General features: G+C 43.9%; 2 protein-coding genes across 4 annotated transcripts; one reads left to right on the top strand and one right to left on the bottom strand.

The window, feature by feature from the left end:
• Window positions 1-22,327: 22,327 nt before the first annotated feature.
• Window positions 22,328-46,032, bottom strand: ABHD4 (abhydrolase domain containing 4, N-acyl phospholipase B). Of its 3 annotated transcripts, none has more exons than XM_060619178.2 (7): window positions 45,909-46,032; window positions 31,620-31,708; window positions 30,206-30,578; window positions 29,894-30,048; window positions 27,602-27,713; window positions 24,626-24,812; window positions 22,328-23,890 (listed from the first exon to the last, which is right to left on the bottom strand). In XM_060619178.2, exons 2-7 carry the CDS (start codon window positions 31,657-31,659, stop codon window positions 23,801-23,803), a joined length of 957 nt encoding a protein of 318 aa, XP_060475161.1. In that variant the 5' UTR covers window positions 31,660-31,708; window positions 45,909-46,032; the 3' UTR covers window positions 22,328-23,800. The 3 variants fall into 3 exon arrangements, with proteins under 3 accessions (XP_060475161.1, XP_060475159.1, XP_060475160.1); XM_060619176.2 differs by lacking the exon at window positions 45,909-46,032 and adding an exon at window positions 35,379-35,489; XM_060619177.2 differs by lacking the exon at window positions 45,909-46,032 and adding an exon at window positions 35,268-35,380.
• A 76-nt stretch (window positions 46,033-46,108) lies between these two features.
• On the top strand, window positions 46,109-67,001 carry DAD1 (defender against cell death 1). The gene is made up of 3 exons (XM_060619185.3): window positions 46,109-46,408; window positions 55,926-56,100; window positions 66,760-67,001. Exons 1-2 carry the CDS (start codon window positions 46,198-46,200, stop codon window positions 56,054-56,056), a joined length of 342 nt encoding a protein of 113 aa, XP_060475168.1. The 5' UTR covers window positions 46,109-46,197; the 3' UTR covers window positions 56,057-56,100; window positions 66,760-67,001.
• Window positions 67,002-71,159: the final 4,158 nt, after the last annotated feature.

The following is a 71,159-nucleotide window of genomic DNA, read 5'->3' as shown; positions in this document are numbered from 1 at the left end:
ATAAGGTGAAGTGGTTGGTTTAGGGCTTTGTTTTCTTTAAGCATCTATGTCTATGGTCTCCCTTTCTTTTAAAGCACCTTTTAAGGCATTAAATTGTTAATTAAGGCTTTTGTCTTCAGTTACAATTTCTTTTTTTCTTTTCTTTTTTAATGTTTTTATTTATTTTTGAGACAGAGAGAGACAGAGCATGAGCAGGGGAAGGGCAGAGAGAGGGGGAGACACAGAATCTGAAGTGGGTTCCAGGCTCCAAGCTGTCATCACAGAGCCCAATTCGGGGCTTGAAATCACAGACCGTGAGATCATGACCCTAGTCGAAGTCAGACGCTCAACCGACTGAGCCACCCAGGTGCCCCTTCAGTTACAATTTCTAACCAAGATCAAAGTAATGAATATGGAGCTTATATTTTTCTGATTTCAAAGTTAGAAATAGTTTAACATTTCACTTTTGAGTATGACCATTAGTTCAGTTTCTTGAATATTTGAAATGCCTTCCTATCCTTAAACATTTCATCTATCCATAGAAGCATAGATGCTTACTAAGAGATTAAAAAATTGATTCAGGGGGTGGGTTTTTGGTGCTCACTGTACTATTCTTTATGCTTTTCTCTACATTTGAACATTTTCATAAGAAAAAGTTGGAAAAAATCAGCTCTATTTGCATAATTACAAAAGACATGGCTGTTGGAATTATAAGCAGACAGTCGTTACCTTCTGTTGTTTTTCTTCATGGAGAGCAAAAATGTTCAGGAGTGTGTCAAGAAATATTTAGGTTAGACGCAACAAGGGATGTCCTTCTGTAGGAGACCAAGTAGCTGCTCCGCCTTGATTGTCTTTAAGAGCTCATAGATGTCTAGCATGGTGGAGGCCATGTATGGGGGCGAGATAGCTCTTCTTTTGATTGGAGAGAGGAGGCCACAGAACGTTTCCTCAAACAGACCTGGAGGTAGCTGCAACTCATGTGACTGAATGGAGTAAGCAGGATGGTGCCTAGCTGCCCTGAAAAGAGTGGGCAAGCACCAGGCAACGACGCAGATTAGGTTCTGCCTCAGTGGACCTGCCGGGGCCCACAGGTTCCCTCTCTGGATCAGCCTCTGCCTTGCATCTCACCCAGAACAGTTCCAGGAGAATGCTGAGCACGAGGCAGGGAGGTGCCCTGGAGTTGGAGATAAGAAGAGTACATACCAAACGGGCACTCACAGAAGCATGGGACTTTCCAAGGGAAACAATCTGCATGACATTGGTCAGGCAAAGTGCCCTGACAGTAAAAAGTCGTTCATGCAAAACATTAGTTGGTGCTGGCTATATTCAGAGCCATACTGATTACACTCAGGCTATGGAATGGTTTCCAGGGTGCCATGCACAGAACACCCAGGAGTACAGGTTCTGGATTCTGACCTGGATTTAAATCCCGACTCTCCTATTAACTCACTGTGGAACTTTGGAAGCAAGTGCCTTATTAGTCACTATGCCTCAGACCCCTGGGTGGACTGGGTATCCTAATAACAGCACCTACTTCCTAGGATTAGAGAGAACATCTATAAAGTGCTTGGGATGTCACATAGTCAGGGCTCAGTCAGTGTCAACTGTTATTATTCAGCATGGCCGTGTTGGGTCCTCTTTGACGAGCCCGACACTCCTCATTTCCCAACAACTCGGCTACCTTAAACAGACCCCAAGTTCCCACAGGGCTGAGAAGCAGCTACTCTTAGATTTTCCTGGTCACCCAACTGGAGGGGTTTCCAGACTCTCAGGAGCTTCTTGCCTCTCTAGCCTCATCAGAACACCAAATTCTCAGGTGAGAGGACTCTGACCCTTGCTGTTGGGTTCTGCGGGTGATGGGGCAAGGGAATCATTCTATGGAAATGGACTTAGAGTCTCTCCTCCTGTTCTTTTCCTCTTGAGCTAAAGGTGTAGCTGTGGCTGATAAGATTCATTTAGGTCAAGCACAGACAGTCTGGTGGATCTGCTGGATTAACTTTCATCTACATTCCAGAGTAACATCCCTACGTGTCCCAAGGACTTGGTATAAGCCTTTTTGGGGAGACTTGGTGACTCAGTGCGCATCTAGTACAGGCCTGGTGTATTTGGATTGTTTCCTGGTTTCTATGGAATTTTGAAACTTGGAATCCCAAGTACTGATCCACCGAGGGAAGTTTTTCCCTCTCTGGAGAGAGGTTGTGGGGCTTCTCCAGAGACTCATTACAACACTGTGGTAACAAGGCCCCAGCCACTTCAAGTCCCTCGGTTGTTGATTGCTCTAATTTTAAACTGGGAAGTGTAACAAGTAAGTAAGTAAGTAAATAAATAAATAAACAAATAAATGAAATTGGAAGTGTAGGAGCACCTGGCTGGCTCAGTTGGTGGAGCACGTGACTCTTGATCTCAGGGTCGTGAGTTAAAGCCCCACACTGAGCGCGGAAACCACTTTTAAGAACTTGGGGTAAAATAAGTCAGTCAGAAAAGACAAACACCATATGGCTTCACTCATATGGGGAATTTAAGAAACAAAACAAATGAACAAAGGAGAGAAAAAAAAGAGAGGCAAACCAAGAAACAGACTCTTAACTATAGAGAACAAACTGATAGTTACCAGAGGGGAGGTGGGCAGGGCGATGGGTTAAGTGGGGGATGGGCATTAGGGAGGGCACTTGTGATGAGCACTGGGTGTCGTAGGTAAGTGATGGATCACTGAATGCTACTCCTGAAAGCAATAATGCACTGTATGTTAACTAGCTGGAATTTAAATTAAAACTTGGGGAAAAAAACAAACAAACCCTGGAGACTTGCCCTTTTCTCTTCCAATTGCAAAGCATAGTAGCTTTGGAAAAGTTTAATGAGTCTGGTTGAGGGAGTGAGGGGAAAATGGCAGGCAAACTGTTTCCAAGGGCAGGATGGGTGGGTTATGACCATGGGCATTGTGTGGCTATGGTGCATGGGTGTGGACCATGCTCTGGGAGCTGCAGGATAATTCCTCCTCTGTCCCTTTCTTAGGAGTCTCTGCCTGCCCCTTGGTCACTTCATTCCCCAGGCCCATTGAACTTGCTCTAGTCGTGGTGGCCGTCTTGTTCTTCAGCCACACCCACTCACATCCATCTCAGGGCTTGGGCCCCACCCCTTGTGACATCTGCTCACTGTCACCTCTTTAGATGGTCAGCCCTTTAGACAGGGCTTTCCCTGTTTATCTTATGTATAGTAGATCCCTCCTTGTCATTCTCTGTCCCCTTCCGCTGCTTATTTACTTTTTATTCATGGCACTACCTGATATTTTATTTATGTATTTATTTTTGTCTGTCTTTCTACTGGATGGAAAACTATGACAACAGGGACTGGCCTATATGCTGCTGTATCCCCTAGGCTTAGAACAGTGCTTGACATAGAGTAGGTGATGAATAAATATTTTTTTTTATAAAAGTGAGAAAACAACATACCTCTTGCCCAGAGGAGTCTTTGCATGGAGCAGAATAGTTGTGGGGTGCTGCCAGAAGGGGAGACATGAACACTATCTGCAGCATTTTGCAGGGTTTTGGGCATAAGATATAGGGGTGCCTTTTGAGAAGGTGACGTGAGGCATGAGAAAACCAAAGGTAAATCACTTAGGCTAATTCGTGTCCTAAGGGATGATTGGTCTCTCTCTTAGAACTAGCACCAGTTAACTCAAGATGTCCTCAGCACCTCTGGTTGCTCCACTGAGACCAGTTTAATATGTTCTCATCCCTGGGCCTCAAGAATGGGACCTAAAGTGATAAGAAATGTGGAGGATGGATACTCGAGAATATAGACCTGTTTCCAGCCAGACAAGGCCATTCCTTGTTCAATTGTTTTTTTTTAACGTTTATTCATTTTTGAGAGATCATGAGTGGGGAAGGGGCAGAGAGAGGGAGACACAGAATCTGAAGCAGGCTCCAGGCTCCATGCTGTCAGCACAGAGCCTGACACGGGGCTTGAACTCACGAACTACGAGATCATGACCTGAGCCGAAGTCAAACGCTCAACCAACTGAGCCTCCCAGGCACCCCTGGACCATTCCTTGTTCAAAGCGTACCTAACAGAAGTTCTCTCCCCACTCCTCCCACTTTCCAATTACTACTTTCTCTTCAAGACCTAGTTTAAATTCACTTGTGTAACCTTCCCAACCATGGGGAAGAACAACTTTCCCTTCCTCTGAACTCCTTTAAGTCTTACTACTCATACATTCATGATGTTTTTAGCTATGAACAAATGGGGCAACTCAAGTCATTAACTCTAAAGTCTTTTTCTTTGGCTTCTCAGATCTTTAAATGCCACCCTTCTCTTGGGTGCTTAAAATCACAAGCCTGGATCCTGATGAGCAACCTGAAAATTCAGTAGCTTACTGGATCCCCTCCCACATGATTCCCAGAGGATGCTCCCATTTTCTGCCAATCTCTGCTGGTTCTGCATTGGCCGGTCTTCCGGCCATCCTGTGACCACCTCCTCCAACTGCTACTCTTTTCCCAGGCCTCCAAACGCACGTGCAAACAAAGGCCCCTCTGTTATCTGTCCAAATACATCAGAGACAAGCTGTAGCACCTACCAAAACTTCATGGAAAGCTTTGGGATAATAGGAGGAAATTCTAGTGTAGAAAAGGGGTGTGGAGTGGGGGAGGATGGATTCAATAGAGCAAGATACAAACAACAAGAGGAGATTATTATTCTTGGAGTCCACCGGCCACAAATCTACACAGGTGTTTTTTATTATGTTTCTTTTACACTATCCTCATCCCTCATTCTGGTGCCATGTTGCTACAGAATCTACTTTCAGCCATGTAATGCCCTCCCCATACCTCTCTCTGCTCCATTCATTCCTGGGTGCAGGATCCTGATCCCTGAAGCCCAGGGAGAAGTGAAAACCCCATCTGGGCCCAAGGACACCTTCTGTTCTGTAGACATGGATTTCTTTCCCCAGTGTAAGCCATCTCAATGTCATGAGGAACAGTGTAGCTCAGCATGGTTTTAAACCATTGAGGACATTATTTAAGCTTTACTGCCATAAAGCCATTGAAGTGTTTTCCCCAAACAAGCTAACAAACACAGTCTAGTCCCCAACTGAATTAGAAAATTACTGGTAATTTAAAAATAACTTGCCCTAGCTTCTGGTCATTAGATTAAAAAAAATATATATATTGTGGTTCAAGCTCATTAGAACACTCTGATACGTTTTTCCCCCTTTAAATGTGTTTCATATCTTGTAGAAATAAGCAGAATAGTATAGCATCTAGGAAGAGAGTGGTGGTATCACCCAAGAGACGGCCCAAGGAGATCTGTCCTTCCCCCTTTTTAGAACATTTTTTTAATGTTCATTCATTTTTGAAAGAGAGAGAGACAGAGAGACAGAGAGAGAGAGAGAGAGAGAGAGACAGCATGAGCAGGAGAGGGGCAGAGAGAGGAAGACACAGAATCTGAAGCAGACTCCAGGCTCTGAGCTGGCAGCACAGAACCCAACTCAGAGCTTGAGCTCACGAACTGTGAGATCATGACATAGGCCTAGGTCGGATGCCCAACCGCCTGAGCCATCCAGGTGCCCCTGTCTTTCCTTTTTGAAGCCCTAAAGTGTTTCTGGGGGTGGGTGGTTCATGTTTGAGAGGGAGTCACACTAACAAAAATGTACTTAAATAACGAACATTTCAGAATGACATTTTATTAATCTCTGTCAGAAATAGGACTAGGAGGCCAGAAATGCTCTGTCCAGTGCATTCACTCCCCCTGCCCTCTTCCTTGTCTAAACCACTCGCTGAGATCTCTTTCACCCCTCATAACAGAGAAGAGTGTTCTTCCATCCCCAGTCTGTGTGCGTTTAGTCTGGAAAAGTCTCAGGAAACAGCCAGTACCTTAGAAAGAGATCAAAATATGCTGCCCATCAGGGAGTAGACAGTGGTCTGCCTACCAGATGAGCCCAAAGTCATCCAAAATTTCAGGAGCAGTCACCTCCTGGATAAAACTATCCTTCCTGGGGCTGAGCCCCTGGGAACCACGAGTCGACGGCCATGATGAGATGTACTTCCCTCCTCTACCGCCAGGGGTCTGCCATGAGCTGGTGAGGAAGGGAGTCAGGAGCACAGCAAAAGGTTAGAGACACTGAAGAGGTGCTGTAAGTACTTGGGTACTTGCCAAGAGCTCAGAAATGAAGGAAATGGATGGTCCCAAATCACTGGTTTTTAACCGTTTTGAGTCACAAATCCATTTGAGAATTTCCTTTTCCCCTTTTACCCATTTCCCCTTCCAATCTATATAGATGCACTAGTTTGGATGTAATTTAAGGGATTTCCCAGAACACCCTGAAGTTCATCTGTGAACCTTCTGCTCTAGACTATTAACTCTTGGAGGGCAAGGACTGGGCTTGTCCTCGGATGTGTGTTCAGTGCCTGCTAAAAGTGCCTGACATATAGGCGGTGTCAATAAATGTTTGTTGAGTGGTAAAGAATGGAAGCAAACCTGCACTTGCCCGTCAAAGGCCAGTCTGGGCTGTGCAAATGCCAGTGGCATCAGCACCTCAAGAGGCTTTTGTAGTGACTCCCTGTCCCTATTCTTGCTATGAAAGCCGGGGCTGATGGAGTGTGAGCCTTTTGCTTCTCTACCCTCTGATCCTGACCTAGTCTGGTGATCTGAGACATGTAGAGTCAATGGTGGTTGCAGGAAAGAGGTGAGAAGTGAGACTTTCGAGTGTTCTCACAGTGCTACCCAGTTTTTACCATTTATTCTAAATACTTCTCTGAAGCCAATCTGAAGTTATTTATGCTTGCTGCATTTACCCAACACCTTAGGGTCTATTGTGTTGGAGGAGGGTGCTTGATAGATGTTGAAGTCTTTGAAGCTAAATGAGCATCTGGGGGGCCTGGGTGGCTCAGTCGGTTAAGCATCTGACTCGATTTCGGCTCAGGTCATGATCTTACAATTTGTGAGATCGAGCCCCGTGTGGGACTCTGTGCTGACAGTGAAAAACCTGCTTGGGATTTTCTCTCTGCCCACCCCCTCAAAAATAACCATTAAAAAAAAATTAGCATCAGAGTTCCAGTCCCTTTTCGCCCCTAGGAGAGTTCTCAAATTTATATACACACTGATTTATGTAAACAGATATGAGGGGGCACTTTTTGCCTCTATTTGTTGCAGAACTCAAGGCACTAGTGTAAGTGGGTGCTCTGAGAAATGGGCTCAGGGGGCATGCCAATGGTGCCAGGCTGGTGATGGATGCTCTCTGCTCTTCCCAGCTGCACTGGAACCCCAACTCCTACCTGGCCAAAATATGTGGCTAGTCCAGCTTAGTGGTAGACATTTTGCTGTGGTTATTTTTTTATAATTGCTCAATGACTTTTTCTCTGGTTCTTGTTCTTCATAACCTTTTCATATATTGGAACTGCTGACACTCCTACCATCTTGGATTTTTCCTCCCCTGCTTGCTAACCCTGCATAATTCTGTTTCTGCTGCTTTGCTTTCTGACTACTCTTCCCTGTGGTGACACCTTCTTCTGCCTTTTAACTGAAGGCCCTCACTGAGGTTCCATTTTTTTTTTCCCCTTCTCTACATAAGCTTCCCCAGAGTATATGGTTTCAGATTCACTTGCTTGCTCCCTTACTCCTACTCACTCACTATGGAGTCCCTCATGTCTCTGATATATTACCAGGATTAGGGAATACCAACGTTAATAAAATCTGCCTTCAGGAGTCATATAACTGAGATCCTGGCTCTTTCTGCACGCATCCCAATGCTCATTGCTTTCTAGTGAAAGACTCTAAGTTATTTAAGCATGCTCAATTTAAATCTCATATCTTCCATGAATCCTTTGCCTGCACCTCCCAACTTTTACTGGTTTTCTTTCTATAAACTCATCAGGAGAGTTGGCTTTTATTCCTTCAATACTTTGTTACCTTAGGTGACTCTTGACTTGTGTTGGGCTTGTGTGTAGAATGAGGGAGCTTGTAACACTAGGACCCTTCCATCTCCAAACTTCTATGGTTTGATGATCACATACAATTGGAGGGAGGTGGTGGCTAATATAAAACAGCAATTATATAGTGAAGCTAATGCGTTAAAAAACAAACAAACATAAGTAGCATCCTCCTGCTAGTGCATCATAGAATTGTTTCTTTGGTCTGGAAAATATTTGCCTTTGTCACTTATTATAGTTAGCTTAGTTGTCAGAACCATTAACATGCTCAAGTATAGGAAAAGCAGGCATGCGAGTGGCTGGAGTTTAAGCAGGATAAAGTGGCAGCCTGAAACTTTCTGGAAGGATTATCCTCATATAGATAATGTTGTAAAACCATTGACCTTAACAATAATTTGTGCCTTACTCTATAAATTTATGAATGTAATTCATGTTAAATAAATTTCTGTAGAGTAAGAATTCTGCTTTGGATTTAAAAAAATCACTTTTGGCTGAAAAAGGGATATTGTTTCCTCAGTCATCATACTTTGAATTTAAAAAACAGAGGCCCACTTAAGCTAGATGACTAAGGGCGTGCATGTGTGTGTGTGTGTGTGTGTGTGTGTGTGTGCGCGCGCAGGTGTGTGTGTATGGCAATGAAGATAAGTCACAAATAGCATGGTTGATTTCCTCAAATATAAGGTTGAGCAAAGATGTCCAACACAAAATAATACATGCTTTATTATTCAATTTATATGAATTTCAAAGAGAAGCAAAACTAACCCACGGTGTTAGAAATCAGGAGGAGGGTTACCTTTGGGATGGGGGAGGCAGCTTGAAAGGGACATCTGGGGTGCTAATCCCATTCTATCTCTTGATCTGGGTGGTGATTACATGAGAGTACTCACCTTATGGTAATTCACTGAGCCTATGCTATATATGTGTTATATTTAAATAAAAAATATTTAAAGCGCTCAAGTTTTACATTGTGGATTCCTGATTCCAAGTGCAAGAAAAGTATGTCTAAAGAGGGACAACCCAATTTAGGCTTCAGCAAGAAGGACAAGAGCTGGGCTCTGGAAATAAGGTGCATGAACACTTTCCCAATGGTAAGACACATGGGGGCACAGGACCAGTTTGGGGCAGAGTGAAGATAATGGCTAGATTGAAGTAAATGATGTGTACGGAGTGTGTAAGGTGGGAGCTAAGGTTGGGGGGTAAGTTTTGGAGAGACTAGGCGTGGGGTTCTTGAGTGCCAGGCTCAGCAGCTTGGATTTTTTTCTTTTGGAGAGTGGAAAATCACTGAAGATTTGGCATTTTGATAGCAATACTTCAGGATGTTAGGGAGGAGGGTATTGGGTAACATAGAGTGGCAGTTGGACTCAACTGTTATAATGGCACTGGAGAGGGGGCAGATGGAGGACAGTGCACTGGAAGATTCTCTGAGATATGTCCGGTGGTATTAATCTTGTGCCTACTCTAGTTCTTGCTAGTGTAGACATGTTTGGGTTTGCTTTCTTTCCTAAGTGGGCTTCAGGGGCATTAGGTTCAGGTAATGGCAGTTCAGAAACAGCTTTGTAAATTGTGCCCCCAAGGACCCCCCACAATTGGATCCTTCTCAGAAAGTGCATGCTCTTACCTGAACCGAACTTGCCCCACTTTCTCCCAGTGGGGTCTAAGCACGGGACCCAAATATGAGACTTTCCCATAGGATTGCCCCTTTTGGTACTGAGAGTGCAGAGCCTGTTTGTGGGAGTAGAAACCTCAGCATGACAGTGCCCAAGCCTGGGCTGCCCTGTGCACGGGACATGCTGAGGGCTGGCCAGTCTGCCTCATTTAGGCTAATGTGAGTATTGCCGAGTCCCCTCTGTGAGAGTTGTTCTGAGTATTGCTGACCCCTCTGTAGAATGCAGATGGTGGAAGACAGGGTCGATTCCTTATCCCAGGAATCCTAGTCAAGCAAGGTTGAGCAAAATTCCCATGTAGAGAGGTAGCTTCTCTTTGTCTTTATTTGCAGTAACTGACTAAGCCACCCAGGTGCCCTTAGCTTTTTAAATATAAATTTTGACATGTGCCAGAGAATAAATTTAACACGTTAAACACGCAGGCCTAAAATGGTGTGTCATTTAGATCCAGTCCTCAAACCAGGGCTTGATACCTAACCTAATTGCAATTTCAACCTCCCCCAGAAACATAGTCTTAACCTATCATTCAGGAATTTTTCCATCAGCGCCAATGAGTCTGCCCTGTGAGTCTTCTCCATGGCTCTAAGGAAGATGAGGTAATCTGTATTGATAAGACCCCTTGCTTTTCCCCTATCAGGAAAAGTTGCCTTGCCTGGAACAATCCTTTTCTTTTGCTAATAACTTTCTTTCCCTACCTTTCTTCTATAAAAACCTTCCATTTTGTACATCTCCTCAGACCCCTTCTTGTTGCCAAATTCATGAATTGTGTATTAAAGACAATCAGATCTTTAAAATTTACTCAGTTGTGGGGTGCCTGGGTGGCTCAGTCACTTAAGCGGCCAACTTTGGCTCAGGTCATGATCTCACGGCTTGTGGGTTTGAGTCCCCCGTTGGGCTCTGTGCTGACAGCTCAGAGCCTGGAATCTGCTTCAGATTCGTGTCTCCCTCTCTCTCTCTCTGCCCCTCCCCTGCTCATGCTGTGTCTCACTTTCTCAAAAATAAATAAACATTAAAAAAATGTTTTTAAAAAATAGCAAGTAGATTGGAGGAATAAAATGGAGGATCCAAAATAGATCCCATTATGTGTGAAAGTTTCTCAAAAATAAATAAACAAAAAATAGTTTTAAAAAATTTTACTCAGTTGATAAAAAAGTAAATAAATAAAAATAAAATCTACTCAGTTGAATATTTGTTATTTAACAAAATACATACTGGAGTCTAAATTATAAAGCTTTCTAATATACTGAATCCCAATGAACCCACTACCTGAATCCCAAACTGAGAATTACTCATGTGGGTTCCTCCCCTAGTGTATGCCCTGCCTCCCACCCCGGAGATAACCACTGTTCAGAATTTTGTGTTTATTATGACCATTCTGGGCTGACCATTCTGGGCTGACTACTGCAGGGGTTGTAGCTTGGTTTCCTTGCCTGGTTGCTTCAGAGTTTGTGGGCCAGATTCTACCGTCGTATGTGGTCTGGCTATTGGCCATTTCTATATTCAGTGTCTCTGTTCTTACAGCATTGCAAGTTCCTGTAACATTTTACAACTTAAGTTGATGGGCAATCCTCCCAAAGCTGACACCCATATCCTGTGGGTAACAGATGATGAAAGGTGAGCTCAGGTAAGTGGAATTTAGTTGGGGGTTAGCAGGCCAGGAGTGGGAATTGTAGAAACTGAGGCGGCCTTGCATGTACCGAAGAGCCTGCTCCCTCTGAGTGGACTCAAGCTCCAAGATTTAGACCCTTTGGCTGGGAGGGCCTGCCCAGGGCACCCCTGGCACTAGAGGCAGCTTACTGTTGCAATGCATCTCAGAGCAGTTAAGGCTCTGAGGCCCACGAGATTAGAGACAGAACAGGTGTCTGGGGTCAGATTAGTGGAGAGAAGGAAGGTAGGGCCCTCTGCTTCCCTGTAGGGCACTGAGAGGGCCTCAGAATCATGTCCCCTCTGTGGAAAGTTTCACCTAAAACATCTGGACGTTCATGAGCTGTCAGTTGTCTTTCTTTCCTAGCTCCAGAAACTCTTTAAAACACTGACCAAAAGTTTCTGGGTTTGGATTTAAAAATAGCAACACATTTCTAAGTCCCCACTGGGAACTTTTAGCCAAGCACTTACATTCTCAGCTCACTGAAAAACCTTCTTTCTTTTAGGCCTGTTCATTCTTCGTGGGTTTAGTGTGCTAGTCTGTCTTCCCCAAGAAGAGAAGTGCCACTGAGGGCAGAAAACGTGGTGTTACAGGTTTCTGGGTCCTTGGGCCTTTTTCTCCAGGAACCTACATTAGGGTTTCTCACACTAGATATGTCCAGTAGATGTTTATCTAATATTATTTTTTTTAACATTTATTTATTTATTTTGAGAAAGAGAGAGAGAGAGAGACAGCATGAGCACACAAGTAGGGAAGGGGCAGAGAGAGAGGGAGAGAGAATCCCAAGCAGGCTCCATGTTGTCAGCACAGAGTCTGATGCCAGGCTTGATCCCTCAGACGGTGAGATCATGACAGGAGCCAAGATCAAGAGTTGGGTGCTTAACTGACTGAGCCACCCAGGCAACCCAAGAGATGGTTTTTCTGCGTGAAAACTTTGCTTCAGTCAGTCTATATTTACTTTCACTTTTGCACTCATTCCATTTCTTTCTTTTCTTTTTTTTTTAAAAAAAATTTTTTTTAATGTTTTTATTTATTTTTGCGACAGAGAGAGACAGAACATGAGCAGGGGAGGGCCAGAGAGAGAGGGAGACACAGAATCGGAAGCAGGCTCCAGGCTCTGAGCTGTCAGCACAGAGCCCGATGCGGGGCTCGAACCCACAGACTGTGAGATCATGACCTGAGTTGAAGTCGGACGCTTAACCGACGAGCCACCCAGGCGCCCCTCTTTTCTTTTTTTTAAGTAAGCTCTAGGCCCAACATGGGGCTTGAACTCATTACCTTGAGATCAAGAGTCTCCTGCTCTACCGACTGAGCCAGTCTGGTACTCTATACATTCATTCCACTTCTAAGACCCAATGGGAAGTAGGTTTTCCCCTTCCTCAAATGACAGAACCTTAAAAATGGCCTGCCATCTGGTCCCAGAAAGCCTGGGGATTGGAGAAGTGTGTCCAAGTGGCCCCCAGCAGTGCTCTCCATTCATTGATGTGACTTCCTTTTCCTAAGGTATTCCCACTGCCCTCATTTGCCTTGGGCCTCCATGAATCCTCCTCCCAGCCCCAGAGGGCTGCTCCAGGCTGCAGCAGACAGAGCCTGGGGAGCTCCCAGGCCTCCAGAGATGTATGAGCCCATCTGATCACTTGGCAGCTGTTGGGGAAATATAATTAAAAACCAAGTCCCCTGCCAACCCAAATAGCCTCTCCACAAAGGTAGAAGAGAAAGAAAACGACTTGACTATTAAGTAAGGATGAAACCAGAATGTGGTTTTTTTTTTTAAGTTCACTTATTTATTTTTGAGAGAGAGAGAGGCAGAGAGAGAGAGAGGGAGAGAGAGAGAATCCCAAGCAGGCTCCACACTGTCAGAGCAGAGCCCGACCTCAGGAACCACCGCGAGATCATGACCTGAGCCAGAATCAAGAGTTGGACACTTAACTTACCGAGCTACCCAGGCGTCCCGAAACCTTAACGTGATTGAAGGAGGACCTCTGCTGCCTCCATTTTGACCTCAAATTTCTAGTTGGGTTTGTCTTTTCAGCCTGTCTCTTGGCTCGAGTGGAAGACCCTGAGGGCAAAGCAACCCCTGATGGGAACAGAAACCACCCTCTCAAGTAACTAGACTGCCCTGAGCCACAAGTCACAGCCAGTGATTGACTCTGAGACAGTGATTGATTTGACCTTCACTGCCCACCTGCAAGTATCCACCCACCTTTGCCTCAGGTTTTCCTTATATAAACCTGGAATTATTTTTGGCACTTTGGAGATAGTCTTTGAAACGCTAATCCACTGTCTTCCCAGTGTTGGCTGGATGGTAATAAATCCTTGTTTTACCTTCACTGGTCTCTCTGCCTTTGAATTTTTTCAGCAGCAAGTGGCTGAACCTAGTCTGTTTGGGATCCCCTGAGTTAGGGGCTCTCACACCCTTGAGCCCTGGCTACTTGATGAATATCCCAGGCAATCCTCTAAAGAGACTGTGAAGACAGAAATAAATCCCACCCTTTTATATAGCCCAGTAGGTTCAACGAATTGCACATTTTGTCAAGATAAAGAATGAGTGGGGAGCCTGGGTGGCTCAGTTGGTTAAGCTTCTAGCTTCGGTTCAGGTCATGATCTCACGGTTCGTGGGTTCGAGCCCTGCATCAGGCTCTGTGCTGACAGCTCCGAGCCTGGACCCTCCTTCGGAATCTGTGTCTCCTTCTCTCTTTGCCCCTCCCCCACTCATGCTCTGTCTGTCTCAAAAATAAATAAACATTAAAAAAAAAAAGATAAAGAATGAGTCCTCAAGAGAACTTGACAGCTCCATTTGTCACGCATAGTTCATCCTAAATTCACTTGGTAATTGGGGTGACCATCTGTTAGCTAACTGGCTTTAATAACAAGAGGTAGTTTGGGAGTGAAGGAGATGGGGTGCTGACTTTCTTGAAGATTACACTTCAAGGAGACGATTTCCAGGTCATTAAGAAAGACATTATGGGTGGGGTGCCTGGATGGCTCAGTTGGTTGGGTGGCTGACTCTTGATTTCAGCTTAGGGCATGGTCTCATGGTTTGTGGGTTCGAGCCCCACATGGCGCTCTGTGCTCACTGCGCGGAGCATGCTTCGGATCCGTCTCCCTCTCTCTGGCCTTCTCCTGCTCGTGCTCTCTCTCTCTCTCTCTCAAAAATAAATAAATGTCAAAAATTAAAAAAGGCATCATGGGTTACAAAACTGGCCAGAGGCTCATTTAGATTTTTAGAAGATTTGTATTATATATTTCAAAGAGACAGAGAAAGAACTTACACGTCTTTTTAAAGTAAATGTCTAAGAAAAGGGAGAAGGGAGAAGTCTCTTGGTTGATTTTCAGCAGGGAAAATTAAGCCTCTTCCTTTTTTTTTTTTTTGCATTTGTCTTTACATAGCCAGCCCAGGGAGCCCAGTCCACAGTGCTCTCTGCTTCCACCTGCTCTGTCAACCCTAGGTATGTATTTGTGCTAGACCTTGTGTAAAACAAGGCAAGCAGAACTGCTTCCGGCCTCAAGGAGCTCACCCCTGAAACCAACAACACGAATGTAAGTCAAAATTAGGATCACCTTTGACTGGAGAGCTTTTTTGTCTTTAATCATAAAAGTACACACTCGTTGCCAAATTTCAGCCAGTAGAAAAGTGTGTAAAGGGAAACATGAGAGTCTCACCAGCCAATTCCACTCTGTAGCAGCAAAAATTGTTAAACATATTTTATGTTTATGGGACATACCCATAGTTATTCACACACAAGTAGCTTTTATTTTACAAAAATGGAATGGTGTTACATGAACTGTCCACAACTTGATATTTTAAAATATCTTTGCATGTCAGTACCTATAAAACTACATAATATATATATTTTTCCATAATATAATTTTAGATGTCACTTTTATAGCCAATGGACACTGAGATTCATAAATGGTTCTAACATTTATTGGCATAAATTTTGACTATTAGGATTCATGGCTCCTAGTATATGCCCATTTTATTTATTTTATTTTATTAAAATTTTTTGTTAATGTTTATTATTTTTGAGGGAGGGAGAGAGACAGAATGTGAGCAGGGGAGGAGCAGAGAGAGAGGGAAACAGAATCAGAGGCAGGCTCCAGGCTCTGAGCTGTCAGCACAGAGTCTCACACAGGGCTCGAACTCACAGACCATGAGATCATGACCTGAGCTGAAGTCGGACGTTTAACTGACTCAGCCACCCAGGAGTCCCAATTTTATTTTATATTTTAGAGATTTTATTTTTTAAGTAATCTCTATACCCAACATGGGACTCTTGGGACTACACAACTCATAACCCTGAAATCAAGAATCACATGCACCCCACATGCCCATTTTAAATTTCAGTAGATTAGGGGTGCCTGGGTGGCTCAGTCGGTTGGGCGGCCGACTTCGGCTCAGGTCATGATCTCGCGGTCCGTGAGTTCGAGCCCTGTGTCAGGCTCTGTGCTGACAGCTCAGAGCCTGAAGCCTGTTTCGGATTCTGTGTCTCCCTCTCTCTGACCCTCCCCGTTTATGCTCTGTGTCTCTCTGTCTCAAAAATAAATAAACGTTAAAAAAAAAAATTTAAATTTCAGTAGATTAAAAAAAAAAGCTTAATGAGGAAACAAAAGGTTTAATGAGAAAAATAAATAAATTTAACTAGATACTTTGCTAGATTCTGTTAAATTGTCTATAAAAGTGTGGTAACAATTTCCTCTCCCACCATTATATAAAAATGCCCATTTTCCTCACATTTGACATTATATTGTCAATCTTAAATTTTTTTGACAATATTCATGTAAAAAATAGTATCTCATTATTATTTTGTATTACTGTATTACTAGTGAGGCTGAATATCTTTTCATGTGTTCATTGGCTATCTGTGTATCTTTTGTGAATTGCTTTTTCATATTTTTTGTCCTGTACACAAAGATAAAACATTTATTTTTCTGCTGGCTTGCTTTCCCTTTTCTGATTGTTTGGTATAAACTATTTTGGGGCTTATCAAAAACCTTAATATTCTGCATACCCTTCAATTCTACAATTTTATATCTAGGATTGGTCAAACAGGCAAAAATGAATATACAAGGTGCTTCATGCATTGTTCATAATCTAAAAATATTCAGAAAGAACTCTAAAATCCAACAATAGAGAAATGAATCAATACATTATTGCAAATCTACACAAAGGACTACAATTAAAATAATGATATATTTTTTTACATTCTTTACTTATTGATGTAAAAAGAGATTTATAACAATGAAGTTAAGAAAACATTTAATAAAGCACTTTGTCAGTATGCTTTTATCCTGGTAAATATATATTTATATATATAATAATGTGTGTGCATATATATGTATATGTATCTAGAATATAAATACACACATATATAAACATATAAATGCATAAATATTCCAAAATGTTTAATGCGGTTATTTCTGGATGGTATAAATATGGCCGGATTTTTTTTTTTAATGTTTATTTTTGAGACAGAGAGAGACAGAGCATGAGCAGGGGAGGGTCAGAGAGAGAGGGAGACACAGAATCTGAAACAGGCTCCAGCCCCATGGCTGGATTTTTAAAAGACTTTTCTTTCAGGGTGCCTGGGTGGCTCAGTGGGTTGAGCGTCCGACTTCAGCTCAGGTCATGAGCTCACAGTCCATGAGTTCGAGCCCCGCGTCGGGCTCTGTGCTGACTGCTCAGAGCCTGGAGCCTGTTTCAGATTCTGTGTCTCCCTCTCTCTCTGACCCTCCCGTACTCATGCTCTCTCTCACACTCTCTCTCTCTTTGTCAAAAATAAATAAAAATTAAAAAAAAATTAAAGACTTCTTTTTCCACGATGAAAATGTTTTGTTTACATAAAAAAGGAAAAATGTGGGGCTCCTGGGTGCCTCATTCGGTTGAGCCTCTGGCTCTTGGTTTTAGCTCAGGTCATGATCTCACAGTTGTGCGAGTTTGAGTCCCGTGCCAGGCTCTGCACTGACCGTATGGAGCCTGATTGGAATTCTCCCTCTCTCTCTGCCCCTCTCCCACTTGCGCTCTGTCTCTCTCAAAATAAATAAACTAATTAAAAAAAAAAAGAAAGAAAGAAAGAAAGAAATAAAAATGTTCTGAGTTGAACCTGCACTCAGATCAGAGAATAAGGGGGCTCACTTACCACACATTGCATTGGGGTTTTTGGCAGCTTCATCTTTTACTGCTTTAAACTGAGCTTCCAGCCCACTAAAACCTTCGTATTGGTTTAATGTTTTCATATGAACTGTCCTTGCTTTACCTGTTTGATACATTTTTTGATGTAAGAGATGTGACCTTCATCTCGGCCCACAGTTTGATCACATCAGAAGACAGAGTGTGCAGCTGTTTCCTGATTGGTGAAGCCCTCCTTCCTTCCTCAGCAGGATCCTTTGGGGGAAAACTACTAGAACTTCACATTTGAAAACTCTCTGTCCCTTTTTGAGCCCCTTAGGTAATTTTCCTTGGATCATTTTAAGATCTGACCTCTTGAAATCTGTAAAAATTATGTCTGGCCATCTTTCTTCAACATTGTAGCAAGTGAAATTGTTAGTGGGCCAAAAACTTACTAGGTGCTCTGCTTCCAACAGAAAGAGCTGATGTCCTGGCACAGCCATATCCTGCCTTGGATCACTTTTACAGTTTGAATTAAAAAAGCATCACCCATGTCCTCTGTTTATTTTAACATCTATTCTGAACTCCTACCAGGTTTTATTTCCTGTTCATTTCTTCTTTTATCCACATCCAAAGGCTTCTTTTCAGAAGGTTTGTGATTTCCTTTTCGACATATACACTACTGTTGAAAACTGTAATTAGATCTACTTCCTCTGAGCACTGTTATCTTTCCAGGGTCATCCACCAGTCATGAGCTCCATATAATCTATTTATCTTCTTCTGATAAAATTCAAGTTCCTTTCCCAGTCTGGTCTTCTAAAATGTAGCACTTCCCAGACTTTAGGGTTTTACTAAAATTAATTAAAATTTCAGGGGAAAAAATCTCCCAAATTAATGTGTTTGGCAACAGGAAATGACATTTCCTCCCACCCCCAAACAATCTTAGACTATCATCATCTTTTCATAGGAGAACAACAATTTAATCCTGAAAAGGTTAGAAAGGGCATAATTTCAGAATTTAAAAATATTGAAAAAAATATTCTTTCATTATAGACCTGAAATCCTTTGTCATGGACCAGCTCCAGTCCACAGACCCATGTAGGAAAACCACAGCTGTATTATATGGTTTTGCAGTTCTATTTGGAAATCTTTCCCTTTCTCCAACAATTTTAGGAAGTACACGATGACCGGTTTTTGTGTTAGTTACCTTGACATTTATCAGAGGCCCATAAATCTTCTGTCATAAGTCACAGCTGTCCCCCAAATCCCGATCTGTGACACTACATGGGTTGTCAGTGCTCTTTCTTTTCCAAAGCCACTCTTCAAGTTGAAAAGATGAAAATATCGCCTGCAGCCACAGTCCTTCAGTCCTTTTTAGTAACTAGCATGTCTCAGGTGTATTTTGCCTGTATAATTTATGCTCATATGGATCAATTAATATACAATGTTGCCAAATTATAACAAAGTCTTCCTCCTGCTTCAGAATACACTGGAGGAATTTAATCATTAGCAAGGCCAGGTCTGCTGTGAGCTCCTCTTACCACCTTATAGAATTACCAACTGAGAGAATGAGGTTTTATCTTCCTGAATTGGGGGGAGGGTTCTGTACATCCATTGGCAACAATGAATCCTTCTTGGTAATCTGTCTAAGAATGCATGATTCCCATGAAAGTCAGGTTAGGATTGTCTTTTCTCCTTACCCTATTGAAGAGTGCTATTTAGTAGGATAAAGACAAAGACTTCTAGCATAATAATGCTGAATTTATGCCACAAAAAGCAGTCAACATTAGCAAGAGAAGAGATGGTTTCTTTTGAGCTATTTCGCCTGGATGGGGTTGGGGCTGACCCTCAAAATCCCATGTTTGGCTTGCCTCTGCAAGACAGACTAGGACTTTGTGGGAGGGCAGAAGAGGGAGGGATCCCAGAGGAAAAAGACCTTCCAGACTCTCTCCAGGGAGAACTCTGTAGGAATTGAAAGCTCACAGGATGAGAAAAGTGATGTTTCTCACTGTTTATTAGACATTGTGCTTATTATCAGCCAACAGGATTGTTTTCTATCTGGTCATGAACTGCACTTGCAGTTGTGGGCTTATAGTGTGATATGTCAGAAGGGAGAGAGGTATTCATCAAGTTTTCACCATCTTTTTGGCAATGAAAGCAGACTGCATTTTTAGCACACATATTTTGGTGTCTATCCCAAGAAGGCAGTTAAATTTAGCACATTTCCTGCTAGCCCCTGAATTGTGCAGGACCGCCCCAGTCTTGAGTTTATGTCTGTCTGTGGAATCTCTCCTTGCAAACTGCTAGGTCTTTGGGGAACTCACATTTATAGGGTGAACTGGTACCCCAAATCCTTAGAACCTACCAGGAAAGGTGCAGTCTAGTGGTATATACATAGTGGTTTCTTAGTCCTAGCCCTGAGAATGTTAGGAGTGTGTGTGTGTGTGTGTGTGTGTGTGTGTGCACAGGCGCCTGCATGAATCCATGTGTGTGGGCCTGGGAGTGGAAACAGGGCACTCTGGGTGACCTTCCTCAGACTCTTACATGTGGTCATGAGGAATGTATCTGCATCGTGTTGGGTTTGAGAAAATCAGATCAGCATGTTATGCAGGTTCCCAGGGAGAAGTGGCTCTGGAGCAAGCAGGAAATGGAACCCCCAGGGCCATAGGCAATATACTTCTCCACCTAGGGCCTTCCAGGTCTAGGGTCAGAGACACAGATTCCCTTAGATCAGTGCTTGCGGACAGGAGGCATCATCATCTTTGAGGTAATGTGTTTAAATGCAGATGTCGTGGTTGGACTGAACCAAATTCTGGCAGAGACAGCCCAGGAATCTGTGCTAAAAAATATACTGCGGGGGCGCCTGGGTGGCTCAGTCAGTTGGGCATCTGACTCTTGATCGGGTCATGATCTCATGGTTTGTGAGTTTGAGCCCTGCATTGGGCTCTGCGCTGACAGTGAAGAGCCTGCTTGGGATTCTCTTTCCCCCTCTCTCTTTCCCCTTCTCCCGCTAGCTTTCCCTCTCAGAATAAATAAACTTAAAAAAAAAAAAAAAAATACTGCGGGTTGTGTTGCTATGTGAGTGGGTTTGGTGACCAGTGCCTCACTCACTCAGTTCTCCAAGGGGGGTGGCAGCATCATTCAGTGTTGACATCAAGTCCCTTTGATTTTATCTCCTAAGCTTTTCTTGCAGCTCCCTCCTCCCATGTGTCCACTAGCCACTAGCCAAGTCCAAGCCACCAACATGTCTGGCCCGGACTTCTGCAGTAGCCTCAAGTTTCCCAGCAGGGACACGCCCCCTCTGATCTGTACTCCACAGAACAGCCTGGGCAGCGGGTTTAAGTCACAAATCAGATTCTGTCACAACCCCCACTCCACCCTGGCCCTCACTCCAGTTCTTTCCTTCCACCGCTGTTCAGATGAACACAACATTCTTCCAGAGGCCGGAGGACCCAGATTCCTACCTACTGCCCCAGCCTCATTTCAAGCATCATCCCTGCTAACAGGCCTTTGCTCTCTCCAGACGCTCCTTCCCCCTTTACTGCCTTCAGACTCAGCAGTGGTCCTTATCTCTGCAGAGAGGCCTTCCTAACCTCTCAAGGGTGGCCCTTTCAGTGGCAATTTTGTATAGATTTACATAATAATTTAATTGTGTCTCTCTGAGTCTGATGTGCCATGAAGACAGGGACCACGTTTCTCCACTATGTAACCCTAGTGCTTGGCATACAATAAGCTCCAAACACCAGCCATAGCAGCGGTTGGCCATCAAGCAATCTTCAGTCACAAAGACACAGCATCCTGGGATGGATCAGAGCTTTGTAATTATACCCAGGAATTCCGTTCACTTACTTATTCATTCATTTATTCCTCATGACAAGTGTGGGCTTCTATGCTGTTTGGAGTGAGGAATTCGGAGACTTGCTGGAGCCTGCCAGCCCACAGCAGGCACTGTTGGTAGTGATTTGAACCTGATTTTGAGCAGTTGGCATACCTTGTTTCTCTTGGCTCAATCAGAACTAACACTTACTGAACATGAACTAGGTGCCAGATGTGCTCCTTTTCCTTAAGTAGCTTCTCGTCTACGATGAAAAGGCAGACAGTAAACAAGTGACAAGTTCATGAGTCTTAAAGAGGCAGTTGGGTACACCATGGAGACACAGAAGAAGGAGTCTAAGTCTAGTGTAGGGGGTCAGTCTCGGAAGCTTCCCTGAATAAGGAATATTTGAGCTGAGACCTGGAGGATGAGTAGGAGGTAGGAGCAGTCCAAGTACAGGCCCATGTGGAGTGAACTTTGGAAGACAGGGCTATTTTGTTAAAAAAAAAATTTTTTTTAATGTTTATTTATTATAGAGAGAGAGAGAGAGAGAGAGAGAGAGGGAGCGCATCAGCATGGGAGGGGCAGAGAGAGGAGGAGACACAGAATCCAAAGCAGTCTTCAGGCTCTGAGCTGTCAGCACAGAGCCCTATGTGGGGCTCAAACTCACAAACTGTGAGGTCATGACCTGAGCTGAAGTCGGATGCTTAACTGACTGAGCCATCCAGGCGCCCCTGGGCTATTTTGTTTTTAATTTGAGAGAGAGAGAAAGAGAGAGAGAGAGAGAGAAAGAGGAAGGGCAGAGGGAGAGAGGGACTCCTGGATCCACGCTCAGTGCAGAGTATGATGTAGGGTTCGATCCCATGACCCCTGGGATCACGACCTGAGCTGAAATCAAGAGTTGGATGCTCAACTGACTCAGCTACCCCGGCACACCGAAGACAGGGCTTTTTGATGGGCAGTGGGGAAGCACCCAGTTCTCCCGATTCTCCTCCCGTGACTTGGGGCTTGGCCTGTCCACACTCCTCATCCATCCTCTGAGGGGCTTGGCTGACATGGCCCATGCCGACCTGGGTGAATGATACATTAAACAGGAGACAGGTGGCATGTAAGCAGATACTTCTTGGGCCTTCTTCTCCACCTCAAGTACCATCCCAGCACTCCTATCAGAGCAATATTAAACATCGCTGCCACCAGTTTTCACTCATTTCTTTATTAATATAGAAAAGGAGCCCAAGGCAGCCGGACCAGTAGTACAAAGCACCAGGAGTTAATACTATTCTGGTGAAAGGGTTGGCTTTACAAAACGGGAGCAGACAGGAGCTGCCCTGGTTCCGGGGCCAGGCCCAGCCTGCTGCCCAGAACCTCAGAGCAGCACCCGGAACCAGCCCCTGGGAGACAGTTGACAGGTAGTTGGGGGGTGGGATGGGCTGGTGACTGTGTGGACAGATGGCAGGGATGGAGGGCCAGGCAGTGAGAACCATCCTGTGGCTGACGAGGACAGGGAACTGCTGGCTGGAGGCTCTCCACTGGACCGTGGGCAGGGGCTCACAGTGGGCTTCGGCCCTGGGGACAGTAGAAAAGCCCCACAGATACTAGGGGGAGTAAGGAATCCAGACACAGCCCTGGGGTTGAAGGGCCTTTCCCTGTCTCTCCACCAGGGGCCACCTTTGCTCTATACTACAGGTGGGGCTTCAGGCCCAAGGCACAGAGGGAGGCCAAGAGGCCTCCCAGTTGGGAGGATGAGGGGGCAAGGGAAGGAAGCCCTGGAGTGTCCCCAGCTCAGGCATCTGGAGCTGAGACACAGGACAGGACAGTGGCACCCCTGCACAATGGGGCTAGAATGTGGGACAGGGATGGGCTCACCTATGGCCAGTGACAAGGACCAGACTCATGGCAATGGTGCCTGCCTTAGACTTTAGCAAAATAGAGTCAGCGATGAGTCCTGGGTGTCAGCAGACCTGGGTTCTGGCCTTAGCTCTCCTGGAGCAGAGCTGTATCACCATGGGCCAGCCATGTCCTGCCCTGGCCTGCTCCTCATCCACTCATGAGGGCTTTGAATAGGACTTCTTAGGTCATGGGCGGGGGGTGGGGTGGGGGGGGGGTGGGCGGCACTCGGCAGGTCAAGGGAGCTCTGGGACCTATTCTTGGTAGTTGAGAAGTTAGTAGTTAGTTGGTAGTTAGCTCCCAATCAGAATCTGGACAAAACAGGCAAGGAATGGAGACTAGGGGGTGATGGAGGAAGATGTTTTTGCTTGGAACCTACCCCCACAAAACACTCCAGAGCTGGGAAAGGCTGCCGGGAGCCTCTCCTTCACCCAGGGGAAGAGGCCGCCCTCCCTTTGGCTCAGGGAGGGAGCATGACTCGTGCGATCCCTTCACAACCACCATCTGGGGGACACTTGGCATGGAGAGAATGGGTGGCACTATGCAACCCTTTATGTTCTTCCCCGGGGAGGGGAGCTCAAGGCCTCTCATGGCTTCTGCCTCCAACCCTTAGCGTGGGCTCAGGAGTGCGCTTTTTCACTGTGGTCCTGCGCTGGGGACAGCCCAAGACTGCCTGGCTGGCACGTGTTAGTCGGTGAGGAAAGGACACAGGGGCGAGTAAGCGGACAGGGAGGCGAGAGCGACTCTCTGGCTTTCTCCTCTTCCTCTACGGACAGCATCTCAGTCAACGGAGTCACAGATCTCTTCTACCACAGCATTGAAGATGTGTGGCTGGTCCGCATAGACGTGGTGCGACGCACCCTCAATCTCCTATGGAGAGAGGAAGAGCCCGCCAGGGGTGGAAAGGCCCTTTATTCGGGGCACCGGAAACTGGTGTCTCACACCGATTCTTTTTCCCTTATACCTGCTTGCCCATCACCTATGAGCACTTACCAGAAACATCGGTCCACCTTTCTCCTAGAATCTGGGCACTTTCCCATGCAGGGGGAGGGGTCCATGAATCCCAAGGTCCCATTCATTTTCTCCTCTGGTTATTCACTGTACCTCCTTCAATGCCAGCCCCACCGCTATCTGCTCATTTCATCCACAGGTCTGATGAACCAGGGCCCATACGTGGCACCCAGCCTAATTAAGCACTCATTAGCAAATGGGGGTGGAGAGGGATAAGAAAAAGGGAAGGCAGGAATGTGGTGGGAAGGCTTCCGGGCAGCCTTTACTACTTGCTCTACTGTTCATGGCTCTGGTATTGGGTGGGACAGGGGGTCTGGAGTGGCATCATGCTGTCTGTGTCCAGCTACTGAACGAGAACCGGTCATTTCCCTGGACCGTGCTAAGCAAGAATGAAAGCCCCTGATGACGGTATTACTGAGTCAGCCCTTTCAAACGCACTACACCATCCCCATCTGTCCATTCCTTTCTCCCCCCAACTCTCTGATCACCCTTCTCCATCCCAAGGCTCATCCATGCCCAGAGCTAATCACTGTGTGCAGGGATTCAACGCACCACATTTCCACCTCAATCCTGTGCCTTGGTGGGCCAACATACCATGTCTCGGACATAGGAATCCGGCCGCTGCATCTTTACTTTCTTTCCTGTGCTGGTATCTATCCAGGTGTTGGCCCCGTAGATCATGGTGATGGGCACATCTTTTCGAATCAAGTGAATTCGCTCCAACATGGGGCGCCGCGCCCAGCCGAAGGACTCCATCATGGCTTTGAATGCCGTCTCACCACTGAAGGAGCAAAACACGGTGAGGCAATTAGTAGAATAAACCCTGCAGCATAAAGTGTCAATGTTTTGGTCTCTTCAGACGCTGGGGCAGTATCCTTGTCCTGTGTGTCCCTCTCAGGCCCCAGCACTGGGCGCCTTAAATCCTGATAAGATTAGGAGGTAGGCCTGAATCTGTGGAGGCCTCCCAGCACAGAAGACAGTTAGGAAGGGACACACATATGAAAACCCCGGACACTGAGAATTGTCCAAAGATGCAATGGTTAACATTTACTCAACAAATATTGACATGTCATGCCCTGGGCTGAGTGTAGGGACACAGGAGTCAGATTCACGTGGTGCCGGCCCTGCTGGAGCTCACGATTATCCCACATTTTGGGGAGGCAGGCGTTAAATAGCTAATCATATGATTATTTAACATCAGATTTCCCAAGAATCATGAAAGGGTGGTGGAGCAGGAAGAGAATGGACTAGGGGCTTAGCTTGCTGGGGGTGAAGGAGAGGGGCGAAGGGCTCATGTTAGAGGGGTAGTGAAGAGCAAATACTATAGCAGTGCAAAGGGCTTCCTGATGGGATTGTTACCAGTCTTGTGAGGACCCAGGGGGAGCCATACTTTGTGAGAAGCAAGGCTCATCTAATCTACTTTGCTCCCCGGCCATCTCCTTAGGCAGAGCTGACCGAGAGGAGCATAAGGGGTCTGCAGGGCTGGGGAGGAAGCTGACATTCTGAGCTGCTCTGCAGCTTTTGCAGGAGGCAGGAGGCAGGAGGCAGGGTGCTTCGGGAGACTGCTGCCCGCCAGGCCCAGCCTGTTCAGGTATTGTGTCCCCCCTCCTTTGGAGCCCCAGAATGAAGGCAGGCCTGAGTTCTGCATGGGCCAGCAGAAACAGAGTTCTTCCTTCAGACATAGCAGCATGGTGGAAAACTATGGACTCTGAAGTCAGAGAGACACGAGTTCAAATTCTGACTGTATTTTCTTAGCAGGTCATGTAACCAGAATACATTTTAATGTTTTCATCTACAAATTGGGGACTTATATCCTCTTTATTCCTTCATTGAAGAAAATGACATGTACAGGGCCCCTCAGGTTGGTGGAGCAGAGTAGGTAGCCCCCACATATTTCTTCTTGGCCAAATGTCATGTTTTCCAAGGGACTGGTAAGAGTTACTACGGGCCTGTCAGGGTTACAACTCAGAAACACTCAGGTGGTTATAAAAGTGAGTGATGGTGGGGCGCCTGGGTATCTCAGTGCATTGAGCGTCTGACTTCAGCTCAGGTCATGATCTCGTTGTTTGTGAGTTCGAGCCCTGCATCGGGCTCTGTGCTGACAGCTCAGAGCCTGGAATCTGCCTCAGAATCTGTGTCTTCCTCTCTCTGCCCCTCCCCTGCTCGCACTCCGTCTCTCTCTCTCTCAAAAACAAATAAACATTAAAAAAAAATTTTTTTTTTTAATTGAGTGATGGTGTTAGGCAGAGAGGGCTATCACTGATGTCATCTCTGCTTTCCCCAGGACACAAAGGAGCTGCGTGATTATATATTCTGAGGCTTAGATTGGGAGGCCATTCATTGCACACAACTAGGTCTGGGACTGGGGAAAGTTGTGAGGAGGGAGCTGGGGTAGGAGACTGGCACTGAGTCCAGTGGGGGCTGACAGAGGGGTCGAGAGCAGGAAGCAGAGGGCTACCTGATTTGACTGCAGAGCTGAGTTTCAATACTGCTGCTTCAGCGGGGCCCTTCAATTAGCTGAGCTCATGCAGAATGCTGGCTAGACAGTTCCCACGCTGCCCCAAAGCCAGCTGGGTGTGAGGCTAATGCTCAGACAGTAATGCTGGAATGCAACCCCCCACCGTCTTCACAGCTTTGGGCTCACGACGGGTGACCTGGACAGGCCTGGCATGAGGCGGGGCAGTGCTGCTGCTCCGGTGTCCTTGGCTTCCCCCAGATGCCCCACAGCAAGCTGGCTGAGGCCTCCACAGAGGCGGTGCCACCCACAGATCCTCCTGTATCAGCCACTCACAGGGCACTGCCTGAGAGGAAGATAACCTCCCTGACTCTGCCCTGGCTCTCAGGTGCCAAGAATGCAGATCAGCAGGTTTGTGGGGCCTGCTGTGTGAGCAGTCATAGATAGGAACCTCTCAAGATTCTGGGGACACCCCAAAATGTCCAAAAGGCGTGGAAGGAGTTCCTGTCCCAACAGTAAGCATTTCACGGTGTACAGAATTTAGGTTTTAAATCACACTTTTCCACCAGCCATTCTACTTGTAGGAATGTACAGATCTAGTCATGTGTGTGCAAAAGAAGATGTGCAAAGAAGTTCTCTGAAGCAATGTCACATAATATCTCAGACTGGAAACAGCAAGGAAATTTGAGAACTACAGGCTGGGAGGGAGAAGATTTTCCCTTTCTTTCTTTCTTTCTTTCTTTCTTTCTTTTTTTCTTTCTCTCTCTGCCTTTTAAAAAATACCATATATTCATATCACTTTTTCAGTTAAAAATCTTTTAAAATGTTTTCCAGACTCTTGCCTGTCAGGCTAACTGCCTATCTCCAGGGGAGAATAAGAGTCTTCCTCTAGAGATGGGCAGCATGTTTCATCAATCTATTATCTTCTCCATCCCTTTGGGCCCATCCCTGGGGAGGTCTCTGGAAATAATTGAGCCTGCTAGTGCCTGCGTTCCCCTAAGTGAATGAGAGCTTTGTGCAAGATGCATTGCAACAAAGTTCTGGAGTTTTTCTACCAGCTGGAGTTTCATCTCCAAACCCGTGCACTCCGAGCTGGCTCTGGGAGCCGCCCTCACCTGGGATTCTGTGCATTGCAATGGTAGATATACTCAGATATAGTATCATCTTCAAAGAAGTCTGCAAACTTGCGCTTGAAGTCCGGCCGGAATCGCTGTACCAAGCCAGGCCCTGGAGGGGAGAGAAAAACATGGGAGTGGCCAGTTTGGGGGGCGGGGGGCGGTGGTGGGGGTGTGCAGGAAGACTTCTGTGTTACGTTTGCTTGGACAACTTTACCAAATGTTATTTCTCTAGGGGTTTGTTTACTTCCTACATTTAACTCGATAGTGGCAGACAGAGTGTGTGAGCTGTCGGGGAGCTCCAGATGACTACAAATTGAGAGTCAGTTGGTTACCAAAGAAGGTAGACAGTCCAATGTCACTAAGGAAGCAGGTTATTTTCAGTTCAAGGAAGTCTCAAGCTCTTTTCCTCTAAGGGTCTCAAGCCCAAGAGTCCATGGCTGAGATGCTTTTCTCTCACAGTCTGAACTAAGTTCTTTCTCCCTGAGACTCTTGGGGCTTTTTTTTTTTTTTTTTTAAAGTAATCTCTACACCCAGTAAGGGGCTCAAACTCACAACTCTGAGATCAAGAGTCCCATGCTCTACCGACTGAGCCAGCCAGGCACCCTGAGACCCTTAGGGCCTTTTAATATTCTGAAGGTTGCAGATGAAACCACCTGCCAAGAGGCCTCTCATGTTCAGGTCTGTAATAGAATACGAGTGGAGAAGTAAACTTAACTCTGGCATGTCAGACTTGGGCTGCTGTTTTAGAGCAATCTGTTCCCTTCACCTTCCTTTAGAGCACACACATAAGCAGTAGGGCACCTAAAACAGACTAAAAATTGGGCCTGATGGTCAACTTCTGATCTCTCGCTCTCTCTCCTGGTCTTCTCTCTGCATCTGAGGATCAAGGTGTTGAGATGGGAGGCACAGCCAGGATCCTCTGGGCCCTGGTCCTCCTCCATGGCTGCCAGCCAACTGCCCAACCATACTGGCTCTGAGGCCCATGCGTGAACCTGGCCAGATGCAAGTCGAGAAATGGGGAGAGTGGTTAGAGCAGGACTTCTCTCTGGAAAAGGGCTCCAGAGGGTCTGCTGGAGTCCAGAGTGCTGGGAACTCTAAGAGGGTCAGCTCTCTGCTCATTTACTCTTCTTTTGCACCTGTCTCTTGATATCCTTCCTTTCTTCCTAAGCTCCTACCTCTACTCAAATGCTCATTTTTCTCTTTTATCCAAAGTCATTCTGTTTCTCTTGAAGGGCGTAGAGAGACAACTCTTATTTAGTCATTAGCAATCAATTTGTAGTAATTGGCAACTAAATATTACTATGTGTACATAAGCCGTCACTGCAAGATAGGGGGTCCACAATCTTTTCTACCGAGGGAATCTGCTTGTTACTTCATCAGATTAAAAAGCCCCCCAGAAAGGAAGGGTGCTGGCAGGATGAGGTCAGAAGGCTGAGACCTACGAATTTTACTTACTATGGCTGGTTTTCCCTGACTTCCTTTCCTCTCCTCACCCATTAAAATTTGCTGGGGCGCCTGGGTGGCGCAGTCGGTTAAGCGTCCGACTTCAGCCAGGTCACGATCTCGCGGTCTGTGAGTTCGAGCCCCGCGTCAGGCTCTGGGCTGATGGCTCGGAGCCTGGAGCCTGTTTCCGATTCTGTGTCTCCCTCTCTCTCTCTGCCCCTCCCCCGTTCATGCTCTGTCTCTCTCTGTCCCAAAAAAATAAATAAAAAAAAAAAACAAAAAACAAAAAACGTTGAAAAAAAAAATTTGCTGACAACTTCTAAGTGGGGAAGATGTGATACCTAACCGGAGTAGGCCATGGTCTAGAGGGACTTGCCTGCCACTGTGGGTCATGTTGGAGGCTCTGGTTCTGACATCTCCCTCCCACAGGTGCTGGTGAGCTGCAGAGATGGTATCCAGTGGTGGTTACCATACCGAATCACCAACATGTGATTGTATGTGCCACATACTCACATATGTAGCATAAGAACTCAGCAGAGGAAGAGTCACTTCATGGCCTCCTTCTCTCTCTCTCTGGGGGTCTAGCCAAGGCACAGAGTGATAGTTCTGCTCTATCTGTGCCCCACACAGGAAAGCTTTTTGCATGCAGATGAAGGAAAAAAAAGAACCTTCTGAAAATGCGGACAAAGAGATCTAGTTCAGATTAACAGCTTTAAATAACAATGCCAGGTCTATTCCCACCTCTCCTGGACAAGTGGGGATGGTGGGAGGCTGGATGCAATGGGGCTTCTAGAATGGCACAGCCTTGGGTTGAGGAGATAGATTCTTTCTTTGCAGGCTACTCACCCCAGGGCCCAGCTACTCGTAGAACAGCCAGTGGATTGGAACGCCCTAGGACAGACGCCACAGCCTTGAACCAGGTTGGGGGTGCACGGATCTCACTGGGGTCAGTCGGTCGAAGAGGAAAGCCCCATGGGTCTACCAGGATGAGGTGTTTAACTCTATGGGAGGAAAAAGGGAAAAACAAGTTGTATGTGCTTAGAGGTACCACAGCCCTTAAACTGCCCCGGAAGAAGAGACCCACTGGAAACTAATACTGTAAGGTTCCCAGTGGGAGAGGGAATTAGGTCATGAGCAAGAGGGGTGGCTCTTCCTTACCTTTCAGGGTACTTGATAGAGTAAGAGGTGGCCAGGAATCCTCCCAAACTGTGCCCGAGGAGGATCATACTGGGGATCCCCATGGTCTCCCGCCACGTCTCTATTGATGTCACAAACTCATCCTCAGCCCCCTCTGGGTCCCTCGGGAATGTTGGCCTCGAGCTTCGCCCAAAGCCAAGCAGATCAAAGGTGTGCAGGGTACGGCGGGCACTCAGTGAATCCATGTTGAGGATCCAGAGGCCCACGCCACCCCCGAAGCCGTGCACCATCACCAGGGGGGTACGTTCCCTCAGCTCGGGACTCACGGTTACCGTCCAGATCTTGTTCTGGTTTGGGAGGGACACATATCGGGCCAGGAACTTGTTCTGGAGGCCTGGGGAGACGGGAATCCAGGGCAGAGCAGTAAGACTGTTTTCTGACAGCACCATCACTTTGCCTGGACTACCATTCCTTGGCTTTCTCTCTCCACTGCCAAATCCCTCCTGACCTGCCTCACCTCCTTCCTTTCACAACCTTCTGACCCATATGCCCTAAGAGATGAACTCCAAGCACTATTTGTAGACCATCTAGTCTCTCACAGGGCAGTGCTTGCTCTGTGACAGAGCTGCTTGGGGGGGAAGGTGCCTGGATCCTGAGTGGAGGCTTGAGAGCTGTGACTGCTCTGCAGCCCTACTTCCTCAGGCCCATGGGAAGAGAAGGTATCTGTGGCTGGGGCAGTGGATGCAGGGCAGGGAAGATCATAAAGGAAACCAGGCAGACGTGACCCAAGGGTCTTGTCTGAGCCTGTGGCTGCTGCCAATCATGGGATGCCTTGCTCCAACATAATGCTGCTCTTGATAGTTCATCTGTTGGAATCCCAAACTACCGTAGTAACCAGGTAGGTGGTGTGCCTAACTGGATAGAATACAAAGAGAGCAATATTAGAGAACAGAGGATTGCTGCTGGTCCTTAGGTAGAAGGTGGTAAAGCTGAGAAGGGCATGTGTGTTTGGAAGAAGAGAGAGGGAGAGAAGGAAGAAGGGAAGAATGGGGGAAGAAGGAAGGAGGGAAGAATGGGGGGAGAAGGAAGGAGGGAAAGAGAGAATATATAGATGAGTGTGTGTGTGTGTGTGTGTGTGTGTGTGTGTGTGTGTGTGTTGTGTGTTGACAGTTGGTACTGGCTTTGAAGTGAAGTTATGGGATGTGTCAGGAACCAGCATGATGGACAGGAAGGGAGATGTCGAAAAATCACTATCACACAATATGGTATCCTCAGTGCAAATCTCTCCCTTCAAACCACTGACACCACTTACTCCCACCCCAAGCACTATTAATTAATCAAGAATCTGTGGGTTCTGTCAACTAGGCTCTGGGGAGATCCTGTATCCTCCTTGGGCCTCTTGATGGAGGTGGGATAAACCATCCCTCCTACTCACATTGGAGGATCCTGGCTTCCACATTCTTCAGGTGAGACATCGACGTGGGGCGCCAAGCAGGCAGCCAGCTACTCAGCCAGCCTTGAGGCCTGAGACAAGGAGACACGATGACAATCATTGGCAACATTGACACTCTCAGCCTTGCTGACAGTTACAAGAGTTATCGGGGTGTTTCCCAGGCTCAGAAGACCTGCCGCTGTGGCGGTCAGCAATTCCCTGCTGCCTGATAGACTGTTACTCTTCTCCAGCAAAGGGCTGGTAACAACATGCCCTTTGTTTCAACAGATACTCAGGATGCCGTGTGTATAACACTTTACAGTTTGCAACGCTCTTTCACATTTATTATCTCATTTGAGCTTTATAACTTTTGTTACTGGTTATCATAATGTTCAAGGAGATCACAAGAGAAAAAATGCCAACTATTAACTAATGTTTCAGTTATCTTTATCTTTTGCCATCCCCAGGACCAGATGTTCCTTTAGGGTAGGACAAATTCCCATGCCATCTGCCCTCCTGGCAGGGCCTTGGGGTTTGTGCATGCCCTCTTCTAAGCCCCTAGAAGAACAGAGCAAGGTCAGTGCCCAGCTGGGCTCTCACGTAATCAATCAGTCCAGCCTGGAACAATGAGATGGGACAGGAACGGAGAAGAAGGCAGGAGACCTGGGTTCAAGTCCTGCTGTGATTGCGTTCCCAGGTTGCCTCTGGCTTTGTTTTTCCAGATTATAAAATGTCTACAAAGCTCACATATGTCCTCACCTCCAATAGCATGTGGTAAAATAAAGAGACTACATCCTGCCGGCCCCTTTATGCCCAAGGAAATTGAAGTCATTGCAGGGTAGAGATTGAAAGCACCAGTTTTGGAGGGGAAACAAAACAAAACAAAACAACAACCCCCTCTGGTTCTGCCATCACACTATCACCATTTACAAGCAGAATGGCTTTGGCCTGATAAATAACCAGTGTTGGAGCATCTAGATAGGTTGAGAGACCTCATAACGTGCCTGGGACAAATTGGACACTCAACAAATGAGTTTACTACTCCTTTTCCATTGTATGATATTTCTCTTGAATTGTGCCTGAATGAAGGAATTACAAGGTGGATACCACCAGCTACAGGAAGGGTCTTTCAATATCGACATACTCAGGCAGGGGTATTTTGTGGGGGAACGAGGGCAACCATTACTTATCCTCTTGGCCACACACACAGGACATCCTGATACACCATCTGAAGCACAGAATTTTAGATTAGGATGGTTCCTTAGGAATCATCTAGTCCAGCCTCTTTATTTTACAGATGAGGAAACTGATGCCCAAAGAGGCCATGCTGCTGGTGAGAACAAGCAGAAGTACAACCCAGATCTCAGATCCAGGGTTCTCCGTACCCTTCCTCTGGGCAGGTACCTCAGCTTTTCTTTTTTTCTTTTTTAAAGGAGAATTAGTTTTAAAATTTGTTTATTTATTTATTTTTCAGTAATCTCCAGTGTGGGGCTCAAAGTCATGACCCCGAGATCAAGAGCTGAATGCTCTTCTGACTGAGACATTCAGGCCCCAGTCTCAGCTTTTCAAATTCACAATATATAACCACATCTTCACACGGTCTCCGTTTTCTGAAAGGAAGTGTGATCTAAAACCAGAAGCCAGAGTTCTAATCCTGGCACTGCCACTTATCAGCAGTGTGATTTGGGGCACATTATGTAGCCTTTATCTGTCAGTTTCCTCATCTTTAAGAGACAGGTAATAATAGTATCTACTTCATAGGGATCTCATAAAGATTAAGTGCATTTATGCACATAGAATAATGCCTAGCATAAAATAAATTTCCAATAAATGTTCTTTTCCCCCAGCTAAATCATAAGCTGCCTACATTCAACTCTTCAAGGACTGCCAGAGGCTTGCAAGAAATACTGAGGGTTCAGCCAAGAGTGGTGTATCAATGGCTTAAGCCAGATGAGAATTGTCAGTCTCAATCAATCCAATTCTATGGAGACTCTCAACCCTTTTAATACTCCACTGGAATTCCTTACTGTGGGCTTAAAGCATGAGCACCAAGACCACAGAATTTTGCCAGTCTTAAGAGACAGACTTTCTCTACACATCAGACACTGTGACAAGTCAGACCATGACACGTGGACCCCACATTGCCTTGTATCTGCCCAAAGCAGTGCTCAGGAGAAATGCTGTCCAATGGAACAACACGATGGGCTGCTCAGAGGATATTCTTCAGGGAGAAGCTTTACTTTGCCTCTCTTCTTCACCAGAAATGTTCTAAAGCACTGGAAGTGATATCTGGCACGCTGCATCTGCTAAATACTACTGGGGATGTGAGGGCTGGAGTGGGAAATTGAGGCAAGGGGCAGAGAAGTCACTTAGCCTTGAACTTGGCCTGGCCAGAGTGGTCTCTCCCCTCTAAAGGGCTTTTATCCCGTTGGGAGGTGAAGCAAAAGGAGTTCTGTGTTGGGTCAGAAGCCTGCTCTGGACCTCTGTGATTTGGGCAAGTGTCCTCTAACTTTCATGGGTGCTGGCTTCTTCATCTGTAAAAAAGAGCTGAATTACCTGCATCTCTACCAGCTCTAATCTGTGTTTCCCTAAGTCATCGTAACCATTGTAAATTTCCTTTTGGAAAAGTCATCTTCAGAAAGCAACACTCTTCCGGGGCGCCTGGGTGGCTCGGTCGGTTAAGCGTCCGACTTCGGCTCAGGTCATGATCTCACGGTCCGTGAGTTCGAGCCCCGCGTCGGGCTCTGTGCTGACAGCTCAGAGCCTGGAGCCTGTTTCAGATTCTGTGTCTCCCTCTCTCTCTGCCCCTCCCCTGTTCATGCTCTGTCTCTGTCTCAAAAAATAAATAAACGTTTAAAAAAATAATAAAATAAAAAAATAAAAAAAAGAAAGCAACACTCTTCCTGAGCAGTTCCTTCAAGCTCAGGAAGATACTATGGTCATAAAGTTAATTAGTTTTGCAGGCTGCCAGTTCTGCAGCTCTGAAAAGCAGGAACACAGGATCCAGGAGAGGCCCTGTTCTGGTGAAACCAAGGCTTGGCTGGGAGCTGAGTCATTCTGGAAGCAACTTTCCCTTGCTTCTATCAGACTGCGAACTGCTAGCCACACTACCTACAGGTGGCATCCCGAACCTGATGCCCTTGAGACAGTGTCAACAAATCCCAAAAACGGTAATTCTGAAAGCACAGCATTAAGGATCTCGTGATGATTAAAAAACGTTATTAACTAGAGTGGGAAGCGGCTAAGTGTCTCAGTAGGCGAGAACTAAAGAAACTTGCGAGCCCATTATTCCAGACAATCCCAGCGCCGGCGCCCTCTCTCTTTTCTTCGCGAGCCCTTTCCCTGCCGGGCTAAGAAAGGCCCTTGCCACCCCCCGACCACCGTCCTGGGGGCAAATCCCAGTGAGCAGACCCGGCTGCTACCCCCACGCCCGCATCCCACGAGCTGCGCGGAGGATCTGGGCCATCACCACTAAGTCTAACCTCTCTGTACCAGAGGAGCGAGGAGCGATCGCGAAGACTAAGCGTGGAAAGTCAGAGTCCCCCGGCTCAGGCAAGCTAATCTACCATCGCTCCCCGAGCTCTGCTGCTGCCTCTTCTGGGCAGAAGCAGAGCATGCAAACGCAACCCCGGGCCCTCCCATGAAGCCGACCTGGAAAAGGAAAGGCGGGAAGGTGTCTACAACTGTTCCTCAGTCACCGACAGTCCCGGGATCATGGCCCAGAGAGAGAGAGAGCAAGAGAAAGACACAGGATTAACTCACTGTTGCTCCAGATCATCAGCCATAGTAAACAAGCCCTGCCGGGTCGAGCCGAGCCAGCCCATCCCTCCGCCTGACGCCAGCACCAGCTGACCCAGGAAAGGGTCGGATAACAAAGTGGGGCGTGGCCAGGGCCGCCGGGCGGAGGCGCAGGTCCCCAGAACGCCCAGGCGGGACCTGAACCCGGCTGGTGGTCGAGCCGGGGTCTGCGTGCCGGCACAGGGGCCTCTGGGGTCTCACGGAAAAGGACGGGATTCCTGCTCACACATTTGGGGGACAGTGAGGGAGATGGGTAGTACTGAAACAACCGGCTCCCTCACAGCCCTCGTTCGGCCCTAGTTAAAAAGTGACAAAACTACCCCTGCACGCTCACACCAACTCTGGGCTTCCCGGCAGAGCTCCCTCTCCGCTGAAATCCTCCTCCTGGTGTTTCTTGTAAGGTGATGCTTAAGATGCTTGTGGAGACACTACTATTGGTTAAATGTTTCTACAAAGAGCCTGGGGGCCTGTAACTCAAGTACATTGCCACGTTTTGCAAATAAAAAACAGGATGCCCAAAGCTGAACTTCAGATAAACAACGAATGCTTTTTTAGAATAAGTACATCCCGTGCAATGTTTGGGACATAACTGGGCATCCTGTATTTTATCTGGCAACCCTAAACCTTAGCGACATGTGCCAAGATGCAGTTCTTGTGCTCTGGAGATTTCCCAACCTAGTTCCCAGGAAAGATGTGCTCAATGCCAGGTCTCCCTCAGTTTGGGGAATCCCTGCCTCCCCTACCCTCAGGAAGGGCAAATGAAGTACTAACCTATAAGGCTGGGTCTGCTCTAGGTTGCTGGAATCCCATATGGGGCATGGGGGTGGGGGTGGCTGGCTTATCTCTTAGGTCCGGAGCTTACTTCAGGCTTGCTCAGCAGAGGACCCAAATCTTGAGGCTGGCTCCAGAACTTACCTGAACTGGTAAACAAGTCCTAATGTTGAGGGAGTTGTCGGGGTTCAGGTCATCCCCTTGGTTAGATTAAAACCAAACTAAGGAGTGAGGAGGGTGAGTGGGAGAATGCTGACAGGGACGGGGTTTGTCAATGTGTTTTTCATTAGCCCTCTTGCAGGTCTTACTGAGATTTCTCCTTTCTTGTTACACAGTGTTAAATTGATCTGATGACCATTATAAGGCCTCAAAGTTTAAGAGAATGGGCATGTATAGAGTTTAGGGACCTAGGAATTTGCCAGATGTGGGGCAAAGCAGTATAAAGAGTGGAGTTGTGGCATACATTCTTTCAACTGGGCGCAGTGGTTCTAAACTTCAGTGTGTATAAAAATCGTCTGGAGGGCTTTGTTACAAATTCAGGATTCTAATCCCTAACCTCTGAGATTCTAATTTAGTTGGTTTGGCTTGATGCTAAAAACTGCATTTTTAGGAAGTCCTTTAGATGCTGGAGTTCACTGAGACTCATTGGTTAATTAGAAGCATTGTTTCTGGGGTCAGAAATCTGGGTTAAGGGTAGTCTTGGTTTTGCTATATATCCACTACATGCATTTGGGTAAATTACTTAGTGTCTCTTAATTTTCTTCCCCTGACTGTCTTGTGAGGATTAACCAAGATAATTCCAATAAACATTTAGTACATTTATGCTAAAATTTATTACTATTATTGTTACTGTATACCTATTCAAAGCCAAACCTTATGTTAGGCACTAAGAATACTGTTATCAAAAGGAAATAGACAGCCTGCTCTAGTGGTAAACATAGACTTTCTATCTGCTGCCACCCCAGGCTGTTTGTCCGTTTGCAGGGCTGGCAGCTTTATTTTCGGAGCTCAGCTCAAACCTCCTGTCTTCTGAGGCCTCTCCTGACCACAGGGTCTAAGAGAGACCTCCAATCACTCTATTTTTATTTACATTTATTTACATCACTGTATTTTATTATCTTCATAACACTTATCACCATCTGAAATTATTATGCCTTTATGTTTACTAATTTATTATTAGTTTCCCTTCACTAGAACTGAATGAAGGTTGGGGAGAGGGTATGGGGGAGGGTTGTCTGTTTTGTTCTCAGCTTTGCTGCCAGCACCTACAACAGGGTGTGGCTCAGAGTAGATACTCAGTAATGACTGGATGAATAAATGGATAAAAAGTCCAGCTAGGAGGCAGCTGTGTAAACAATTACCTATAAACTAATATGCTAAGTGTCAAGGCTTTGGGAGCTGTATTTTAAATTGTACCTTATAGGAAATTCTGGGCTTCATCATTTCAAGATAGGACAACAAAATCTCTCCTTTTTCTGAAAACCTGTTAAGATGTAGCAGTTTTTTGAGGCAAGGATGACCTGGCTAGAACTGATACTGTATCTCTCTAGACCTCATCTCAGGAGGCAGTGTATTTTGTTTCTGTGTGCAAAACCATTTTTTGTTTGTTTGTTTATTTATTTATTTAGAGAGCACACATATGCACACGCAGGGGAGAGGGGCAAATACGGAGAGAGAATCCCGAGCACAGGGCCTGACTTGGGGCTCCATCTCATGAACTGTGAGATCACGACCTGAGCCAAAATCAAGAGTCAGATGCACAACCCACTGAACCACCCAGGTGCCCCACCAAACCATCTTTATGAGGTACTTCCTACTTGGAAGTAGGAAACGTGTAAATGGAAAATGCCTTTTATAACCAAAGTCAATAGATTCCTTAAGGTGTCCCCAGAGCTGGGATAATTTAGGATTGGGCTGGATCTGCTAGAATTACAGACTGGAGAAGACGCTAAGTGCCTGTTCTAGGCAGGCCTCTGGAGAGAAATTTTCTCCTTACCTTCAAGACAAGACACACTATGTGCAAGTACAAAATAATCTATTTTCCGTCTATTGCCATCATGTGTGATTTTATGTATGATTAAAGTTTAAAAACATTTTTAAAAATGTTTTATTCATTTTTGAGAGAATATGAGCAGGGGAGGGGCAGAGAGATAGGGAGACACAGAATCTGAAGCAGGCTCCAGGCTCTGAGCTGTCAGCACAGAACCTGACACAGGGCTTGAACTCATGACCCTGAGATCATGAACTGAGCCGAAGTTGGATGCTTGACAAACTGAGCCACCCAGGTGCCCCTGTATGATTAAAGTTTTAATATGGTCTTTATGGATGGAAACTAATTTTGACAAACCCTCTTTCCTATGCCTATAAGTCGCATTAAATATTCTAGAAGTTGGTGGAGCTGATAACTGATAGATTAGGTCTGGCAGGGATAGAACATTCTTTGGTTTCAAATGGGTGTGACTGTGTTTTGAATGAACTATGAACAAGGTATGACGCTTAGATTAAACATAGGAACTGAGTGGAATAGTTGTAAAGTTGTTTTGTCCAATATGATAGCCATTAATTATATGTGGCTACTTAGGTTTGTTAGAAAACAAAATTTAACCAAGTAAATTTTGCAGATCTAATTGCCTTTATTAAACAATTCATGAGGGGTGCCTGTGTGGCTCAGTCTGTTGAGCATCCAACTCTTTTTAAAAAAAATTTTTTTAAACGTTTATTTATTTTTGAGAGACACAGAGAGAGAGAGAGAGAGAGAGAGAGAGAGAGAGACAAAATACAAGTTGGGGAGGAGCAGAGAGAGACACAGAATCTGAAGCAGGCTCCAGGCTCTAAGCTGTCAGCACAGAGCAGGACATGGGGCTCAAACTCATGAACCATAAGATCATGACCTGAACTGAAGTCAGATGCTTAAGTGAATGAGCCATCCAGGGACCCCAAGCAACCAACTCTTTATTTGGGCTCAGACCATGATCCCAGGGGTGTGGGATTTTTTCTCTCTCCCTCTGTCCCTTTCCCCTACTCGTGTTCTCCCTAAAAATAAACAGACAATTCAAAATCTGGCAGTGTCTCCTCTAGCAAATAGAGGGGAAGAGTTTTATGAAATGGAAGGCTTTTATAAAAAGAGGGTGGGCAAGAAAGCTATTAGCAAAAGAAAAGGATTGTTCAAGCCACTTTTCCATAGTAGGGGAAAGCAAGGGGTCTTCTCTTCCTTTGGGGGAGGGAGAGGGCCCATGTGGCAGACTCATTGGCACTGATGGAAAAATTCTTGACTAACCTGTTAAGACTACATTTCTGGGGAATGTTGAAACTACAATTAGATTAGGTACTAAAGCTTGGATTTGGGAATGTGGTGTAAGTGAAGCCATTTTGGGGCTTTGGTTTTCTTTTTCTTTTTTTAGATTTAATTTTTTTTTAAGTAATCTCTGCACCCGACCTGGGTCTTGAACTCATGACCCCAAGACCAAGAGTCACATGCTCTTCTGACTGAGCTAGCCAGGCATCCCTAGGCCTGTAGTTTTCTTTTTAACAGATTTGAATTAATAAAAATGAAAAAGTTTCTTAGTTACAACTGGCTACATTTGAGTGCTCAGTAGCCACAAGTGTTTGGTGGCTGCCATACCCGACAGCACAGACACATCTGCATCATCACAGAAAATTCTATAGAACAGTGTTCCTCAAGCAGTGATAAATTCAGTCCCATGGTGTGGACAGTGTTCAGCCCTTGCACAGCACAATATAGTAGACTCCTGGGCACTAGAGAGGAAAAATGAGGGGTTTTCTTTAAAGATTTGGGCTCCCAAAGATTATGTCAAGGAGGAAGAATTTCCAGGGCACCTGGGTGGCAAGGTCAGTTAAGCATCCGACTTCAGCTCAGGTCATGATCTCACGGTCCGTGAGTTCGAGCCCCACGTCGGGCACTGTGCTGACAGCTAAGAGCCTGGAGCCTGCTTCGGATTCTGTGTCTCCCTCTCTCTGCCTCTCCCCCACTCGCACTCTGTCTCTCTTTCAAAAATAAGTAAACATTAAAAAAAACAACAACAACAACAAAAAATGAGGAAGAATTTCCTCTGCTTTCTAGCTGAAGAATCAAATTGACATGACAAATAAAATAAACAGGAGAATATCAAGTCCAGGTTATCACCTGTGCTTCTTCCAACTGGCTACAAATTGGAGATTCCCATGACCCCCTCCTGAGGTTCAATAATTTGCTAGAATGGCTCACAGAACCCAGGAAAACAGTTTACTGTATTACTGTATTGCTAGAATGGCTCACAAGGTCTAAAATGGAGTCACTTTTGCTAAAACCTCACCAAGACTTAATACCTAACCTAACTGCAGTTTCTGCCTTTGGAACTTCCTGGTCAGCTCTGGTGAGGCAATCTGACTGAGACCCCAGGGACTTAATCTATGGGAAGGTAACCTTGCCTGGAATAATCCTTTTAGCTTCCTTGTCCCACCCTCCTCTTGCCTACAAAAACCTTCCATTTTTGTACAACTCCTTGGAGCTCATTTCTATTTGCTAGATGGGATGTTCCCTGACTCATAAATTCTTGCATAAAGTCAATTAGATCTTTAAATTTACTCAGCTGAATTTTTTTTTTTTTTAACACTGATTTAGTATAAAAGGATACAACTTAGGCACAGCAATATGGAAGAGATGCATAGGGCAAGGCATGGGGGAAGGGGCACACAGCCTTCATGTTGTCCCCAGTTACACCACTCTCCCAGTGCCCAGATGTGCTCAGCAACCCATAAATTTGCCAAACCTCTCTGGTTAGGTGAATTTTTCCTTTTTACTTTAATGGAAGTTTCATTACAGAAGCATGACTGATCAAGTTATTGCCCATTGGTGACTGAACTCCATCTTCAGCCCCTTTCCTCTCTAGGATGGGGCTTAAAGTTCCTACCCTGGAATCACAGAGTTAGTTTCCCTGGTAACCGGTCCCTACCCTTGAGGGCTTTCCAAAAGCCATTTCATTAACTTAGATTCCAGTGTGGTTCAAAGGGGCCTGTTATGAGTAACAAAAGATGCTCTTTTCACCTTTATTGCTCTGGAGCTATTACAGAAACTGAGGACAAAACCAAATATTATAACAAAAGATGCTCCTAGTGCTCTTATCATCACTTAGGAAATTACTAGAGTTTTAGAAGCTCTGTGCCAGGAACAGGGGTGAAGACTGAATACACATTTCTTACATTAAAAAATATAAAGAAGGGGGTGTTAGCCACACTGGGGCAAATTTAAAAGGTGGAGCTGTTATATACAATACTTAAGAATAGCAAAAGGAGGGCTCTGAAGGACAAAATATACAGGGAAGAAGAATTGGAAAAAACTCTTCTTTCCCATGCAGAGATTTTCTTTAGAAGAGTCCTTTTCTCTGCAAGATTTGTATTTTGATAAAGAGTGTCATTTCTTACCGTACAGAGACACTGTAAAGTCATGGCCTTTGCCTGTAAGGGGACCCTCTTGCCCCTCCACTTTCCTATTGTTTTATGATGTTGAGTGTTGAATAGCAGAACATGCCACCCCAAAATATGTCACTGTACCATAAAGATTATTTTGAGCCAAAGGCAATTGAGAAGAAGCAGATACAAGAAAAGCTCTCAGCCTCCTCCTATTTGTGTAAAAGTAAGACTTAACTTTGTAGATGTGCCTTCTCCCTCCCCCGCCCCCCTTACAAAGGAAGAACAGAAGCATTCTAGATCCTTATCAACCCAGAGAGGGCACCAGAGGAATCTATGTAACAAACTCTCCTAACTAACCCTTATTTTTTATTAATTCCCTCATATATTTTTACCTTCCCACAATTTGCTGCCCTAGAAACTCAGTCTTTTTTCTTTGTCATTTCTCCAAAAGTGTATTCCTTTTTTGTTTAGGTGATGTTGTTACAAACAAGGCAACAGGCTCTAAGTGGAGTCACTTATACTAGGCCCTACATCATCAAATATTAGTTTTGACTTTCCCAGAAATGGTAACAATCTGGAATTACCTAATTAGCCTTAATCAGTTAATGTGCCTGATAGATCCCTGCCACCCCCTGAAGGAAAGTGACCTTGATATAACCAATCTGCTTTTTGTCATTATAACTTCCTAGTTCCAGCTCCCTTCTGCCTATAAAAGTCTTTCATTTTGTATAGCTCCTCAGAGCTCCTTTCTGTTAGATTGAATATTGCCTGATTATGGATCATTGGATAAAGCCAGTAAGATCTTTGAAATGTACTCAGCTGAATTTTGTTTTTTAAGGTGATATAAGCCCAAGTTCTAACCACCCCTTTGAGTTACTCGTAACTGGGTACTCCCATGTGTATATACGATGCATATGTTAATAAACTTCTGTTTGTTTTCTCTTGTTAATCTGTCTTTTTTTAGTCTAATTTACAGGGCCAATAAAACTAAGATGGTTAGAGGAAAGAGTTTTTCCCTCTCCAACAGTGTTTTTGTAATAAAACCTCTAAGGTCTATTCTGACTTCAGCTTCAATTTATAAATTTGTAGTCTTTCAGTGCCATCTCTTGCGTGCCCAAAATACTGGGGCTCTGTGGTTTGCCCAACTTGTAATTATTCAGAGAACTAGAGGAATCATAGTTAATCACCAGTACTAATGGTTGTTAAGAACAAACATTTACTGAGTGTCAAATACTATGTTAAGTGCTTAGTGTCAACATCTCATTTAGTCCTCACAACTGTTAAAAAACAAGTCAACCAAGTAAATTTTGAAGACTTAATTGGCTTTTTAAAATGATTCATGAATTGGGTAGCATTTCATCTAGCAAATAGAGGGGAATGCTGAGGAGTTTTACAAAATGGGGGGTTTTTATAGAAAGAGGGCAGGGCAAGAAAGTTATTAGCCAAAGGAAAGGATTGTTCAGGCCACTTTTCCATGGTGTGGGGGAAAGCAAGGGGTCTTATCTTCCTTTGAGGGATGGAGAGGGCCTGTGTGGCAAACTCACTGGTGCTGACTGAAAAATTCCCGACTGGTTAAGACTACATTTCTGGGAGATGTTGAAACTGCAATTAGATTGCATTAATATGCATTAAGCCCTGGTTTGAGGACTAAGCCTAAGCAGTGCCATTTTGGGCCTATGGCTCTCTTTTTAACATAACATTCCAATGATCTTGCTATTGTTATTTCCATTTCATAGAAAAGGAAAATGAGCTGCCAGACTAACTTGTCATGAATTAGACAATTAGTAAACAGCAGAATCAATGTTCCAACACAGGACTGGCTGACTGGGAAGCCTGCACTCTTATCCATTATTCTGACCCTGAATTTTTACATATATTAACATTTTGATTTTAACTATTGAAATCAGATCTCCTGGGTGGTGCAGTAGGTTAAGCATCCAACTCTTGATTTTGGGTCAGGTCATGATCCTAGGGTCTTCTTGGGCTTGAGGCCCATGTCGGGCTCAGCACTGAGCATGGAGCCTGCTTATGATTCTTTCTCTCCCTCTGCCCCTCTTCCGCACTCATCTGTGCTCTCTCTCTCTAAAACAAACAAAAAGAACATTTAAAAAAATGAATAAATGTACAAACGATTGAAATCAATACTAGTATTAGCAATTTCCTATTGGCAGATAAGTCAAAAATGTTTCCGTGATTATAGAATCATAAACTGAACACAGAACAAGACCTTTTCTTGATGTTTTAAGTAGTCCAGAACAGCTTTAGTTTATTATATTGGTGTTTGACTTTGCAGGTCTCAGAAAAGAATGCACTTGGTAAGTGAATTTGGTATTTTTCATTTCTTCTGCTTTCCCCCTTTGGGAGTTCCTGTGGAGATGCTAATGATGATAGTTGACATGGATCAAAGGCAGACAAAGCATAAGGGAGAAACTGCTGGAAGGAGCCTGGCTGATGGAACAGAAACCCCTTGAGAAATTCACTCCTGAATGATTAAAAGGCATCAGCCTAGCCTTTAAAGTCTGAAGTTGAATACTGGTGAGAAAGCTACCCTCCTACTTGCTGATGAGGCAGGGAGAAAGGTTCAACTTGTCAGAGAAACTGAAGGTTCCTGCTTTATTATATTGAAATGGGAACCAGCCTGGTTATTCACACTTTTTTTCCCCTTTTCTTCTCAGCAACATAAGAGAGTTTAGACTGCACTTAAGTTCATATAGCGGCAGTGCAAATCTCTGTGGGTGTGAATATGAATATACCTCTTCAAATATATTGTAAAGCTTTCTTTCTTTCCTTTAATTAATTAATTCATTATTTTTCACAGCGGTTAGGGGCAGAAGGAGAGAGAGAATCACAAGCAGGCTCCATGCTTGGAGCCTGACCCTGGGGTTGATCTCAGGACTGTGAGATCATGATCTGACCAAAATCAAGAGTCTGACGCTTAACTGACTGAGCCACCCAGGTGCCCCATAAAGCTTTCTGAGGACATGAATTATTTCTTTTCTTTCTAGAACCTGACCAAGGTTTTCCTCACCACTGCTAAATGGCACATTTGTTGATGGTGATATAGCTTCCAGTTTAACAAGTAAAAAATGAAAATGCAGAACCCTTGTCTTTACTTGCTGCTTTAGGAATTTTGATTGAGTACCTAGGATAGCTCAAATTTGTTAATAAGCTTAAAAAGCACCTGGTTATGTACAACCTGCAGCTGAAAGATGAGATGAACTTGAGCTGGAAGGTCAGATTAATGTGAAATTAAAAGTGCAGCAAAAGCCAGAAATTAAAGTGGATCTTATTTGTTTAAAAAGTTAAAACGCTAAGTAAAAATAGGCAATTCCACTTGTTAAATACAAAACCACAAACCTTCAGTTTCCCCTGCAAAATGAGTTGGGGGGTGGTGGTGGTGGTGGTGGTGGTGATGGTAGGGTTTGAACCAAGCAATGCTCTTATGGGACTTTTGACGCTGATATCCTGGGATATTACACAGGATTCAAGATGCTAGCTTGGAGTAAAAGGTTGCTAAACTTGATCATTTATTGTCTTCACATTAATCGACTGTTTTCTCTTGCTCCCCGCCCCAAACACAGGCCCCTTTAAGACCGCATCTGAAGGGCCCCTGAGTGGGTCAGCGGGTTATGCATCCGATTTGGGTTCAGGTCATAATCTCCAGGTTCCTGAGTTCAAGCCCCACATCAGGTTCGCTGCTGTCAGCGCCGATCCTGCTTCGGATCCTCTCCCCACCACCTCTGCCCCTCCCTCATTGGTGCGCGCTCTCTCTCTCTCCCTCAAAAAACAAACTTAAAAAAAAAAAAAAAAGAGACCATATCTGATTGGCCCAACGGTACCTACAATTTAGCACAACGCTACGAGGAGGCGACCAGTAAATGTTAGCTGAATTACAATTTAGGTTCTACTGTGCTTATTCGTAAGCGCTCCCAGAGCCAGATCTCAGTCCCAGTTCAGGACCAGGTAGAGGTCAAGCTCCCTCCCTCCTCCATCCGTCCCACACTTCCCTCCGCCCATAACCAAGTGTAAACTGGTGCTTGCGCAGTGATTAGCAGCGGTGTTTTTCACTGAAGGGGAACTTAACTTGCCCTAGTGATCTGGGACAGGCATCTGCCCTTAACAGCTAGGGCGGCTCGGGTGCTGAACCCCGATAGCACCAGACATTGCCTCACTTCCGATCCAGTTAATCTTTGAAGACGCCAGTGGTCCAAAGAAAGCCCGAATCCTAGGGGAGCTACGCCTTCCTTTGTAAAACGTGTCCCCCTCTTCCTCTCACGCTATCCTGTTGCTAGAGCAACTGTGGGCGTCACCAACCTGACCGCGGAAGTAGGACAAAAAGAGTACACGTCTCCAGGCCACGAACAGATCCATTGCGCAGGCGCATTAGCTTTCTCTGGCCGCAGCGCTCATTCTGTGGATGTATTCTGCGTCTGCGCATTAGTTGTTTCGCGCCCTGGCCTGCGTGTACGCCTGCGCAAAGTGGCAAATCGGAAAGGGCGGAGCTGGGCCACAGCGGTGCGCAGGCGCTAAGGCTACATCCGGTGTGGCTATCGGTTTCGCCAGGTGTTTGCTGAGGGTAGGCCGGAGGACCGAGTGTGTAGTCATGTCGGCGTCGGTAGTGTCCGTCATCTCGCGGTTCTTAGAAGAGTACTTGAGCTCCACTCCTCAGCGTCTGAAGTTGCTTGACGCGTACCTCCTGTACATACTGCTGACCGGGGCGCTGCAGTTCGGTTATTGCCTCCTCGTGGGGACCTTCCCCTTCAACTCTTTTCTCTCGGGCTTCATCTCTTGTGTGGGGAGCTTCATCCTAGCGGGTAATGATTCTATAAGTAATCGCAGTAATAATGTGTTTACTTTGGCGCACTGCTTTTATTCCCACAGCACTCTTTTTTGTATCAGCTCCCCGCCTCGTGACGTTATGAGAGGAGCTGCATTGCCCTCTTGTGAATGGGGAAATTGAGGCTCGGAAAGGTTACCACAAGCCTAATGCCAAACAGCCGCTTAGGAGCTGGAATTAAGTCTCTAGAAAAACTCCCTTCATGCTGCTGCTCAACTTGGTGATCCAGTACACTATGTTCCTATTGGTCCAGGAAAACTCCATTCCAACTTTCATTTAGCTTTAACATATCTTTAAAATTGGTAGACCTTTAAAATGGAAACCCAGCTCTGAAAGCATCTCTCTCAACTTGGCCTAATCACTGCTAACCGCCAGTGAAACATTTCAATGAACAGTGTAAGAAATATAAATACAGGTGGTTTGCTCATTGAATCAACCTTTACTTGACTTTGGCTTTTAGGTGCTTCTGATTTCTTGTGGATGAAACTGTTATTTCATTAGCCTGAACTCAGTTTTTATTCACATAGTTCTGTTTTAGCTTTTATTCTGAATCCCAGCATTTGATACCTTGTAGACAGTCATATTTAACAAGAGTTGACTGTCCCATGAATTTTTGCCAAAATCTGACCTTTCTTGCCCAATAGGAACTGTATGAATGCCAAGTTCAGGCTTGGCTCATGAGTGTTAGGCAGTCCACTTTATAGGTGGCCATCAGATGGCCTTTCCAGTCACTGGTATCGCCTTCTCTCTGACTTTGAGAACATGCCAGAATTAATTTTTTTTCCCAGTGTGATTATTATCAGTCAGGCCATCAATTGCATTTTGAATCAAATACAAATACTGTGATAAAAGCTTTGGAGGTGCATCAGGTTTATGTTCCTTGTTCTTAATGAGTGTACAGTTTAGATGGGGCACAGACAAAATACAGGATTAGAATTGTTAATTTATAGGGGTTCTCTGCTTATAGGTCTATAGAATGGCTTTTACACAAATGCTACTTCAGACTCAAACCAGAGATATTTTGCTTTCTCTCTCAGAACTAAGCCTGAAGACTTACTGACTTGTGCACTAGCTTGGTCTGGAGTTTGAGAGTTAATAGTCTGTTAGTTGGATGTTTCATTATGATTTTGAGTTTTGTCCTAGAGGACCAACACTAGGTTCTTTGTGGCAGCATCCTGGCTATCAGGAGTTCAAATGTTACCACCATCATATACCCCAGATGCACTACCCTTTTTGCTCCAGATTCCTGACCTATCCCACCTGCCCTCACCCTGCCCCCGACTTTTTGTGACTAGGATTTTTATTATCTAGGCTGGAGAAGGAATTTTGAGAACCTCCAGTGACTTTTGTTTGATGATTTTTGCCTTCCAGGTCTGCAGGAGTAGGAATAGGGTGGGTCCCAAGCTGATTAAAAAGAAAGTTTATTGCTGAAGTCTCCCTGGTTTTATAAGCCTCTTAAGGTTAAGAATGCTTCCTCAAGGCTATATGGAAGAGTGTGATTTACTGAAGAGTAGGTATGGGCTACAGTTGTAGATTATTAATGTGATAAAACCAGAGCAAATTATTTTTATTTTTATTTTATTTATTATCTTTAATGTTTATTTATTTATATGTTTTTTTTTTTTTGGGGGGTGGCGGTGGGGAGAGAGAGACAGAGCATGAGCAGGGGAAAGGCAGAGAGAGAGGGAGACACAGAATCTGAAGCAGGCCCCAGAGTCTGAGATGTCAGCACAGAGCCTGATGCAGGGCTTGAAGCCATGAACTGCGAGATCGTGACCTGTGCTGAAGTTGGATGCTTAACCTACTGAGCCACCTAGGTGCGCCGGGAACAAATTCTTAAAGATGTTTATTTATTTTGAGAGTGAGAGTGGTGTCCATGTGAGAGTGGAGATGGGCAGAGGGAGAGCGAGAGAGAATCCCAAGCAGGCTCTGTGCTGTCATCGCAGCGCCTGACTTGGGGCTCAATACCACAAACTGTGAGATCATGATGTGAGCTGAATCAAGTCAGATACTTAACCGACTGAGCCTCCCAGGCACCCGAAAACCAGAAGATTTTTTGAGCAGATAATTTTTCCTGTTTTTGAAGCTATTGTATCTACAGTTGAGTTGGCAGACTCCCTACCCACCTCCCTAGTAAGAAGTCATAGCTTGTCTTTGAAGAGAATGTCTGTGAAAGGGCACTTTATTAGTGGAGTCAATATGGGGGATTGGGATTTCCAAAACTGTTAGATTACAGGTAATTGGGCCAGAGAAATGAAAGTTGCTTCAGGAAAAGAAAGCATTCATCACAGTTCATAGTTACCATCAAAGGGTATCATCTGCATTTCTTTTGACAGCGTTGCCCTTATTAAATGCCCTTACTACCTCTCTGCTCATTGTTAGCCCAGATCCTCAACAGGAGATGTTTTTTTTTTTTTTTTCTTTTTTTTATTTTAACGTTTATTTATTTTTGAGACAGAGAGAGACAGAGCATGAATGGGGGAGGGTCAGAGAGAGGGAGACACAGAATCCGAAACAGGCTCCAGGCTCTGAGCTGTCAGCACAGAGCCCGACGCGGGGCTTGAACTCCCGAACCGTGAGATCATGACCTGAACTGAAGTCGGCTGCTTAACTGACTGAGCCACCCAGGCGCCCCAACAGGAGATGTTTTAAAGTGTGTGTGTATGTTTAATATTTATTTTTTGAGAGAGGGGGACAAGGATCTGAAGCATGCTCCACACTGCATACAGTGAGCCCCAATGCAGTGCTCAAACTCAAAAACTGTGAGATCATGACCTGAGCTGAAGTCATGCTCAACTGACTGAGCTGCCCAGGTGCCCCTCAACAGGAGATATTTTAATGGGAAATTTGAAATTTGGAGTTTATCCTTTGTTGTGATTGTTGGGAAGGGAAGCCTTGTACCTGTTTATGGTGCTGGGTTGCTAATTTTCCTGTGGTTTCCTGTTGGAAGAGGAGGGAGGAGGCCATTTAGCTGGAGAATGGGATTGTAGGAGGTTATGTTGAAAGTTTAGGTAGTGCGGATGCTAGAGCTTTGAGTGCCAGGCCAAAGATTTTACTCTGTAGGTAATGGGAAAGCATCTCAGGATTTAGATTTTATTTTATTTTACTTTATTTTATTTTTATTTATTTACTTAACTTATGCAATCTCTACACCCAGTGTGGGGCTTGAACTCAAAACCTGGAGACCTAGAGTTGCATGCTTTTCAGACTGAGCCAGCCAGGTGCCTCCCCCTCTACTCCCTGCTTTTTTTCTAAATTTGAATAAGGGAGAGACTTACAATTGGTGTTAGCCTACACTGATGAATTGGAGGGAAAACTTACTTTGTCTGGTTTCCTAATTTCTTTTTGGCAGCCTGTTTTGTTCCATTCCTTCTACATGTGTTAATTTAACATATGTTCTTTGGAAATTGATCAGTATATTTTTAACTAATATAGAATGCTATCACACTTTTTTTCTTTTTTCTTTCTTTTTTTTACTGTCACATTTTTAAAAAACCTGGTGTTAATTTGGTGTCAGTGAAAATAGTCTGTTTTCTTCTATTCCCTTATGTCTAGGAGGCTTACCTGTGGTTTCAAGGAGCCAGAGGTAGAAAATTGGCATTGATAAATCTTTTTTTTTTTTTTTTTTTTTGGATCAACAGTGTAAAGTATAGTAAGCTTGAAAAGACAGATTTCACATTTCCTTAGCAGCTGACTGTTTATCTTATGGTTAGATATCTCTAGCTGAGGACATCTGTCCCTTTGTTAGAGTAACATTCCCGGGTTGGCAGCCCTTCTAGTTTCCTTTTTTACCCTAAGTGAAATCCCTCTTTCTACTCATTCAGAGTACTATTTAGGAGAGATAAGCAGAAAACATGAAGATTTTTAAAAATAAGTCTTTGATCTTGAAATCAGTTTTTAAGTCATTTTACAACTTTGATTTATTTTATTCTCTAATCTATATGAAACAGTTTTGGATTAAAAAAAATAGTTCGTTTCTTCCAGTGTACAAATCCAAAAGCAGTTTGAATTTAAAAGGCAAGGATGCCTAAACCAGAGTATTTATCTCATGGGAGCTATTGGGCCATGTGGACTGGGGTCCAGCATTTCTTTGGGAATTATCTATCAGATTTATGGGCCCTAATATTATCTACCATAACTGCTATCCCAGAGATTGGAAGTTTGCTAACCTTGTTCCTGTTTCTAAATCTCTTTCATATCTGTAGCTAGCTCTCCATCCTCAGTGACCAAGGCTCTCAGTATCTCTTGTTTATTTATTTTTTATTAAAATTTTTTTAGTGTTTATTTTTATGAGAGGGAGGGACCGAGGATGAGCAGGGGAGGGGCAGAGATAGAGGGAGACACAGAATTTGAAGCAGGCTCCAGGCTCTGAGCTGTCAGCACAGAGCCTGATGCGAGGCTTGAACTCACAAACTGTGAGATCATTACCTGAGCCACAGTTGGATGCTTAACCGACTGAACCACCCAGGCACCCCTCAATATCCCTTATTTAGACCACTGTAATCTTCCTCACTTGTGTCCCAGCCTCTGGTCTCTTTCCCTCCAGTCTGTCTTCCACTTGTGTTTGTGGGCTCGATTTGACTTGCAAATCAGATCATTCCACTCCCCGCATAAAATTTGTCAGTGTCCCAGTGAAAAATTACAAACCTTAAAAAAATTTATTTATTTATTTGTTTGTTTGTTTGTTTGTTTGTTTTTGAGAGAGATAGAGACTGTGAGCAGGGGAAGGGCAGAGAGAGGAGACACAGAATCTGAAGCTGGCTCTAGGCTCTGAGCTGTCAGCATAGAGCCCGACACAGGACTCGAACCCATGAACCATGAGATCATGACCTGAGCTGAAGTTGGAAGTTTAACCAACTGAGCCACCCAGGTGCCCCTAAAAATCTTTTTCATGGCACCAGGCTCTTTCATGATCTGATCCCATTTATATCTCCAGTTTCATCTCTTGTCTCTGCTTCCTCTGTACTTCATACCCTAGCATTTGTTACTTGATATTCTCTGAACGTGCTGTGATGTCTCAAGCTATTTTACTTTTGCTTGACTGCCTGGGAAATTCCTTTGTTTCTTAGCTTAGCTCAAGTGCTGCTTCCCTTTGGAACCGTTCCCTGACTCCTCCAACAGATTTCGGTCTTTTTTCTATATTCTTATTTCACGTGTGTGTGTGTGTGTGTGTGTGTGCGTGCGTGTGTGTGAGAGAGAGAGGGTGGGAGGGAGGTGTGGCACTTTGATACTGTGCTGTATATATTTGTTTGTGTGTCTGTCTTCACTCTGGAAGATGGGCCTCTTGAGGAAAGGGACTGTCTTTTCATCTGTTCATCTTCAGTGCTTAACACTGTATATGTTAAATCGTGAGTGTGCCCGTAATAATTAAGTGAATACTAAGCAGTTATGTGCCAGATTCTCTGCCATGTACTGAAGATGAGCTGTGAGACCCACAGACATGGTCTCTGCTGTCCTAGAGTTTATAATCTAGTGGGAGATACAGACAAGTACCTGGATGGAGTGCTCTGATGGAGAAGTATGGTGAAAATAGGCACATGGGCACACATACAGGACCACTTACCCAGTGGTCCTATAATACTCCCTTAAATGTGTGCTTTTCCAAAATAATGCATTATAACTTCTCTCTTAACTCTCTTCTGTATATCCTCTTTTCCTTTATTCTCAGTTGATGATCTTGTTTTATTTTTTTACTAAAAAGGTAGACAGGAATCCTTTCGTCTTCCCAGCAAGGAATCCTGGCAGCACATCTGCACCTGTACCCTTACTCTTTGACTTCCCATGATAATGGTTGATGTGTCCCTTTCCTGCCCAATGCCAGCTCCTTCACTTGGGTAGTGTTCTCTTGTTCCCTCAGGGACTCAACTTATGCAATCATCTTTTCATTCTGCATTATTATTTTTCTCTCAGCAGATCTTCCTGCCCACGGGTCCTGTCCTCCTGCTTTAATAAAATCACCTTTTTGCACCAAAAACAAAACAAAACAAAACAAAACACCCAACCCCTCCCCCCCCCACCAAAAAAAAAAAGCCTCTCTCTCTCTAGTGGATCATTCCCATCATATATGCAGATTCTAATATTATCCAATTAAGGGCAGCCTGGGTGGCTCAGTCAGTTAAGCATCCGACTGTTGATTTTGACTCAGCTTATGATCTTAAATTGTGGGTTTGAGCGCCACGTCGGGCTCTGCACTGACGGCATGGAGCCTGCTTGGAATTCTCTCCCTCTCTTTGTCCCTTCCCCTGCTCACACGCTCACATTCTCTCTCTCTCCCAAGAATAAACAAACAAAAAAAAAATTTGGCCCCAGAAACGCCTCCAGCTGCCATTCCATTTCTTCCCCATCATCACAGAATGCCTTGACAGAATAGTTGCTGTTTCTTTCTCACTTACCGTTCATTCCTTACCCCACTCTTGAGGTGGTCTGTTCCACTGCTCAGTGAAACCTCTTGCCATCTTGCCAAACCTAATGGCCATCTATTTCACCTTGCCTGAATGCGCAACAACATTTAGTATTTAACATGGTTGGCTGCTGCCTCCTATTGGAAGTACTTTCTTCTTGAAGCTTTTATAGCACTACACTCTCCTGGTTGTTCCTTCTCACCTCATTGGTTTTCCCTTCCTACTGTTTGTGTTCGGTACTTCTCTGTCTGAGGACATGATGCTAGATACCTCCTGTTCTCCAATTTCTTTCCGTAGGTGAGTTTAATGTCTATATAACTACAATTTACCACATTGATGTTTTTAGTTCTGACCCATTCCCTGCATTCCAAATTAGTAAATCCTCTTGCCTCATCTTCACATGATGTCTGGTCTGAAACTCCAAATTGAACCTTTCCTTGTTTTATTTTCTTCATGGCACATAATCACTACCTGATATTTCCTTGTTTATTTGCTTACTTATTATATGTTTCTCTCTATTAGAGTGTAAGTTTCTTGGGAGCCAGACTCTTGTCTGTCTTGTTCTGTGCCATGTTCCCAGCACCTGGGATGATGCATGGCACATAATAGGTGCTCAGTAAATAATTTGCTGGATGAATGAACATTTAAGGAGATAGATTGAATTAGGACTGCTTAAATGAAGTTGTCTGCCTTAGGAGGTAGTAAATTTCCATCTTTGGAAGTGCTTAGGGAGAGACTGAATGATCATTTGTGGAGGAGCTTTTTGAACAGATTTTCTTTGCCATGTTTGTATCCCAGTGCTTATGAGGAATAGGACACCCCTATTAGTAACACAGGTTCTGGAAGGTTTGTAATTCCTTACCTAGGGATGGCTTATCAGATTCTAGTAGTGGTGAGTATACTTTGGAAAACTTCCCAGGTGATCATGCACCCTCCGCCAGTATGCCCCACCCCCACCTCTTCTTGGGCATTTTATGTATCAGATGGGTATTGGCCTTTATAACTCCAAGGTCCTTTCTGTCTCCATGGAACTCTGATTCTTACATTGTCAATAAAATAAGGTGGCTTACTGTGATTGTAGTAATGAAAACGCATCGATTCATTACCTTACCAACCTTCACAGGGAGCTTCTCTTTTGTCCCCTCATATTTTCTGAAACAGTACTCTGTCCCCACCCTCCATCTCCAGAGCCACTGTTAATAGTTTGATATCTATTTCTCCATATTTTTTCCCAGGTTCCAACTAACAGAAATGAGAAAATATCTTTTTTTTAAAGAGAAATGGAGAATGGAATAATTTTTTGGCTTTTTTTTTTTCTTCACTTAATATATCTTGGTTGTCTTTACTGTCAGGATATAGAGAATTTATCTCTCTTTTTTTAAATAATTGCATAGGATTTTATTGCATGTCTGTAGTGTAATTTATTGAAATAATCCCCTTGATGACATTTGGACTGCTTTCACTTTTTTTTTCAACTTTATGAACATGCTGTTAGAAATTCTTTGTTCTGCTAGACAAATTCCTTATTCAAAAAGTAAAAACATTTAAAATTTTAATGGATATTGCCAACTCTCCCAAATGGTTGAACCAGTCTGTACTCTCCACAGCGGGATTTTAATTGGTTGCCCTTGCTTCAGTCAGTGTCCTTCATATTTTGAAGAGTCCAGGTGCTTGAAAAGATCAGTAGTGTTTCCACAGTATTTACATGTTTAAGCGTAATGAAAACTGTTGCCATGGTAATGGCCTCTGGAGAACTAATCTGGTAGTTTTCTGATCTTTGGGTTAGATCTCAGTTCATTTCATTTTCTTGGTTGGTGATGTAAGGGCTGCTAGCCTGAAGCAAATTTAGATTTTCTTAAGTAGTGTAATTATTTAACACAGGCATAAAGATATTTTGGAAAAGTGTACTCGTAGAACTTCCGTTTCATGTCAAATGGTGACTGTGGCTAATGTATCAGGTTGGCATCTTCAGGGATCTAGAGTGTGGCAGTGGAGAGTTCTCTGTCAACGTTATATAGTTTAGATCTCTTGCCTTTTTTTGAGACAAGCAGCTGCTAGAACTTTAATATCAAAGATGATAACTATGAGGTCCTCATGGATAAGCATCTTCTATTTATAGTCTGTGCTATCCAATATTATGCACATTTTATTAGAAAATAATTCACAGTTTGGGGTGCCTGGGTGGCTCAGTCGATTAAGCATCCGACTCTTGATTTTGGTTCAGGTCATGATCTTGCGGTTTTATGGGCTTGAGCCCTGCATAGGTCTCTGCGCACTGACCGTGTGGAGTCTGCTTGGGATTCTCTCTCTCCCTTTCTCTCTCTGCCCCTCCCCTGCTCATACATGCACTCTCTTTCTCAAAATAAATGAGCTAAAAAAAAAATTCACGGTTTTATAACTTTTTGTCATTCAGCCCAGCCTCTTTGTTATTGCCTCACCTACACCCCAATTGAGGTGAATTATAAATTTAAGTCAGGAGATAGGAGAGTTCTGAAGATATGTTAGTAATATATATCTTTTTCTGAGTGAGCTTTTGGTTTTTAATCTGACACATCATATTTTTTTCTTTTAACTTAAACATGAACATAAAACTGAGTTGTACCATCATGAATTCTTAAATTCACCTGTCTGGCCGGCACCCAGAGCAGAACATTACCAGCACCTAGAGCCCTCCTTACACCTTCCCAGTCATTCCTCTTCCTGTGAAAGAGGCTTATATGGCTTATATTTTCGTGGATTGGTTTGCCTCCTGTTAAACTGTATATAGATGGGATCATACAGCATGGGTTTTTGGTGTCTGGATTGTGTTGCTTAACATTTGTGGGAGGTCTTCATATTGTGAAGTTCTTTTTCACTGCTGCATGGTACTTTATTGTGTGCATATGCCATAGTTTATCCATTTGCCTGTTGAGAGACATTTAGATTGTTTCTCGTTTGGGGCTGTCCTGGGTATCATTCCTGTATGTGCCTTTGGATGCACTTATGCATCATTTCTGTTAGAATTATTGGGACGTAGAGTATGGGTGTGTTCATTAGCAGTCATGTTTGTGTTTTTTTCTAGATAATCATTTTCATGTTTTGCTTCTTGTGCAGTTTGCCTCAGGATACAGATCAACCCACAGAACAAAGCGGATTTCCAAGGCATCTCCCCAGAACGAGCTTTTGCTGATTTTCTCTTTGCCAGCACCATCCTGCACCTTGTCGTAATGAACTTCGTTGGCTGAATTACTCCCATTTACTTAATTGAGGAGTAGGAGGCTAGAAGAATGTAAGTAGTGATCATAGCCCTTGTGCCATAATGTTGATTTTAGGCATGGAAGTTGAGTGTGGCTGGTTTTGATTATAGTTGCCCGGGTTCCCATATTGCTGATAAGACATTTGCAGAATTTTCTATTGGAATGCAAAGCATTAATATGATCATGAGTCTTCAGTGCTGTCTCTCTTGGTCATTGCCTTCTCTTCTCACTGTTTTGCAAATCATTAAGATAACAGAAAGTAAGACTTTGCCTGTAGCTAATACCTAAATTTCTGCATCAGTAACTTCATGAAAATAACGGAAATCTTGGAAGAGACATAAATTGTAGGTTCTGCCTGGAGATTTGCTCTATAATTTTTTTCTTTGATCTCAGGTAACTTTTAAATGCTGGGCCATTGTTCCCCTAGTAGAATGCTCACATCTGGTAGACATCCAGTATATGCTGAATGAAGGACTGTGGCCATTTGCTAATAATGTGTGCTAAAGTGGAAATAAATGGGGAAATTGGATTAGCTTGGGGGAAGACTTTAAAATATATGATGAAATGTCATTTGGTTCGTTTGCCATTTTCCCTTTATTAGCGTAGAACTCCTTTTTCTCTAAACTCTTATGTAGAATCTCAGTATATAAAACAGCAATGGAGCTGGAGTTGTTTTGATTGACAGAATTGAAAAGCCCTCTCTGCTTGGCCTTTCTTCCTCCCAAGCAGAATCCTAAATCTCTAAGAAGCACATGAGTGGTTTCCAAACTGTGTGTTGACACTGTTATTTTATATATGAGAAAACAGAGGCCTTCTGTGGCCACACAGCTAGGTGGTTGCAGAGTGGTGCCTTCCCTAGTGGTGCCCTTGGCCTAGTGTTCCTCTAGTACCCTACCTGGCTTACGATGAGCGAATGCGCTATTTTCTTTGCCTTTCCATCATAACATTTAGTGTTGCTATTGGGTGGTAGGAAAAAAAAGAACCTTAGGAAATGTTATCCTTTTTGGGGGAAGAATATCCTAGGACTAGCCTCTGTCACTACTTAGAAATCTGTCATGTTTGTACTAATTGGCAGTATAACACAAGAGTTAGCGACTCTGTCCAAAGTGTATGCAATAATGCGACAAGGACTGTACATTAATTTCTGGCATGAATGAATCAGTTGCTTACAGTGTTCCATGGATTCTTTTTGTCATTGATAACTGCTTCAAAAACAGTTCTGTTAATTCAGGTAAGTTTTCATTTTTGGTAGTGGTAAGTTGACAGAAACGGTTTATTTCAGTGAAAAAGTTTGAGAAGTACTTCTTTCTACTATTCTGATACAGTTTAACTCTTTGGAAACCTGATCAGGGCTTGAGTTGTCCCCCTCCCTCCCCTTACCACACCTTCTATGTGGCAGTCAGTGCCTTGTTACTGGGAATACAAACAAAAGTAAAATGTGGGTCTTAACTTTTCTAGTAGAGGAGAAGGCCTATAAACATAGCAGTTAAAATTCAGCATAGTTAGAGCCACACCAAAGATCTGAACAAAGTACTGTGGGAGTCCAGAGAAGGGAGCTATATGCCATTTGGGAGCAGAGGCAGCAGACAAGGTATTTGAGGATGATAACTCTTTGAGTACAGCTAAAAAACCAAACCACCAACATTGACCTTATACTTGCAAACCTCATGAGTGACTCTTGGGCTCTCTGATAGTAACCTTGCTGGGAAAGTCATAGGTCTTTTGACTGATTTGCTTTAGATTACTAAAATTATTTTTTCTAGATGAGTCATGTGTATGCTTAGGAAGGGAGCAGAGCAAACAATTCAAGGGTGTTCTTTAGGCTCAGGGAGATACCAAATCATGGAAAATGATGTCCTATGGCCGACGTGATTGGAAGAGGACTCTGCTGCAGAGAGCTTAGTATTTCAAAATTATGACAAAAACAGAGACAAAAAAGCAGGCTCAGCAGGAATTGCATACTGCAGACCATATTAACAATGTAGGGCCACTTGTTCAACTGGGAATTAATGGGCCCAAGGTAGAGCAAAATCTTCCAATCCTAGATTATAGTGGTAAATCATTCTGTAGAGAGTATGCTCATTGAAAAATCCTTTTCTCGGACATTGCCCAAAAGATTTTTCACAGAGATCATTTGACACAGGTTATACTCTCCTACTTTTAAACCTGTATCTATTTTCCCTTTTTATGTGCTTTTTATTTTAGCTTTTTTTTATTTTTAAAGGTTTATTTCTGAGAGAGAGAGAGAGCAAGCAGGGAAGGGGCAGAGAGAGAGGGAGACACAGAATCTGAAGCAGACTTCAGGCTCTGAGCTGTCAGTACAGACCCCGACGTGGGACTAGAACCCACAAACTGTAAGATCATGACCTGAGCTGAAGTTGGATGCTTAACCGACTGAGCCACTCAGATGCCCCTAACTCTTTCTTTAAAGTTTATTTTATTATTTATTTTGAGAGAAAGCAGGGGAAGGGACAGAGACAGAGGGAGAAAGATGCTGTCAGTTCAGAGCCTGACATGGGGCTTGAACTCATGAACTGTGAGATCCTGACCTGAGCCAAAATCAAGAGCTGGATGCTTAACCAACTGAGCCGCCTAGGCACCCCTGCCCTTTTTATGTGTAGTGTGCCAAAACACTTTTAAAATATTTTCCAAGTAAGTTCTCAATATTTATACCAACTCAGAAGGTAGAACAAAACAGATTGAACATTCTCTATACTTGCCAAGTACATTGAGGGTTGGGTATAAAAAGAATAAACATCTATAGTGTACGCTCTTGCATGAATTTGAGGATGACATTTAAAACTAGCAGCTACTCTGAAAAAAGGCAGATCAGAAGAAAATGGCATTGAGTTGAAAAAATAAATATTCAAGAAGTAACTAAATTAACATACAGATAGTGAGAGCTCACCATAGGTCAGGATTTAAGTGCTTCTTGTTCTGTGTCTTTTATTTATTTTTTATTTTTTAAAAGTTTATTTATTTATTTTGGGAGAGAGTTCGAGCAGGGGAGAGAGGCAGAGAGGGAGAATTCTGCGGGGCTTAATCCCACAAACCACAAGATCATGACCTGAGCCGAAATCAAGAGTTGGACACTTAACTGATTGAGCCACCCAGGCATCCATGTCTTACTTTAATTTTAAAATAACCTCATGAGGGGGGCACTTGGGTGGCTCAGTCAGTTGAGCATCTGACTTGGGCTCAGGTCATGATCTCAGGGTTTGTGGGTTTGAGTCCCTGCGTTGGGTTTTGTGTGAATAGCTCAGAGCCCGGAGCCTGCTTCAGATTGTTTCCTTCTCTCTGCCTCTCCCCTGCTCATACTCTCTCTCTCTCTGTCTCTCTGTCTGTCTCTCTCAAAAATAAATAAAACATTAAAAACAAAAAAGCCTGATAATCCAGTGTGACTTCAAAAAAGTTTTCTTATGCCCCATTTTTGCTTGTTTGTTTACTATAGAGTATTTGACAATTGAAGAGTTAAAGAAGTGTGTTTAAAAAGTCAGCTATTGCGGCGCCTGGGTGGCTCAGTCAGTTAAGTGTCCATCTTTGGCTCAGGTCATCATCTCGCGGTCTGTGAGTTCGAGCCCTGCATCAGGCTCTGTGCTAACAGCTCAGAGCCTGGAGCCTGCTTCGGTTTACGTGTCTCCCTCTCTCTCTGCCCCATCCCCTGTTCACGCTTTGTCTCTCTCCATCTCTCAAAAATGAATAAATGTTAAAATTAAAAAAAAAAATCAGTTATTTATCACTGTGCTTTCCTTATTATTTTCTTTGCTTTTATTATAACAAGTTTAAAAAATACAGAAAAGTAGAAAGAATAACCTAACCAATCGATGCTGGGAATTAAGATTTTGAACAGATTAGGGGTGCCTGGGTGTCTCAGTCAGTTAAGTGTCCAACTTTGGCTCAGGTCATGATCTCTTGGTTCGTGGGTTCAAGCCCCGCATCAGAGCCCAGAGCCTGGAGCCTGCTTCAGATTCTGTGTCTCCCTCTGTCTCTGCCCCTCCCTTGCTTGCACTCAGTCTCTGTCTCTCAAAAATAAATAAACATTAAAAAAAAAAAAAAAAGATTTTGAACAGATTAGACATTGTAGATGCAGCTGAAGTTCCCTTCCCTCTGCTGGAAGACCTGAGCTTCATGACAATTTCATTCAGCTAGGACTAATGTAAAACCTAGATCTATTAACACAGCCTTTTCCAACCTTTAGCCAGCCTATGTGGTCTCCTGAAAACCCATCCTGTGCCACTCAGTTGGCAGCACTGGTTATATAGTTGGCTAAAGTTTATTTATTTTGAGAGAGAGAAAGAGAAAGAGAATCCCAAGCACGCTGCACACTGTCAGCGCAGAGCTCGATACGGGGCTCAAATTCATGAACCGTGAGATCATGACGGAGCTGAAGTCTGACGCTTAACCACCTGAACCACCCAGACACCCCTTACTTTATTTTTAGGCAAACTCCACACCCAACGCGAGGCTCAAACTCAATGACCCCAGAGATCAAGTGTCGCATGTTCTACTGCCAGGCATACCACTCATGATAGTTTTTAGATGATCCTAAAAATGAAAATCCAAAAGTAAAAAATGCTCCTAGTGACCTTTGGAGTTGCTGATTAGTGTCTGGCACTTAGGTGGCTGTAAATTTATTTTGGATGAATTTATGACACAGTTCAGTAGATTTGAATATTTTAAAATTTACATACTATCTGTAAGTATTTCCTATGTTTGTTTCTTTACGTCTGTGAAGTTCTTTTCAAAATTTGTCAGCTTCTCTGAGGTGTTCTGAAGGGAAATGAAGAAGAGGGACACAGCTCCATTGGATCACAGTTTGGGAAGGGAAGTTCCTGATGACAAGGTCCCTGGATCTGAGGGAAAGTGAACTGGGCACAAGGGACAAACCTGAGCTTGGAAATGTGCTCAGCCCCTGGGGAGGTTGTTTGCAAAATGCTCCAATGCTCATGCTAAAATCTTGTTAGTGTTGCTTTGTTTTTATAATAGAGACCATTCTCCCACAGATCTTTAAAAATTCATGGTGTTTAATCCTGGCTGGAACAAGGGGACTAACCGAGCTGGGCAGAACAGAACTCTGACAAGCAGTGCTATTTACAAACAATTGTTATTGGCTCTTTGAATTTATCAGGGGAGCACAGTAGTCCCCTATTCTCTGTGGGGGATGCGTTCCAAGCCCCCCAGTGGATGCCTGAAACCACCAATAGTTCCGAACCCTATGTATACTATTGTTTTTCCTATATACATATACCTGTGGTAAAGTTCAGTGCATCAGTTAGGCCCAGTAAGAGGTTAACAACAGTTACGAATCACAAAATAGGACAATTATATACTGGAATTAAAGTGTTGTGACTATATTCTCTCTCAGAACATCTTACTGTTCTGTATTCACCCTGCTTGCGATGATGTGAGATGATAAAATGCCTATGTGATGAGATGAAGTGAGGTGAATGATGTAGGTGTTGTGACCTAGTGTTAGGGTACTATTGACCTGACAGTACTTTAGAAGGAGGGTCATCTGCTTCCCCTGTGATGGACTGCAGTAACTATGGAAAGTGAAACCTTGAATAAGGGGGTACTCCTGTGTAGTGTCCTAGAAAATTTCCTCTGGACGGGAATCTAAATATTCTTTAGGCTCTACTGCCACCTAGTGGGTGGTACATTTCATGCCGAGAATGTACTACTACAAAGCAAAAGTTGAGTTGGGTGGGGGCTGGGTGGGGGTGGGGAACACTGATACCTTTGCGATAAAATCTAGTTTTTTTTCTAGTCGCAGGAGGGCAGCAGAGGTCCAAGTGGGCTTACATGCTAGGTGGGGGTTGCTTTACATTCTGACCACTGGTGGGCAGTGTGGAGTTAGGCTCTAAAGGTCATGCAACCTTAATGTGGCTTAGGGATTTTGTTATCCAGGGAAGACCTCAAGTGCACAGAGACCCACAGATTTTCCCTTTATTTCCTTTTCTTGTCAGTTGAAGAGCACCTTTTTGGTTCATTCTAGACCTGTTTTTGTTCCCAACATGACCTCCACTGGTAATAATCTTTAAGTTTTTTGAACTGGGGGGGGGGGGGGCGCTGTTCAGTTTTTATTTCATTTTCTCTTTGACACTTCCTCTTACTGAATTAGAGCTAGCCACCAAGTAAGTTCTCAAAAAAGGAACTATTCTAAATTTGTAGACTGTATTTTGAGCTAAGCACACAGTATAATCTTTTTTTTTCCAGCCCCCTTTTTTCACCAGATGGAGGGGGAGATTCTGTACACATTATTAAGGCCCTAAATCTGCTTATTTTATTTACTAAAAAACACTAGTTAACGACTAATTGGTGATTGAACTCTGTTTTGTATTTGGTCTGTTTAAAGCTCTCAATAAAAAAAATATATCAAGTAGAGTTGTGTTTATGAAGTTCATTGCTGCCCTAACTCCTTACTCCATCCTTTCAGCTTGGATAATTCCTACCCAAGTTGTATAGGAGTCTTTTCTGGGGCCCATTGTGCATACCTGTAGTGCTGCATTTAGCCAGTAGTTATGAAACTGTTCATTTGCTTTCCTGTCTCTCCCACTGAACTCTTAAATTCCCTGAAGGACCTCAGGGTTTAGCATGAGGTGAACAGTCACTGTGCATGTTTGTTGAATGAGTGTATGAATAAATAAACCCTTTCAACTATAAGAAAATGCTATAAAAATAGCTAAATCATTAGTTACATGGATGCTAAGACATGGAAAGTACTGTGGAAGAAAGAAGCCAAGGAAACAATTTGTTTGAAGGACTGTAGGGTGGAGCACAAGCATGAGACTAGAAATTGGAAGGCCTGCATTGTAGAGTTTGCTCTGTTAACTAGTTGATTGGACAAATAAGCTTGTTTCTGAGGCCCAGTTTCCCAATGCACATCATCTGGATGTTCATCACTCTCTTGCAGCTGCTGTAGCCTGTGATTATTAGAATTCATGATGGTTCCCAGTGTATTTCAGGGAGATTGTGCTGTTTGTGTGGATCCTCAGTTGAGCTTTGCTTTTTTTTCTTCAGTTGTTGCTTTTTATCCGTGTTACCAGATTTCCATCATCCATCCACAAGAGGTAGAAAGTTAGTGTCAGTATATACAACAAAATGCACAATGTTTGCATAAGACCTTTTACAAAATTAGGTAACATTTGGAAATGTTTTACGGTTATCATATTATCAGGCTTATGGGACTCACATATACTCTTAGACACATTAACCCATGTGATCCTGTTGCCTCTTCCTGCAATGAGGTTGATGAATGATAGTATTCCTATTTTACACATGAGGTAATTAAACCTTAGTGAAATTTAATTTTTAAAAAGTAATCTCTACACCTAATGTGAGACTGGAACTCATGACCCCAGGATCTGGAGTCCCATGCTTCACCAACTGAGCCAGCCAAGTGCCCGCCAACCTTGGTGAATTTTAAATTAACTTGTCCAGGCCCTGGAACTGTTAAGTAACTGAGTGGCAACTTGATAACAGATACTTGACTCTAAACTTTCATATTCCTTCTTCTCTATTTTGTTCAGAGACTTTTGGATGATGAATTACATCTTCTTGTTAAAAGGTTTTCATTAAAAATATTAAGCTGCTTTTTTTTCAATGAGAAAGCTTAGGAGAGATAAGAAAAGATGAAGGTAGGCTCTCTAAAATATTTCTGCTGGGTGCCTGGCCACCCATGTTGAGTGTAGAGATTACTTAAAATTAATAAATAAAATATTTCTACAAAGTTGGTCATCTTGGGTCCAGAAGACATGCTAGAGAAGGCAGATCAGAAGACCTGACTATCCAGAGGGGATGACCTTGGTGCAGTGCCCTCTAGTAGAACTCTGCAACGTGGAAATAGTTCTAAGTCTGTACCCTTTGGTATGGTAGCCACTAGCCATGTGTTGTTAATGAACATTTGAAATGTGCGTGACTGAGGCACTGATTTTTACATTTTATTTAATTTTAACTAAGTTTAAATAGCCACGTATGGCTGGTGGCTTCAGTGTTAAAGATAGCACGGCCCTGGAAAAATCTATTAAACTCCTAGTACCTACTGCTTTCCTCATCTATGAAATGAGAGGATCAGACTGCTTGATCTGTACCTCTCATTTTTAGAAACACATGATTTGTGCCTTCTGAGATTGTAGTGATTCACATTGAGCTCGGAACCTAGAATTTCTGCAGAATGGTCTTGATTCACATTTTCTCTAATTTCACTGTTAATTGGGTGACCGGGATCCAGGATGAGATGGGTTTGAAGGAAAATCAGTATTTGAGCCTATCTGCTCAGTGCTAGTGTCTGAATAGAGATGCTGCTGGAGAAGAATATGGATTCCAAATGGAAATGACCCTGTCTGGCATTATCTTTTGTGTCTATACAGAGAATAATTATTTTTAACTTTGTGTTGTGCCTGGCTTTCTTTTAAGGTGATTAGAGCAGACTGATCAGATGGCACTGTCTTTTCTGCATGGGTGACATAGACTGAAGAAGTCATGCTAATTTTTCTCAGTAGGTGCCTTCCATTTTGCATGTCTTGATACTATGGGAAGAAATTTGATTAGTTTCCTGAAATCTTCATCCCCTGGTTAGCAGTTGAAGCCATTCTTCTGAGCTGTTGAATAGTCCAGTTTTGTTAACATTTCAAAGAATCCGAGCTCCTCTGCTTTTATATTTTTTTAAAGTTTTTTTTTTTTTTTTAATGTTTATTTATTTTTCAGACAGAGAGAAACAGAGCATGAACGGGGGGAGGGTTAGAGAGAGGGAGACACAGAATCCGAAGCAGGCTCCAGGCTCTGAGCGGTCAGCACAGAGCCTGATGTGGGGCTCGAACTCGAGACCACAAGATCATGACCTGAGCCGAAGTCGGATGCCCAACTGACTGAGCCACCCAGGTGCCCCTCCTCTGCTTTTAGAATACTATCTGGTAAATGTAGTTTTGTCTTAAAAGAAGGGAGCAGGTCTTTGTTAAGTAGAATTTTCTGAAAACCACTATCACGAGACTTAGGTCCTGAGTCATTTTTGCCTTCTAGATGGACCAGCCTTCGTGCCTTAGATTTGTTTGACAGTTTTAATACCATAGAAGCTTAAGACTTGACTTTTGTACTAAACTGTGATTTCTTTTATAATTCTGTCTCAAGGCTCCTCACTCAAATGATCCTATGTTCTAGTCTGCTCTCACCTGGGCCATTAGAACTGATGCATTCATAATTCATAGTCTGTGGCCAGAGTGGTTTTTTTTTTTAAAATTAATTAATTATTTTTTTGAGAGGGAGAGAACACGAGCAGGGAAGGGGCAGAGAGAGAGAGGGGAACAGAGGATCCCAAGTGGGCTCTGCTGACAGCAGAGAGCCCGACGTGGGGCTCAAACCCACCAACTGTGAAATCCAGCTGACCTGAGCTGAAGTTGGATGCTTAACTGACTGAGCCACCCAGACATCCTGAGAGAGTTTTTGCTTTAAGAAATTTGATGGAGTGGGGCACCTGGCTGGCTCAGTTTGTAGAGCATGTGACTCTTGATCTTGTGGTTGTGAGTTTGAGCCCCATGTTGGGTGTAGACATTACTTAAGATTTTTTAAAAAAAGGAAGTTTGGTGGAGTGAATAGGTGAGGTTTAACAGGTCTGTTTGTTCACTGTGAACACTTTTCCCTGTTTTTTTTTTTTTTTTTTTGCTCTTTTATGCATTTCTCACAATTCTATTGATATAAGAATGTTCTACAGTTCTGTATCATGTCTCTAAGTACCATTGTTACTGACATAAAAGCACTCTGGCTAGAAGTCTAATATCTTTCTATTAAGCTCTGATGCTAGAATCTCCAGGTCACCTTAACCGGTATGCAAAATAAGGTGATGCCCTTTTACCTGCCAGGGTGGCTCAGCTCTTCTGAAAGGTAGTGTTTTCAAGCCCTTTTCAAGTCGTGGCAGCCAAAGAAGATTGCAGAATTTTAATGGCACACTGCAGGAGAAATGGCTACTGACGGCTCAGTGTGTTGGAGCCCCTAAATCTAAGGGGCCACTTTCTGGCTGCACCCTTAGCGCAGCACACGAGACGCTATGAGGAACCCATCTCACAGCTTACAGCTCGCATCTCAAGTGACTAGCAGTAGGGCAGCTGCTTCTCTTGGAGTTATCCTCCACCTTCTTGCCAAAAATAACCTAATCTGTCAGTGCAAATTATTTCTTCTCTTTCCGTGTTAAATTTGAGATTGGGAGTTTTTCTCTGTTGAATTCTTCCTTTTACTCCCTGTTCTTCCTGCTGAAATGTAGTGCTTTGTAGGCTTTCTAGATCCAGAAAAGCCCTGGAGGCTCAATTGCAACCCCTGCCCCCCTCCTCCCCCCCAAAGAGTTTGTGAGCCAGAGAGGTCAGAGTGACTTCTGTTAAGTCATGTAGCTTATTAATTCTAGAGCGGAGTTGAAACCCATGCCTGCAACTCTTAGTAAGTTTTGCCTTGGTGTGCTTGGGATTCAGATTTGAACATTCCTTTTTATGGATATCTCTGTAAAATGTTCTGTGAAAAATATTTGCTTTATTCTGGTTCTTCTAGCCTGGCTTAAATGCTGTCCAGAATTTGGGAACCCCATAGTTGTCTTTGTCTTTGTGGGTTTAGAATTTTGTTGGAAGGATTTGGGGCCCTGTCTTGTAGTGTTCTAAGACATTTTTAAAAACCTTGGATATCTCTCTTACCTTTCTGCTTCTCTCTTTTAGGTTCACTTTTTGCTTTCCCCTGGATAAGAGCTTTTGAGATGGCAACTTGGACACGTGGATTTTCTTCCGATTTATACTTCCTACCGACTCTGATTTGGAATGTAGGTGGAGAGCCCAGAGAAGTTCCCTTGCTTCTGTGTTAGAGCAGTTTTGTAATGAGCATTTATGAAGATGGCCTCTACTTTCCATTAAGTGGGACCTCCTTTTTGCCTTTCAAATTAATAAACTCCATGCCACTCCTTCCTCTGCCTGTGGCTCTGTTTTTTATTTTTCTTCTTTACTGGTATTAAAATCCTTCTTTCCCTTCAGTCCTCTGCAGAGCTCTTTAGGAGTTTATAACTTGCAAATGTGAATCTGCTTCCGTGTTTTCATTAAGTATATCTGAAGTTAATGACAAAAGGCAGTGCTGACGAGCCTGGGAAATGACAGTCCTTTGTCTTTTCCCTGAGGCTGGTAATCCTTTACTAATCCCTCACTTGTTACAGGTGGTTCCATGCTTATGACACAATGCATTCCTGGAACTGCATCATTAAGCACTTTGTTAGAAATTGAACTAAGTACTTCCACATTTACATGTTTCAGCTTGCTTTGGTGGCGAAAAGTGGAATGTAACTCTTAGGCAGTGTTAACGGAGTGCAGGATGTGAGGATTGTTTATGTGTTTGCTTATAGGAAATGGTACTCTTCAAACCACTTGCGCAAATAATTCTCTCGTTTTGTTCTTTCAACTGTCTCGGGGGTTCTAATTCTCATGACATACGTGAAGAAATTAAAGATCAGTTTTGTCACTTGCTTAAGATCAGAAGTCCTGACACAGCTTGTGTAGAGCAATAGATCTGCTGGTTGAAGTGTAGGCATATTTATGTGTATCATGCTAGCAACTCTGTTTCCATCTTGGGTGCTATATATAGGAACTAAGCTATGCTGAGAATTCCACCATTTAAATTTAGCTGACTACTGAGATGACTGGTTGTGCTCTAGAGGTTCTCCCAACTTGGCTGTACATTAAAATCGCTTGAGGAACTTCAAAATGAGAGCCCAGTGCCCAGGTCACACCCCAGACCAATTAAAAATCTTTGAGGGTGGCATCTATACTAGGTACAGCTGATCCTCCTATGCAGCCAAGTTGGAGAAGCCCTGGTCTGCATTCTTGCTACTCAAAATGTAGTTCTCTGACCAACAGAATCACCTAGGAACTTTGAAAAGGAGAGTCTCAAGCACCTGCCCCCCCACCCCAGATCCTATAGCAGGAAAATCTTTAACATGGTTCTCATGTGATTCATGTGCATATTAAAAATTTTTAAAATCTTTAATCTTTATTTACTTTTGAGAGAGACAGAGTGCAAGCAGGGGAGGAACAGAGAGAGAGGGAGACAGAGAATCTGAAGCAGGCTCCAGGCTCCGAGCTGTCAGCACAGAGCCCAACGTGGGGCTCGAACTCATGAATTGTGAGATCATGACCTGAGCTGAAGTTGCTTAACCGACTGAACCACTCATGCACCCTTTATGTGCATGTTAAAGTTTGAGAAGCACTAAGCTAGAACAATGGTTCTCAAATTTTGGTATATCTCACAATTCTTAGAGATACTGGTTCACTAAAATTATCATTGAGCAATTTAATTTCCTTTAAATGGTATACCGATAAGCTTTATCAGGAGGCTTCTATTTTTAGCCTAGATTGATAAACAGGTATTTTGGATAAAAAGTCTGAACTTTGAGGCAAATGGGTCATAAACTGGGAATATAAATTTTATCAAGGAAGAACATCATAATTTTCAGAGACTTTAATGTACAGGTTTTGATGAGGGAGCATGAGGCAAGCTGAGGGCAAAGTACAGGCTAATAGCACCCAACCCCTCCCCCAAAATGGGATAGCCTGGCTACCCAAGAACAAAGGAAAGGGGTTTAAGTACTTGGCCATGGTGATGTGGGAAACTAAGGCAAATGAAAAATCAAATTCCCTTACTGCTTATAGCCCATTGACAAGTTCTTGAAACCGGCAGAGTGACCTCCCTCTAGGAAGGAGCTCAGCTGCCTCAATGATGACACTTTGCTAGGGGCAAAAGGGAATCTTGCCTTAACATCCTGATCCCCCAGGACCCTGTAACATAGAACATGTTATTTTTAACCTATAAAAATTCCTTCGGAAGCTTCCTTTATCTCAACTCCTCCAAGATACATGCTGGCAATCATACTCCAAGCTTATGGCCCTCTGATATACATCTGAAGGGTCTCATGACTGAGGTTTTACTGAACAGAAATAAATGGCATTTTCCTAACAGCAGCTAGCCCCTCAAGGTCCTGGAAACCTTGCTTCCAAAATTCCTTAGAGACTTAAGCTGTCCCTAACTCCTTCCCAACCTGAGGGTATATAATCAGTTACCCATCACAACCCCACTGCAGCCCTTCCTGCCCACGGGTCCTGTCTCCATGCTTCAATAAAATCACCTTTTTGCACCAGTGTCTTCCAGAATTTTTTCTTGACTGTCCGTTCCAAACCCCACCATCACTCCCAAAACTTCATCAGGTTTTGTTTAATGCCTTTCAATGATCTTGAGATACATAGTTAATCAGGTTAGCTATTGTTTCAGAGGCCATTTAACCCACACCAGGGACCATCATCCGGAAACATTCATCTTTGAAGTGTCTTTTTCCCCATATGTAATAGGGCAAAATGCCTATAGAATGCTTTTGAAGTTCGGGTTTTTAAATTTAGTTAAAAACTCATTACAAGTGACTCACTTGTTTGACTTGCTCGGTGGTTCTCAGCTATGCATATACAGAAGAGTTAGCTTTGGAACTATCCCTTCAAGCTTAAAAGAATGTGTTACCCCTACTCCACTCCCCTAATGGAGTTTCTGACTCTTAGGTGTGTGTTTTTTTTTTTTTTTTTAGCTGAAGTAGCTAAAGACATGGTAGATGAGAGGCACTGAACCAGGATAGGTAGTCTGTTCATTAGATGCCTCTTCTTATTTCTGGACCTTTCTTAATACCCACCGGTGGTGTTGCGATAATGTCTCTCCACGGGCCTTACACATGGGTGCTCAATACAGCATGTGGAACGAGTGGATTTTGAGTACTACGGTACAGAGAGTAGCAGCATTTCCTGCTGCTTCTAGCTCGACACCTTTTATAAGGTGGGTTTATTTTTATTTTCTGTTCTCTTTTGTGGGGCCGGAAGCCATTTGCCACAACCACTGTACAGAGTCTGTTCCCCGCCATTCTCTGCAGCCGTGGGAAGCCCAGCCCTGAGCACCTCCTGCCCACACATTTCCTGTGCCCTATCACATGGAAACCATCTCATGTGTTTTCTTCTCTTAGCAGCCTATACCTTTGGCCTCTTTGATCATACCCTTTCATCTCAGGCTTCAAAATACTTTTGTTATGATGGTTGGAAAATACTTGGCGAGGTCACAGAGGCCTGTCCTCTGGTTGTGGAAGTTCAGAAAGTGAGCACTGGCCAGTTACCAGAGGCTTGGGCTGTCTAAAGTTTGAGTGCTCTATGGCTTTGTACCTACGTTTCATTAAAAAAAAAAAATTCAACAAATATAAAAAAATGGATCTCTCCTGTGAGGGGACCAGAACATTTCTCGGAACAAGGATTCTCAGATGAGGGAAATAAGAAAGAAGTAGGAGGAAGCTTCTGCAAAGCAAAATAAAGCACATTGGCTTACATTGAATTAGTAAGCAGGTCCATGCGTATTGCAAAACTTCTATCGATGGGATGAAAAAGAGATGTATTTTCCAGCCACCCCTTCCCCCTCCCCCAGGCAGCCTGGTGTTGCAGAAAGCATTTTGTTTGACTGGAAAGTGTTGATTTAAGAACCTGTTCTGCTGCTTATGGTCTGTATTGACCTTTTGTGCTGTCTCTAAAATTTAGCAAATAATTAGGCACCTACGTACTGCACTGCATAGTGCACAGGGTTCTAAAAAGTAAGAACCCTTGCTGTCCAAGAGTGAGTGATTTGACATGGAGTGTCTACCATGTGCCTGCAATGGTATTAAGTGCCCTCCTGCTGTTTATGTTTCCCTATAAATCCCATGAGGAAGGGGGTGCTATTCCTTGAGATGAGGAAATGGAAATTCAGTCTGCAAGTGTTAGGGTTTGAATCTTATTTCTGTCTTATTCCAAAGCATTTGGATTAGGCTTTGAGTGCAATAAATAATAAAATAATAAGCATGGGGATAATCATACTTCACATGTTGTCCCAACAAAATGTAAGTGAAAGTACCTTGTTAATGTAATTGCTCTACAAATGTGTCCGTACTCTCATGGCTGTCATCAGAAACGCTGAGGACCATTTCACACATATTGCTTTTTTCCCTCAGCTGCACATCCAGTTTTACTGGCTTTAGGCTACAGGACTATGGTGGCCAATGGCAGGCCTTCCTCTCCCCAGA

This window comes from Panthera onca, chromosome B3, assembly GCF_046562875.1.
Source record: "Panthera onca isolate mPanOnc1 chromosome B3, mPanOnc1 haplotype 2, whole genome shotgun sequence".
Taxonomy (NCBI): Eukaryota; Metazoa; Chordata; class Mammalia; order Carnivora; family Felidae; genus Panthera; species Panthera onca.
The sequence above is the reverse complement of the archived record's forward strand: the minus strand, read 5'-3'. Positions and strand labels throughout refer to the sequence as shown.

Coding starts and splice junctions, on each gene's coding strand:
- ABHD4 (XM_060619176.2), bottom strand. CDS start 35,440: ATGGGCTGGCTCGGCTCGACCCGGCAGGGCTTGTTTACTATGGCTGAT. Junction 30,579..31,619: donor GGAAGCCAGGATCCTCCAAT/GTGAGTAGGAGG, acceptor CCGTCTCCCCAG/GCCTCCAGAACAAGTTCCTG. Junction 30,049..30,205: donor TCTATCAAGTACCCTGAAAG/GTAAGGAAGAGC, acceptor TTCCTCCCATAG/AGTTAAACACCTCATCCTGG.
- DAD1 (XM_060619185.3), top strand. CDS start 46,198: ATGTCGGCGTCGGTAGTGTCCGTCATCTCGCGGTTCTTAGAAGAGTAC. Junction 46,409..55,925: donor GGGGAGCTTCATCCTAGCGG/GTAATGATTCTA, acceptor CTTCTTGTGCAG/TTTGCCTCAGGATACAGATC.